The sequence below is a fragment of the Arachis stenosperma genome, chromosome 9, assembly GCF_014773155.1.
Source record: "Arachis stenosperma cultivar V10309 chromosome 9, arast.V10309.gnm1.PFL2, whole genome shotgun sequence".
In the NCBI taxonomy this organism is placed as follows: Eukaryota; Viridiplantae; Streptophyta; class Magnoliopsida; order Fabales; family Fabaceae; genus Arachis; species Arachis stenosperma.
In genome coordinates, this window is record NC_080385.1 from 117,385,992 (window position 1) to 117,458,080 (window position 72,089).

General features: G+C 38.0%; 2 non-coding genes across 2 annotated transcripts; both read left to right on the top strand.

The window, feature by feature from the left end:
* Positions 1 to 23,281: 23,281 nt before the first annotated feature.
* Positions 23,282 to 23,389, top strand: LOC130952596 (small nucleolar RNA R71). Its single transcript, XR_009074776.1, has one exon. It is a non-coding gene; the product is annotated as a small nucleolar RNA R71 (small nucleolar RNA).
* A 6,837-nt stretch (positions 23,390 to 30,226) lies between these two features.
* LOC130952627 (small nucleolar RNA R71) lies at positions 30,227 to 30,334 on the top strand. The gene has a single exon (XR_009074805.1). It is a non-coding gene; the product is annotated as a small nucleolar RNA R71 (small nucleolar RNA).
* The last annotated feature ends 41,755 nt before the right edge of the window (positions 30,335 to 72,089 follow it).

Genomic DNA, 72,089 nt, shown 5'->3' on the forward strand with positions numbered 1-72,089 from the left:
TGCCAAAAAGCGTATAAAATATCCGCTCATCAGCCGTGCATGCTGCTGCCAGAGGAGTAGAACGCGAGGAAGAGGAGTGGCAGATCTGGCGGCGAGGACCGAACGATGAGCAGCAGCAGCGGCGGATTCTCTTCTCCTTCTCTTCTCCATTTTCCTCTCGGCCTTCCCCCTCTTCTTCCCTAGAAAACCCCCTCCCCAACGTGATTTGTTTCCCTTTAACCCATTTTTCGTTTTTTTTTATATATATTATAAAATTAGGGATAATTTGGTAAAAAAAATTAAAATTTTGGTAAAAAAGATGATATTAAAAATATGTTAAACCTTAGGGACGATTTTGTAAGTAAAAAAAGGTTGAGGACGAAAAAAATTTTCAATCCATACCTTAGGGACCAAAATCGTACTTAACTTTTTCCAATATAACTAAACCAGCAACATTAGCCTTTTAATTATAATTTCAAATCAATTTGTACCTGAAATACTTAATAAATAATTAATCGTAAAATTATTTGGCCAAACTTAATTAATGCAACTAATATAAAATACTAGGATCGGACAAGGAACAGAACAGGCAACAACCAATTTGGCCCAGTCAATTTTTGTTAAAACAAGTGGATTGGCGGGTTTAATAAACCCAAATTTGAAATTTTTTAATCCCGAAGACAAGGTCGTTTTCTTTTTTTCTTTTTGTTTTTTTTTTGAAAAAAATCCTAATACTCGAGTCTCGAAGGAAGCCTCATCTCCACCTAACTCCTTCTTAGACTCATTCTCACAAAGGTAGAGCTCTCAGCCTTTCACTCTCTCACTTAGTCTACCACTGCTATCGTACGATTTCTTCATGTTAACAGATCCTCTGCATCATCTCATTGGCTCCAGTGCATCTTCTTCTCTATGTCGTCGCCTCTGTTTATGGCTCGCCTTCACTTCGTCGTGGCATGCGGCTCTTCTTGCTCCTATGTGTCTCTCCCCGTTTCAGCCTCATCTGTCGTATTAGCTTGTTCTCACTGCTGCAATGCTGCCTCCCTCTTGCTAGTATCTACTTTGCCGTGTCTTGTTCTCCCTCTTCTCTGGTGCATGCCGTCAACCTTGAGGTGAGATTTTATTTTATTTTTTGTTATCCTATATTAATCTTTAATGGTTGATTGCTTGATTATTGTTGTTTTATTTTTTAATGTAAGTTTAGTAGTTTATTGATGCTCTTTTTCTAATTGTTGTTGTTCATAGTTGATTTTGTTACTGTTCTATATTGTTGTACAGACTTTGTAAATTTATTGTTGTTGTTCTATATTGATGGATAAACTCTGTGAATTTATTGTTGTTGTTCTATACTATAAGATAAGCTCTACTCTATATTGTTCTATATTATTGTTGTTCTATGCAACAGTTGGATAGGCTCTGTGAATTGATTAAATGATATGTTATAATATTATTTTGTTGTTGTCTTATTTTATATTGAAGTAGGATGGGTTCACTAAATACACTATCAGAAATACCATTATCCTAAGAACAAGGATCAACTCCTGATGCAACAATTGCAACACAAAAAAATAATAATTGAGAAAAAAATGATCCCGCATGGAGCCATTATAAACAGGTTGTTAAATCTAGAAAAACTATTCTATTTTGCGTATATTGTGAGAAGCTTATTAGGGGTCAAAGAATTAATCGGTTTAAGCATTATTTGGCCGAAAAAAGAGGAGATATTGAGACACGCCAAAAGGTGCTAGCACAAGTAAGATTTGTTCAAAACTTTAAAGACCTTCAAAGTAAGAAGAGGAAAGCTAAAAAACAGTATGCAAAAAGTTATAATAATTATGATGAAATTGAAAGAGAATTTGATGAGATCGAACGCAATGAAGTGTGACAACAACAAAAAACCTCCACCACCTACTGTAACACCCTAACTACCAAAGCTCACGCTTCTGGCTATGCAACTCTGATAGTTTGGACATTACGACGACTCTTATAATATTTAATACTAAAATATGAGCCTGTTTAAAACTTTAAACCGCAATACCGCTCCCAAAATACTTTCGTTCGACAACGTACATCCATAGATACCATACAACTTACAAAAACTCATAAAGAGTACATCCATATATATATATATATGTATATATATATATATATATATATATATATATATATATATATAATATTACAAGCATTAACCAATAAAATTCCTATCCCTCTTACAGAATATATCAAGATATAGGCGAGGGTACACTAAACAATGACTAAAGCAATACAGAGCATCTCAACAACAATTAAATGTAGGGGGGTGAGAACATCATCCTTGAAAGGGTTCTCAGTAGAGGGTTTTTGGGAATTACTGTAATAGGATACATGAAACTAAACCATATCAGTGATTAATAACCGTGTTATGCCTCTTTTTCAAAAACAACGATTTACAATAAAAGAGAAATTTGAAATCTTTTCTGAAAGAGAAAACTGTTCATTTAAAACAAGATTCAAAAGCCTTTCAAAAGGTTTATCTATGCTGAAACAAATTAACATTTCATACTTTTCCAAACCAGAAACACAAAACCGAATCAACTATTGGTCTATCTCATTTCAACCACGGTCCTAGGCCCAAACAATCAAACAGCAGCCAATCCACCACAATCCAACAGAGTTTCAGTCGCAAACACAAGTAGGAAGGCTCAATCACAAACAAACAGTTACAGCAAGTAAAACAATTAGCATTTAATCACAAGTAATCACAAAGGCAAATCAAGTACAATATGCACACCCAAACAATGTCACATAGATGCATATGATGCATGCTGATGAGCGGATATTTTGTACGCTTTTTGGGGGTAATTTCATGTAGATTTTAGCATGTTTCAGTTAGTTTTTAGTAAAATAATATTAGTTTTTAGGTAAAAATCATATTTCTGGACTTTACTATGAGTTTGTGTGTTTTTCTGTGATTTCAGGTATTTTCTGGCTGAAATTGAGGGAGCTGAGCAAAAATCTGACTTAGGCTGAAAAAGGACTGCTGATGCTGTTGGATCCTGACCTCCCTGCACTCGAAATGAATTTTCTGGAGCTACAGGAGTCCAATTGGCGCGCTCTCAACGGCGTTGAAAAGTAGACATCCAGGGCTTTCCAGCAATATATAATAGTCCATACTTTGCGCAAGGATAGACGACGTAACTTGGCGTTGAACGCCAAGTACACGCTGCTGTCTGGAGTTAAACGCCAAAAAAACGTCATGATCTGGAGTTGAACGCCCAAAACACGTCAAAACCTGGAGTTTGACGCCAAGAAAGGCCTTTACACGTGGAAAGCTTTAGTCTCAGCCCCAGCACACACCAAGTGGGCCCCAGAAGTGGATTTCTGCACCAATTATATTAGTTTATTCATTTTTCTGTAAACCTAGGTTACTAGTTTACTATTTAAACAACTTTTACAGACTTATCTTGGACCTAATGACATTTTCAGATCTGAATTACATACTTTTGACGGCATGAGTCTCTAAACTCCATTGTTGGGGGTGAGGAGCTCTGCAGCGTCTCGATGATTTAATACAATTCCTTTGTTTTCCATTCAAACACGCTTGTTCTTATCTAAGATGTTTATTCGCGCTTAATTGTGAAGAGGGTGATGATCCGTGACACTCATCACCTTCCTCAACCCATGAACGTGTGCCTGACAACCACCTCCGTTCTACATCAGATTGAATGAATGTCTCTTAGCTTCCCTAATCAGAATCTTCGTGGTATAAGCTGGATTGATGGCGGCATTCATGAGAATCCGGAAAGTCTAAACCTTGTCTGTGGTATTCTGAGTAGGATTCCGGGATTGAATGACTGTGACGTGCTTCAAACTCCTAAGGGCTGGGCGTTAGTGACAGACGCAAAAGAATCAAGGGATTCTATTCCAACCTGATTGAGAACCGACAGATGATTAGCCGTGCTGTGACAGAGCATAGGAACGTTTTCACTGAGAGGATGGGAGGTAGCCATTGACAACGGTGACACCCTACAGAGAGCTTGCCATGGAAGGAACCTGCGTGTGAGAAGAGGATTCCAAGGAAGAGTTGAAGTCAAAGGACAAAGCATCTCCAAAACTCCAACATATTCCACAATCCTTTATAAACAAGTAACTCTATTGTTCAAGTAATCCAAACAATTTTCTTTGACATCCTGACTAAGACAAATAAAATAAATATTGATTGCTTCAAGCCAATAATCTCCGTGGGATCGACCCTTACTCACGTAAGGTATTACTTGGACGACCCAGTGCACTTGCTGGTTAGTTGAACGGAGTTGTGAATTCAACCAGTGCCATAAATAAGCTTTCATTCAAAATCCAAGAAACAAATAATGTGAATCACAATTTCGTCCACCAAGTTTTTGGCGCCGTTGCCGGGGATTATTGAGTTTGGACAATTGAAGGCTTATTTTATTTCTTAGATTAGGAATAATTTATTTTTATTTTTATTCTTGTTTTTATTGTTATAGAGTCATTAAATCTTGATAGGATAGTTTCTTTTCAAAAATTTCTTTTCAAAATTTATTATTTTTCTTTTAATTAATTGCTAATTTTCGTGAGTTTTAGTGTCTTGTTCTAAGTTTGGTGTCAATTGCATATCTCATATTTTTCTTTAAAATTTTCGACTTGTGATCTTTGTTCTTCATTAATCTTCAAGTTGTTCTTGCTTATTTTTCTTGTTTGATCTTGAGTTTTTCTTGCTTTGTGTCTTTTCTTGTTTCACTTGTGTTCCATTTAAAGCACTAATTGGAATATCTGCATCAAGTGTCATATTTATTCTCAATTGGCTAAAGCATTGGTTTATATTCTTGATGAGGGAGCACCAGTACTTTTGAAAATCTTTTTTCAAAAATAATTTTTCTTGGATTGAATCTTGTGCCAAACTCTAAGTTTGGTGTTCTCTTGTTAATCTTTTTTATAATTTTCGAAAACTTGTCTTGATTTTCTAAAAATTTTAAGTTTGGTGTTCTTTCTTGTGTTCTTGGTGTTCTTGTGAATCTTCAAAGTGTTCTTGAGTTTTTCTTGTGTCTTGATCTTAAAATTTTTAAGTTTGGTGTTCCTTGGTGTTTTCCCTCCAAAAATTTTCGAAAATAAGGAGCATTAGATCTAAAAATTTTAAGTCTTGTGTCTTTTGTGTGTTTTTCTCTTTCATCATAAAATTCAAAATTCAAAAAAAAATTTATTTTCTAACTATTTTTAAAACTACTTTTTCGAAAATTTTACATTAAAAATTCAATTTTCAATTTCAAAATATTTCCACTTTCTTTTATTTATTTCGTTTTTATTTTATTTTAAAAAAAATAACAATAATAATAATAATTTTCTTTCACAAAATATCTTCAAAATATTTTTATATCTATATCCCATTTTTTGTTATTCCATTACTATAAAATAGATAATTCTCAACATATAAATTCTCAACTTGTATTCCATTATGGAAGTAAGTATGAATGAACAGTCCAAGAGGACTCTGGGGTCATATGCTAACCCCACTACTGCTTCATATGGGAGTAGTATCTGTATACCCTCCATTGGAGTTAGTAGCTTTGAGCTGAATCCTCAGCTCGTTATCATGGTGCAGCAAAACTGCCAGTATTCTGGTCTTCCACACGAAGAACCTACAGAGTTTCTGGCACAATTTCTGCAAATTGCTGATACAGTACATGATAAGGAAGTAGATCAGGATGTCTACAGACTATTACTGTTTCCATTTGCTGTAAAAGATCAAGCTAAGAGGTGGTTAAATAACCAGCCTAAAAGCAGCATAAAAACATGGAAACAGCTGTCAGAAAAATTCCTGAATCACTATTTCCCTCCCAAACGAATGACACAGCTAAGGCTAAACATTCAAGGCTTCAAACAAGGAGATAATGAATCTCTTTATGATGCCTGGGAGAGATACAGAGAGTTGCTAAGAAAATGCCCCTCTGAAATGTTTTCGGAATGGGTGCAATTAGACATCTTCTACTATGGGCTTACAGAAAAAGCTCAGATTTCTCTAGACCACTCAGCTGGTGGATCTATACATATGAGAAAAACAATTGAAGAGGCTCAAGAGCTTATTGATACAGTTGCCAGAAATCAACATCTATACTTAAGCAATGAATCTTTTATGAAAGAAGAAGCTAAAACAGTAACTGCAGAACTCAGTCCAGTGGATCAGGCTAATGAATTCAATCAGCAATTGGACTTTCTAACTCAACAGCTAGCCGAATTCAAGGAAATATTACAGGAAACAAGAATGGCTAACAGGAACATGGAAGTACAATTAAAGCAGACAGTAAAACAACTGTCAAGACAAATAATAGAAGAATGTCAAGCAGTTCAATTAAGAAGTGGGAAAACATTAAATACCTCACTTCAAAGCAGCAGGAAACCAAGAAATGAACAAGTGGATACTCAAAATCCTCCTGAAGACAGTCCAAGCCCAGAAAGGGACAAAGCTGGCGCTGAACGCCCAGACCATGCTCATTCCTGGCGTTCAACACCAGAAACAAGCATGAATCCGGCGTTGAACGCCCAAGGGGAACATAGTTCTGGCGTTCAAACGCCAGTAACAAACAAGGAAGGGGCGTCTAACGCCACTCCAGCTCCCACCACTGGCATTCAAATACCAGTGGGGAATCAGTCACATACAAGTGCTGATAACAACCCTTCTAAAAAGGCTTCCCAACCCACTTCTGTAGGTAATAAACCTGCAGCAACTAAGGTTGAGGAATACAAAGCCAAAATGCCTTATCCTCAAAAACTCCGCCAAGCGGAACAGGATAAGCAATTTGCCCGCTTTGCAGACTACCTCAGGACTCTTGAAATAAAGATTCCGTTTGCAGAAGCACTTGAGCAAATACCCTCTTATGCTAAGTTCATGAAAGAGATCTTAAGTCATAAGAAGGATTGGAGGGAAACTGAAAAAGTTTACCTCACTGAAGAATGCAGTGCAGTCATTCTGAAAAGCTTACCTGAGAAGCTTAAAGATCCTGGGAGCTTTATGATACCATGCACATTAGAGGGCACTTGCACCAAGCAAGCTTTATGTGATCTTGGAGCAAGTATCAACCTAATGCCTGCATCTACTATCAGAAAGCTTGGTTTAACTGAAGAAATCAAACCAACCAGGATATGTCTTCAACTTGCTGATGGCTCCATTAATACCCATCAGGCGTGATTGAGGACATGATAGTCAAGGTTGGGCCATTTGCCTTTCCTACTGACTTTGTGGTGCTGAAAATGGAGGAGCACAAGAGTGCAACTCTCATTCTAGGAAGACCTTTCCTAGCAACTGGCCGAACCCTCATTGATGTCCAAAAAGGGGAAGTAACCTTGAGAGTCAATGAGGAAGAGTTCAAGCTGAATGTTGTTAAAGCCATGCAACATCCAGACACCCCAAATGACTGCATGAGTGTTGATATAATTGACTCTCTGGTAAGAGAGGTCAATATGGCTGAGAGTCTCGAATCAGAGCTAGAGGAATTTAGACTCAATGCTTTCGAAAATGTAAAGATTTACAAAGAGAAAGCGAAAAGATGGCATGATAAGAAATTGTCATCCAGAGTCTTTGAGCCGGGGCAAAAAGTTCTGCTATTCAATTCTAGGCTCAAATTATTCCCTGGGGAATTAAAATCCCGGTGGAAAGGTCCATATGTCATTACAAACGTATCACCATATGGATACATAGAGCTTCAGGATAATGACTCTAACAAAAAGTTCATTGTTAATGGACAAAGAGTCAAACATTATCTTGAAGGCAATTTTGAGCAAGAATGCTCAAAACTGAGACTTGATTAAAACTCAGTCCAGCTAATGACATTAAAGAAGCGCTTGCTGGGAGGCAACCCAGCCAATCACAAAATTTAATTTTATTCGTATTAATTAATTAATTATTTCTTTACAGGTTTGAGTCCAAGTATCTTCAAAAGGTGAAATAGCAATTGGTTGAAGTCACAGAGTTACAGGGAAATTTGGAAGCTCACTAGCATGAAAAAGCCAGTAAGAAATACTTTGGGCGTTAAACGCCCAAAGGAAGCTCCCACTGGGCGTTTAACGCCAGTAAGGGTAGCCATCTGGGCGTTAAACGCCAGAAAGGAGCATCTTCTGGGCGTTAAACGCCAGAAAGATGCACCTTCTGGGCGTTTAACGCCAGTTTTCTAGCATCCTGGGCGTTTAACGCCAGGATGGTGGGGAGGAGGTAAAATTCGTTTTTCTTTATAATTTTTCTAAATTTTTAAGTTTCAATTCATGATTTCTTGCATAAACATGTTTCAAAATATCATCCTTCAAATCAAATTGGTTTTCTAAGAACCCTAATTTCTAAAATCCCTTTTTCAAAATATCAAATGTATCTTAATTTATAAACACAAATCTTTTTCCAATCCAATTCTTTTTCAAATATTTTTAATATCTTTTTCAACTCATCTTATCTTTTATGAAATACCTCTCCTTCTACTCCTCTCCTTTCCTTTCTTTTGCTTGAGGACAAGCAAACCTCTAAGTTTGGTGTGATTTGCCATGATCACTGAGCTAAAACTCATTAAGATCATGGCACCTAAGAGAACAGGAAGAGCAGGATGTGAACTTAAGGGAGCTGAAGCATCAGAAATTAATTCTTGAAGGCATCCCACAGACTAAAGGAACATCCACTTCCCAAAATACAGGTTGTTAAGTTCTAATTCCAGCTTTAACTCTGTGATAGTATTATTATAGGATTTTACCTTAGAAGTTATATAGGAGTAGTAGTACTTAGCATATCTATTTTGATTTTATTTCCAATTAAGCTATAATTTATTTTTCTCATCATATCAGGCATGAATAAAGTAGTAGATTTTTTTAGAATAAAGAAGTAATTTATATTTTTGAGTTCTTAGTAATAAAGACTATAATTAATTATATGTGGTGGCAATACTTGTTGTTCTCTGAATGAATGCTTGAACAGTGCATAAAATGTACTTTGAATTTGATGAATATTGGCTCCTGAAAGGATGAGGAACACGAAAAATATTATTGATGATCTGAAAAATCATGAAATTGATTCTTGAAGCAAAAAAGCAGTCAAAAAAAAAAAAAACACAATATTCACAAGCCATGAGCACTAGCCAAGAGTAAAAAGGATCCAAGGCTTTGAGCATCTATGGATAGGAGGGCCCAAGGAAATAAAATCCAGGCCTAAGCAGCTAACTCAAGCTGTCCCTAACCATGTGCTTGTGTCATGAAGGTCCAAGTGAAAAACTTGAGACTGAGTGGTTAAAGTCGTGATCCAAAGCAAAAGAGTGTGCTTAAGAGCTCTGGACACCACTGACTGGGGACTCTAGCAAAGCTGAGTCACAATCTGAAAAGGTTCACCCAGTTATGTGTCTGTGGCATTTATGTATCCGGTGGTAATACTGGAAGACAAAGTGCTTAGGGCCACGGCCAAGACTCATAAATAGCTGTGTTCAAGAATCAACATACTACACTAGGAGAGTCAATAATACTATCTGTATTCTGAGTTCCTAAGGATGCCTATCATTCTGAAATTCAAAAGATACAGGGAGATGCCAAAACTGTTCAGAGACAAAAAGCTACAAGCCCCGCTCATCTAATACGAATCTGAGCTTCATTTAAAACTCTAAAATATTATTACTTCTTAATTTCTGTTAGAACCTATTTTATTCATCTAGTTGCTTGAGGACAAGCAACAGTTTAAGTTTGGTGTTGTGATGAGCGGATATTTTGTACGCTTTTTGGGGGTAATTTCATGTAGATTTTAGCATGTTTCAGTTAGTTTTTAGTAAAATAATATTAGTTTTTAGGTAAAAATCATATTTCTGGACTTTACTATGAGTTTGTGTGTTTTTCTGTGATTTCAGGTATTTTCTGGCTGAAATTGAGGGAGCTGAGCAAAAATCTGACTTAGGCTGAAAAAGGACTGCTGATGCTGTTGGATCCTGACCTCCCTGCACTCGAAATGGATTTTCTGGAGCTACAGGAGTCCAATTGGCGCGCTCTTAACGGTGTTGGAAAGTAGACATCCAGGGCTTTCCAGCAATATATAATAGTCCATACTTTGCGCAAGGATAGACGACGTAACTTGGCGTTGAACGCCAAGTACACGCTGCTGTCTGGAGTTAAACGCCAGAAAAACGTCATGATCTGGAGTTGAACGCCCAAAACACGTCAAAACCTGGAGTTTGACGCCAAGAAAGGCCTTTACACGTGGAAAGCTTTAGTCTCAGCCCCAGCACACACCAAGTGGGCCCCAGAAGTGGATTTCTGCACCAATTATCTTAGTTTATTCATTTTTCTGTAAACCTAGGTTACTAGTTTACTATTTAAACAACTTTTACAGACTTATCTTGGACCTAATGACATTTTCAGATCTGAATTACATACTTTTGACGGCATGAGTCTCTAAACTCCATTGTTAGGGGTGAGGAGCTCTGCAGCGTCTCGATGATTTAATACAATTCCTTTGTTTTCCATTCAAACACGCTTGTTCTTATCTAAGATGTTTATTCGCGCTTAATTGTGAAGAGGGTGATGATCCGTGACACTCATCACCTTCCTCAACCCATGAACGTGTGCCTGACAACCACCTCCGTTCTACATCAGATTGAATGAATGTCTCTTAGCTTCCCTAATCAGAATCTTTGTGGTATAAGCTGGATTGATGGCGGCATTCATGAGAATCCGGAAAGTCTAAACCTTGTCTGTGGTATTCCGAGTAGGATTCCGGGATTGAATGACTGTGACGTGCTTCAAACTCCTGAGGGCTGGGCGTTAGTGACAGACGCAAAAGAATCAAGGGATTCTATTCCAACCTGATTGAGAACCGACAGATGATTAGCCGTGCTGTGATAGAGCATAGGAACGTTTTCACTGAGAGGATGGGAGGTAGCCATTGACAACGGTGACACCCTACAGAGAGCTTGCCATGGAAGGAACCTGCGTGTGAGAAGAGGATTCCAAGGAAGAGTTGAAGTCAAAGGACAAAGCATCTCCAAAACTCCAACATATTCCACAATCTTTTATAAACAAGTAACTCTATTGTTCAAGTAATCCAAACAATTTTCTTTGACATCCTGACTAAGACAAATAAAATAAATATTGATTGCTTCAAGCCAATAATCTCTGTGGGATCGACCCTTACTCACGTAAGGTATTACTTGGACGACCCAGTGCACTTGCTGGTTAGTTGAACGGAGTTGTGAATTCAACCAGTGGCATAAATAAGCTTTCATTCAAAATCCAAGAAACATATAATGTGAATCACAATTTCATCCACCACATGCCTATCCTAGTGGCTGATGATATCATCTGTCGGTTATATAGCCAACCCGACAAGTCCTCGTAGCTAACCATTGGACTGTCCCTCTGTCGTACATCCCCAACTCGAGTTATACTCAACATAAACTTGATCATAATCATGATCCATATCCAATACCCTCACTGGTGTTTATTCACGGGGGCGACCTCATCCGGAACTTTCACAGTGCCCGCCACACTTACGACATAGGGTTTGCAGAGTCTCGAGTCTCCACCTGGAGCACATGGTGGCTAGCCACAGTTTTCTCCCATGAAAACTCGGGTCTCTGATAGTGGAAGTGCAACATTCACATTTCATTCATTAGCATATATGCATTTACAATCGGCCATAATTAACAATGGCTCCGCCGTAACTCGGCAATAACTCAGCCATCCGGCTCACGGTTCAATCCAGAACCAGCTAATTTATCAATAAATACAGCCTTTCGGCTTAAATTCATAATTCATAGTCAGTAATATGGCTTATAACTCATTTGGCAATCAGCCATAATTCAATAGCATACACAGCCATTCCGGCTCATAACAAAATAGCACTTCCACCATTCAACATCATCAAATTCATAAAGTCAGCATTTAAGCCATAAATCACTTTTTCTCAATTCATTTCACTTTGAAATCAAGTTTCAACTCTTTTCTGCCTTGGCTTTAAAGTTCCCATTTCTCAAATCATCTCAGGCTCATAAGCCACTCTTACACAAGGTAAGTTTCCCCTTTTTGAAAACAAAGCCACCCTCGGCATTCTCTTTTCAAAACTTCCAAAACCATGGCAAGTTAAAGAATTATTTTGAAATATTCAAAATCGTCCATCAAACAACGGGATTTTGTATCAAAAGCTCCTCGGTAGAGTCTCAAGTCTTTAGGGGAGAATAACATAACTTATTTTCCTCAATTTCACTTAAAACCATTAAAACCTTGGCTTCCTAATTTGAGGAATAAAATAGGATCTAAGTCAAACTGAGCCACGTAATCATTTACTTCCTTCAAAGCCATTTTTTTTACTTAAGCAAAACCAGCTTCAATCCCATGATAAATTCTAAAGCGTTTCAAACTGCTCAAAACTGTCTTAGTCTTGCAAAAATTCAAAATTCAAGAGTACTTAAAACCTTTCCCAAAATATTTTAAAATGAAACTTGTCAATAGTCGTTCAGGTTCTTTCAAAGTCACTGAAACTTCTCTAATTGAAATCCTCAAGTCAAATTCAAAGGCATGGCCCTCGCCACATTTAAAACAGCTTTAAATCATAAGTTTCATCTAAGCAACTGTCTCTCAAAAGAGATACAATGCTTTTCTTAAGAAACCAGACTAAATCACAATTTCCTCTTTAATAATTCATTTCAAAAGCATGAATCATCCTGTTCTTGATAATTCAAATAAAATAGTAGGAATCTTTAACGCATAATTTTTCCAGACAACATTTCAATAAAGACTCAAATTTTATAGAAATTTCGGCAGCACCTCCCCTAAAACTTGGACTTTGCCACCCGATTCAGGTCCCAACTAAACCGTTTCACAATCTTTCTCAACAGTCCAGATCTAAAATTCAGTTCAAAAGCAAGCTAAATCCAACAGTCATCTCATTTTCATATCTCAAGGAAACCGTTTCAAAAATCAAATCATTATCAACCGATTAAACTCATTTCCAACACTTTAAAGAAACGGTTCAGCAACAATTCATTTATCAATGCCAAATCAATTAAAGCAAACTAGGCTAAATTTCAAAGAGTATTCGAGTTTTCACATCATCAAGATAATTAACTCAACTCAAATCAATCCTCAACGGATTAAACTCAAATCTCAAATCTTTAAAAGAATCAACTTAAAAAATATTCCGTTTCACCAAGCCGCACAACAATCCAACCAGACAAACATTCATAATCATTCAAAATAATCAAACAATACATAAGGCTGATACAATCACCAAATACACATTGTCTCACATCAGTATCCATATGTAATAATTCCAATATAAAATATAGTTTTCGAAAAGCGCCCCTACCTCAAAACGCTAAAACCATAATCCAAACGCCTCAAGAGCCCTTTTCGCCTCAGCTCGAAATCACCGGCGACCAAAACCTCGGCTCCAAGCCACTTTTGCAATAACCATAGCAACACTAATCGCAACATACAATAATCATGACTCGACCCCACGTTATCAAAACTCATATTCATTAACCGAACACAATAGAATACTAACGCGAGACTTTTCGAAACATAAATACTTACTGAACTAGCGAAACGAAGCAGTTGCGATTTCAAACAGGCCTGGCAACAGCTCCGGCGATAGCCAGAAGCTATGGTGGATCAACTATAAAAACCACGTAGCATCAAAACATACTTGAAATCCAAAAAGGCAGAAACTTCAATTAAAACCCTTATCGGAAGAGTTCTCCGGCGACGGCAGCAGGGTTTTGGGCGACCGGAGCGGCGGCTTGGACGGCACCCAAGAGCTGGCAGCAATGGCAATAGCCCCCTGCCTGCTCTTCCGATCGCATCTCCTCTCCTTCAGATCGGACCGGTGGCAGACCCCCCAGCAGTGGCGGTGCAGCAGCTCACAGCGCAAGTAGCAGCGGCGCCCTGAACCTCTTTCTTTCCTTCAGATCAGATCGGGCGGATCTCCAGCAGTGGCGGTGGCAGACCACAGCAGTAGAACGGAGGGGATGATGACTACTCAAACAGCAGCGATGGCACACGATGGCGCGCGACGGCAGCGGTGAGTGCCTCCCTGCGCGTTGCCGACTCCACGCCCCTTTCTTGGTCTCTCGTTCCTCTCTGGTCACGACTCACGGCGGTGCTGTGCTCCCTCCAAGGTTGCGAGCTCGACGGTGGTGAAGCGGTGAGGACGACGGAGCTGGCGGCGAGTCCTTCTCTGCACGACGCTGACTCCACGTCTCTTTCTCTTTCTTCCTTCAGTGTAAAACGGTGGCGGTAAGGCGTGGAACGCGGCAACACAGCGCGATGGTGGCGGTGAGGCCCCGCGGCTCCGGTGCGTCTCCTCCTCTCCTTCTTTTCCCTGCCTCACTCTGTTCCCTCTTTCTTTCTTTGCTTCGTTTTGCAGCTGATGCTGCTATGTGTCACGTGAATGAGGGGGAAGGGAAACAGGTAGGGTGTGGCGGCGTTGAGCGGGATGGCGGTGGCAGTGAGTCCCCAGCCATCATCGCCCCTCCTCTCTTCCCCACTCCTTCTCCGATCTGCTACTGTTGCTGTGTATTAGTTTGAGAAAGAGGGGAAACATTTGTGTTACTGCTGCTGGGTTGGGTGAGAAGGGAATCGGGTCACTGGGTTAGGGTTTCAGGGTTAGGGTTTTATTTTCAAAAATTAGGGTTAGGGGTGTTTTAGTAATTTCAAATAAAATTGGGAATAATATAGTAATTGTACCCAAATTAAATCCAACACTAATTGTATGTAGAAAAATATTATTTGCTCATCCATTTCACAAATTATTTGCAATAAAATGTTCAAATCCAAAAATTAGGAATAATATAATTAAATCCTTTATTTTTTCAAAACAGCAGTATTAATATTTAAAATATTATTATTCAATCCAAATCATATATAAAATTCGTATTATATCATAACTATCAACTTTATAATTTAAATATAGAAAATACTTCAATAATTATAAAATTGGATAATAATCATAACTTATCTCAAATTTAATAAATCAAAACTTACCTTAATTATCTTTAATAAAATAATTTCTGAAATTAAGGCTATAAATAACTATATGATTTGAGACTTGACCATAAATAAGACTTTTCAAAAGTTCTAGGTCTTACACCTACCACTAGTAAGATTTGTTCAAAACATTAAAGACCTTCAAAGCAAGAAAAGGAAAGCTCAAGAACAATATGCAGAAAGTTATCATGATTGTGATGAAATTAAAAGAGAATTTGATGAGATTGAACGCAATGAAATTTGACAATAACAAAAATCAAGGTTTCCACCAACTAGATCTAGAAAAGAAAAACATGTTAAAAGACTACAATATTTTTTTTACATTGGCAACAACATCTGGAGCTTAACAGACTATATAAAGTGTACTACAAAGCAAAAAAAATATGGAGAACTGTGACAATGCCATTGCAAAACAGATGATAGATTCCTATGTGCCATTTAATGCAATTAATTCAACCTATTATCAAGCAATGATTGATACTATTGCAAGCATGGTGCAGTGTATAAGGGCCCAAATTATGCAAGAGTTCGTGAGTATTTGTTGAGTAAATTGGTTGAATGTGAAGAAAATTATTGAAGGTTATCGTGAAATTTGGAAATAAATTGGATGTACTATCGTGATCAATGGATAGACTGATGTTGTAGGCGCATGTTAATTAATTTTTTAGTTTATTGTCCTAAAATACTATTTTTCTAAAGTCAGTTGATACTTTTCGTGTCTCAAAAGCTGTTGATGCTTTGTTTAATTTGTTTATGGATATTATATTATTTGCTGGTCTTGAAAATGTTGTGCATGTAGTGGTGGATAATGCTTCAAATTATGTTACTACTGACAGATTGTTGGAATCTAAGTTTTCTAAGCTATATTGGTCTCTTTGTGCTGTTCATTCTATTAATTTGATGTTCTAGGATAATAGGAAGTTAAAGAAAGTGAGTGAAACTGTATCACAAGCTTCAATGATTACAAAGTACATATATATTCATTGCCATCCATTGTACTTGATGAGAAAATGTACAGGTGGGTTGAAAATACTTTGACCAGCTGCAACTCGATTTGCTACTAACTTCAATGCTTTACAAAGTAATTTTGCTCAAAAGGATGCTTTGAGAGCTGTGGTGACATCTAAAAAATGGACAAGCTCAACGTACTCCAAAGAAAATAAAGCTAAAAAAATTTGTGGATCAAGTCTTAGATTTTAAATTTTGGAGTCAATGCACTGATATTGTTAAGTTTACTGATCCACTTGTTTGTGTATTGTGTATTATTGATAGTGAAAATAGAGTTGCAATGAGTTTTCTTTATCAAGATATTTATAAGACTAGAGAAGAGATGGTGAAAAGATTTAAAAAAAAAGAAAGAAGTTTGTGGATCCCAATTTAAAAATTATAGATGGTGATTCACAGTTTCTTTATTCAATTTCGCTAGGTAACCAACAAGGGGTCTAGCCAACTCCTGCCAACTCTTATAAGGCTGGACCCTAAAACCCACTACAACAAAAAGTATCTCACTAAAATAAGTCAAGCCTAAACCTAATTTCATCTTTTACCCTAATTCACAATACATATTAAAAAAATGACTGTAGCACCCCCACTCTCTTTCTCCCCGACCGTCATATCCATGACGTCATAGTTGTTGCCATTTGGCTCGGCTTCCGCACTTTACCACAACCATGCCAGTTGTGGCACTTCCCAAAGCTATCATCGAATATCCCATAGCGCCACTGCACCGCCTTTCCTTTGGCTAGATATCGCCGAAAACCTCCAGCATTTGTTAGGCGAGAAACAACATTGGCAAGAATGGACATTAGGCCAGAACAGAGCTCCCTCGTCGGGTCACTACGTCGCGTCTCCTCCATCGAAGCATGACCAAAACCACTCGCAGACGTTAGGCTAGAAATAGAGCTCTCTCACTGAGCAAACCACCCTCGTCATCTAGCACAATTGCTCCAGCCCCAGCCTCCATGCATCCTACGTCGTGAAAGACATCAGAGTACTCCTTCATCTCTGATTTCATGGGGACCCCAAACAATGTAATTATTGATGGATGTTTCTTTACTTTTTAGATGGATGTTTCTTCTTTAAACATGTGTTCCATAGCTTTTTAGATGGATGTTTCTTTGTACTGTTAATAGATGTTTCTAAATTTAGGATTACGGATATTCTTCATTATTGATGGATGTTTCTTTTTACTTTAGAAGGATATTTTTTTATTGTACATGGATGTTTATTAGCATATGAATGTGGATGTTTTTTGTGTACATGATTTGAAATGATTTCTTCTTGTTACTGGGTCTATACGAATTAGTAAATTTTTCTGTTTAGCGTTAGTAGATGTTTCTTTTATGATTTGGGAGTTTTATCAGGTTTTTTATGCTTCTTTTATTATTTATTAGATAATTTTATTGATTTATTTGTTATTTATTTTTTGATTAATTGGATGTTTCTTTTTTATTATTCAAATTTTTTTTTTGTATGAGTGGATCTTTTAGAAGTCATCAGATGTTTTTTTTCATTTATTGGATGTTTCTTTTTTTTATTAATTGGATGTTTCTTGTGTTGTTATATATTCATGATTTTTTATTTTTATTATATTTACCATCATGCTATAATATATGGGTGGATGAATCTTGATATGATCAGATAGGCTGTAGAAAAAATGATAATCGATAAATTGAATGTAGATATTATCCAGATCTACATGGATGAAAGAATATAGATGTGTAATTGGTGCACGAAATTGTGATCATCAACAATGGCGCCAATAGACTTGGTGCTCTCAAACGTGAATCACACTTTGTCACAACTTCATACAACTAACCAGCAAGTGTACTGGGTCGTCCAAGAAATACCTTACGTGAGTAAGGGTCGATCCCACGGAGATTGTCGGCCTGAAGCAAGCTATTGTCACCTTGTAAATCTCAGTCAGGCAGATTCAAATGGTTATGGAGTTTTAATAATTATAAAATAATAAAATAGAAAATAAAGATAGAGATACTTATGTAAATCATTGGTGGGAATTTCAGACAAGTGTATGGAGATGCTTCATCCCTCTTGAATCTCTGTTTTCCTACTGCCTTCATCCAATCCTTCATACTCCTTTCCATGGCAAGTTGTATGTTGGGTTTCACCGGCGTCAATGGCTACCTCCCGTCCTCAGTGAGAATGGTCCAAATGCGCTGTCACTGCATGGCCAATCATCTGTCAGTTCTCGATCATGTTGGAATAGAATCCAGTGATCCTTTTGCGTCTGTCACTACGCCCAACACTCGCGAGTTTGAAGCTTGTCACAGTCATTCCTTTCAAGATCCTACTCGAAATACCACAGACAAGGTTTAGACTTTCCGGATCTTAGGAATGGCTGCCAATAATTCTAGCTTATACCACGAAGGCTCTGATCTTTTGGAATGGAGCCTAAGAGATACACGCCTGATCTAAGGTAAAACGGAAGTGGTTGTTAGTCACGCATTCATAGATGAGAATGATGATGAGTGTCACGGATCATCACATTCATCATGTTGAAGTGCAGCGAATATCTTAGAACAAGTATAAGCTGAATTGAATAGAAAATAGTAGTAATTGTATTAATACTCGAGGAACAGTAGAGCTCCACACCCTTAATCTATGGTGTGTAGAAACTCCACCGTTGAAAATACATAAGAACAAGGTCCAGGCATGGCCGTGAGGCCAGCCTCCCCAAAACGTGATCAAGAGATCAAAAGATGATCAAAAGATGAAAATACAATAGTAAGAGGTCCTATTTATAATGAAACTAGCTACTAGGGTTTACAGAAATAGGTGAATGATACAGAAATCCACTTCTGGGCCCACTTGGTGTGTGCTTGGGATGAGCATTGAGCTTTACACGTGTAGAGACTTCTCTTGGAGTTAAACGCCAGCTTTGGTGCCAGTTTGGGCGTTTAACTCCAGCTTTTATGCCAGTTCTGGCATTTTGACTTCAGAATAGGGTAGAGAAGGGGTTTGAACGCCAGTTTACGTCGTCAAAACTCGAGCAAAGTATGAACTATTATATATTTCTGGAAAGCTCTGGATGTATACTTTCCAACGCAATTAAGAGCGTGCCATTTGGAGTTCTGTAGCTACAAAAAATCTTCTTCAAGTGCAGGGATGTCAGAATCCAACAGCATCTGCAGTCCTTTGTCAGCCTCTGAATCAGATTTGTGCTCTGGTCCCTCAATTTCAGCCAGAAAATACCTGAAATCACAGAAAAACACAAAAACTCATAGTAAAGTCCAGAAATATGAATTTTGCATAAAAACTAATAAAAACATCCAAAAAAGTAGCTAGATCCTACTAAAAACTATCTAAAAACAATGCCAAAAAGCGTATAAATTATTCGCTCATCACAACACCAAACTTAAATTGTTGCTTGTCCCCAAGCAACTGAAAATTAATTAGGATAGAAAGAAGAGAATATACAATGAATCCCACAGTATCAATGAAAACTTAGTCCTAATTAGATGAGCGAGGCTTATAGCTTTTTGCTTCTGAACAATTTTGGCATCTCACTTTCTCCTTTGAAATTTAGAATGATTGGCATCTATAGGAACTTAGAATTTTAGATAGTGTTATTGATTCTCCTAGTTCAGTGCGTTGATTCTTGAACACAGCTACTTTATGAGTCTTGGCCGTGACCCTAAGTACTTTGTTTTCCAGTATTACCACCGGATATATAAATGCCACAGACACATAACTGGGTGAACCTTTTCAGATTGTGACTCAGCTTGCTAAAGTCCCTAGTTAGAGGTGTCCAGAGTTCTTAAGCATACTCTTTTTGCTTTGGATCACGACTTTAACCACTCAGTCTCAAGCTTTTCACTTGGACCTGCATGCCACAAGCACATGGTTAGGGACAGCTTGATTTAGCCGCTTAGGCCTGGATTTTATTTCCTTGGGCCCTCCTATCCATTAATGCTCAAAGCCTTGGATCCTTTTTACCCTTGCCTTTTGGTTTAAAGGGCTATTGGCTTTTTCTGCTTGCTTTTTTTCTCTTTTTCTTTCTCTCTCTTTTTTTTCGCCAATTTTTTTTCTTTTTTTTGCAAGCTTTCTTATTCACTGTTTTTTCTTGCTTCAAGAACCAGTTTCATGATTTTTCAGATTATCAATAACATTTCTCTTTGTTCATCATTCTTTCAAGAGCCAACAACTTTAACATTCATAAACAACAAGATAAAAAATATGCACTGTTCAAGCATTCATTCAGAGAACAAAAAGTATTGCCACCACATCAAAATAATTAAACTAGTTTCAAGATAAAATTTAAAATTCAAGTACTTCTTGTTCTTTTGTAATTAAGCACATTTTTCATTTAAGGGAGGTGAAGGATTCATGGATTTATTCATAGCTTAAAGACATAGACACTAGACACTAATGATCATGTAGTGAAGACACATACAGCATAAAAATCAAAAACAGAAAAATAAATAGACAAGGAGATTAAGGAATGAGTCCACCTTAGTGAGGGTGGTGTCTTCCTCCTCTTGAAGGTCCAATGGTGCTCTTGAGCTCCTCTATGTCTCTTCTTTGCCTTTGTTGCTTCATCCCTAGTGATTTTGGTGCTCCTATCCTTAGTTGCTCCCAATAGTTGTGTGGAGGAAAATGTATCCCCTGAGGTATCTCAGGGATTTCTTGATGAGGGAATTCCTCATGCTCTTGTTGAGGTCCCTGAGTGGGCTCTCTTGATGTGCAATCAAGTGCTCTATTACTGAGCTATGGATCCTTGAGATGAATCTCTCCATCTTCCATGACTCAGAGGTGGAAGCTTTTGTCTTTCCTTTCCTCTTTCTAGAGGTTTCTCCGGCCTTAGGTGCCATAAATGGTTATGGAAAAACAAAAAGCAATGCTTTTACTACACCACACTTAAAATATTTGCTTGTCCTCGAGCAAAAGAATAAGAAAAGATGTAGAAGAAGAAGAAAATGGAGGAGATGGAAGGTGTATAGGGTGCGGCCAAGAGGGGAAGAAGGTGTTTGTGATGTGTGAAAATGAAGGTGTGAAGGGGGGTATTGATAGGGAGAATGGCCGAATGGTTTGGGTGGGTTTGGGAGGGAAATGGAGATGATTGGTGAAGGGTATTTGGTGAAGATTGTTGTAGAAAGGTGTGAAGAGGAGAGAGAGTGAGTTGAGGTTGGTGGGGATCTTGTGGGGTCCACAGATCCTGAAGGGTCAAGGAATTCTTCATCCTTGTTCCAATTGGGCATTCACAATGCCTTGGAGTGCAATTCTGGTATTTAAACTCTAGTCTGCTGCCCTGTTTTGGCATTTAAACGCCAGCTTTCCTTCCTGTTCTGGCATCTAAACGCTAGTTTATTGCCCTGTTCTGGCGTTTAAACGCCAGTCTGGTGCCCTATTCTGGCGTTTAAACGCCCAGAAAGGTGCCAGATTGGGCGTTTAAACGCCCATTTTGCTACCCTTACTGGCGTTTAAACGCCAGTAAGTCCTTCCTCCAGGGTGTGCTATTTTCAATGCTGTTTTTGGTTTTTTCCTTTATTTTTGTGATTGTTTTTGTGACTTCACATGATCATCAACCTAAAAAAAAACAAAATAACATAGATAAAATTAAAATAAAATTGGGTTGCCTCCCAATAAGCGCTTCTTTAATGTCAATAGCTTGACAGTGAGCTCTCTTGGAGTCTCACAGATTATCAGAGTATGGTTGAGATCTCTTAACACCAAACTTAGATTTTTGCTATGGCCTCCCAACACCAAACTTAGAGTTTGAATGTGGGGGCTCTATTTGACTCTGTATTGGGAGAAGTTCTTCATGCTTACTCTCCATGGTTACAGATGTTGAACCTTGAGTCTTTACTACAAGACATTCTTCATTCACATGAAGGATCAACACTCCTCTGTCAACATCAATTACAGCTCTTGTTGTGGCTAGGAAGGGTCTTCCAAGGATGATGGACTCATCCTCATCCCTCCTAGTGTCTAGGATTATAAAATCAGCAGAGAAATAAAGGCTTTCAACCTTTACTAGCACGTCCTCTTCTAGTCCATAAGCCTTTTTCATAGATTTATCTGCCATCTCTAATGAGAATTTGGCAGCCTGTACCTCATAGATTCCCAGTTTCTCCATTACAGAGAGTGGCATCATGTTTATCCCTGACCCCAGGTCACACAGAGCTTTTTCAAAGGTCATGGTGCCTATAGTACATGGTATTAAGAATTTACCAGGATCCTGTTTCTTTTGAGGTAAAATTTGCTGAACCAATGTATTCACTTCATTGGTGAGCAAGGGAGGTTCACCTTCCCAAGTCTCATTACCAAATAATTTGGCATTCAGCTTCATGATTGCTCCTAAATACTGGGCAACTTGCCCTTCAACAATGTCTTCATCTTCTTCAGATGATGAACAATCATCAGAGCTCATGAATGGTAAAAGGAAGTCCAATGGAATTTCTATGGTCTCTGTATGAGCCTCAAATTCCTTTGGTTCCTCATTAGGGTACTCTTTACTGTTTAGTGGATGTTCCCTGAGGTCTTCTTCATTGGGATTCATGCCCTCCTCCTTCTTCTCAGGTTCGGCCATTTTGATTACATCAATGGCCTTGCACTCTCCTTTGGGATTCTCTTCTGTATTGCTTGGGAGAGTGCTAGGAGGAGTTTCAGTAACCCTTTTACTCAGCTGGCCCACTTGTGCCTCCAAGTTTCTAATGGAAGATCTTGTTTCAGTCATGAAACTAAGAGTGGCCTTAGATAGATCAGAGACTATGTTTGTTAAGTTAGAAGGAATCTGCTAAGAATGCTTTGTCTGCTGCTAAGATAATGATGGGAAAGGTTTGCTATTGCTAAACCTGTTTCTTCCACCATTGTTATTATTGAAGCCTTGCTTCTGTTGATCCTTCCATGAAAAATTTGGATGATTTTTCCATGAAGGATTATAGGTGTTGCCAAAGGCTTCACCCATGTAATTCACCTCTGCCATTGCAGGGCTCTCAGGATCATAAGCTTCTTCTTCAGAAGATGCTTCTTTAGTACTGTTGGATGCATTTTGCAATCCATTCAGACTTTGAGAGATCATATTGACTTGTTGGGTCAATATTTTATTCTGAGCCAATATGGCATTCAGAGCATCAATTTCAAGAACTCCTCTCTTTTGAGGCGTCCTATTACTCACAGGATTCCTCTCAGAGGTATACATGAACTGGTTATTTGCAACTATTTCAATGAGTTCCTGAGCTTCTGCAGGCGTTTTCTTTAGGTGAATGGATCCACCTGCAGAGTGGTCCAGTGACATCTTGAAAAATTCAGACAGACCATCATAGAATATATCTATTGTGGTCCATTCTGAAAGCATGTCAGAAGGACACTTTTTGGTCAGCTGCTTGTATCTTTCCCAAGCTTCATAGAGGGACTCACCATCTTTTTGTCTGAAGCTCTGAACGTCCACTCTAAGCTTGCTCAGCTTTTGAGGAGGAAAGAACTTGGCTAAGAAAGCTGTGACCAGCTTATCCCAAGAGTCCAGGCTATCTCTGGGTTGTGAGTCCAACCATGTTCTAGCTCTATCTCTTACAGCAAAAGGGAAAAGCATAAGCTTATAGACTTCAGGATCAACTCCATTGGTCTTAACAGTATCACAGATCTGCAAGAACTCAGTTAAAAACTGATAAGGATCTTCTGATGGAAGTCCATGAAACTTGCAGTTCTGTTGCAGTAGAGAAAATAATTGAGGCTTTAGTTCAAAATTGTTTGCTCCTATGGCAGGGATTGAGATGCTTCTTCCATAGAAGTTGGAAGTTGGTATAGTAAAATCACCAAGCATCTTCCTTGCATTGTTGTTTGGTTCGGCCATAATTGTTTCTTTTGCTGTTTCCATTTTGAAAATTTCAGTGAGGTCCTCTTCAGAGTTTTGTGCTTTAGCTGCTCTTAGCTACCTCTTCAGAGTCCTTTCAGGTTTAGGATCAGCTTCAACAAGTATGCCTTTATCTTTGTTCCTGCTCATATGAAAGAGAAGAAAACAAAGAAAATATGAAATCCTCTATGTCACAGTATAGAGATTCCCTGAGATGTCAGAGGAAAAAAAAGAATAGAAGAAGGAGGTAAGAATTCGAACACACAAGAGAGATGGAGTCCGAATTGACAATGGAGGAGGAATGTTAGTGTTCAAATAGAAAAAGGTGAGGGGAGGAAATTTTCGAAAATTAAGAGAATAAAATTTAAAATGAATTTTTGAAAAATTGGTTGTCGTTTTGAAAAAGATAAGAAATAGTAAAACAAACAAAAAGTCAATTAGTTAGTTGAAAAAGATTTGAAAATCAATTTTGAAAAGATAGGAAGTTTAGAAAATATTTTTGAAATCAAATTTTTGAAAAAAAAAGATATGATTTGAAAAAGATATGATTGAATTTTATTTTGAAAAAGATTTGAAAAAGAAATTTTAAAAAGATTTGATTTTGAAAAAGATATGTTTGAAAAGATATGATTGAAAATATTTGATTTGAAAAATATTTGATTTTAAAAAATTATGAAGATTTGAAAAAGAATTGATTTGAAAACAAAATTCCTCTCCTTGTATCATCCTGGCGTTAAACGCCCAATTGCTGCATGGTTTGGGCGTTTAAACGCCCAACCAGGTACCCTGGTGGTGCACGAAATTGTGATCACTACTTTTTAATACACGAAATAATCCCTAGTAATGGCTCCAAAGACTTGGTGCTCAATACCATGGCATAAACACAACTTCGCACAACTAACCAGCAAGTGCACTGGGTCGTCCAAGTAATAAACCTTACGCGAGTAAGGGTCGATCCCACGGAGATTGTTGGTATGAAGCAAGCTATGGTCACCTTGTAAATCTTAGTCAGGCAGACTCAAATGGGTATAGATGATGAATAAAGCATAAAGATAAAGATAGAGATACTTATGTATATCATTGGTGAGAGCTTCAGATAAGCGTATGAAGATGCCTTCCCTTCCGTCTCTCTGCTTTCCTACTGTCTTCATCCAATCCTTCTTACTCCTTTCCATGGCAAGCTTATGCAAGGGTTTCACCGTTGTCAGTGGCTACCTCCCATCCTCTCAGTGAAAATGTTCCTATGCTCTGTCACAGCATATGGCTAATCAGCTGTCGGTTCTCGGTCAGGCCAGAATAGAATCCATTGATTCTTTTGCGTCTGTCACTAACGCCCCGCCTGCTAGGAGTTTGAAGCACGTCACAGTCATTCAATCATTGAATCCTACTCAGAATACCACAGACAAGGTTAGACCTTCCGGATTCTCTTGAATGCCGCCATCAGTTCTCGCCTATACCACGAAGACTCTGATCTCACGGAATGGCTGGCTCGTTTGTCAGGCGAGCACTCGGTTGTCAGGCGATCAACCATGCATCGTGTATCAGGAATCAAAGAGATAAACACTAGAGCCTTGATTGCTTGTAGAACAGAGTGGTTGTCAGTCACCTTGATCATAAGTGAGAATGATGATGAGTGTCACGGATCATCACATTCATCAAGTTGAAGAACAAGTGATATCTTGGACAAAGAACAAGCGGAATTGAATAGAAGAACAATAGTAATTGCATTAATACTCGAGGTACAGCAGAGCTCCACACCTTAATCTATGGTGTGTAGAAACTCCACCGTTGAAAATACATAAGAACAAGAGTGATCATTGGTTTCGGCCCCAGAGAGGGAACCAGAAGAACCAAGATGAAAATACAATAGTAAATGGTCCTACTTATAGAGAACTAGTAGCCTAAGGTGTACAAAGATGAGTAAATGACATAAAAATCCACTTCCGGGCCCACTTGGTGTGTGCTTGGGCTGAGCAATGAAGCATTTTTCGTGTAGAGACTCTTCTTGGAGTTAAACGCCAGCTTTCATGCCAGTTTGGGCGTTTAACTCCCATTTTGGTGCCAGTTCCGGCGTTTAACGCTGGAATTTCTGAGGGTGACTTTGAACGCCGGTTTGGGTCATCAAATCTTGGGCAAAGTATGGACTATCATATATTGCTGGAAAGCCCAGGATGTCTACTTTCCAACGCCGTTGAGAGCGCGCCAATTGGGCTTCCGTAGCTCCAGAAAATCCACTTCGAGTGCAGGGAGGTCAGAATCCAACAGCATCTGCAGTCCTTTTCAGTCTCTGAATCAGATTTTTGCTCAGGTCCCTCAATTTTAGCCAGAAAATACCTGAAATCACAGAAAAACACACAAACTCATAGTAAAGTCCAGAAAAGTGAATTTTAACTAAAAACTAATAAAAATATACTAAAAACTAACTAAATCCTACTAGAAACATACTAAAAACAATGCCAAAAAGGGTACAAATTATCCGCTCATCACAACACCAAACTTAAATTGTTGCTTGCCCTCAAGCAACTGAAAATCAAATAAGATAAAAAGAAGAGAATATACTATAGATTCCAAATTATCAGTGAAACTTAGCTCCAAATTAGATGAGCGGGACTAGTAGCTTTTTGCCTCCGAACAGTTTTGGCATCTCACTTTATCCTTTGAAATTCAGAATGATTGGCTTCTTTAGGAACTCAGAATCCAGATAGTGTTATTGATTCTCCTAGTTAAGTATGATGATTCTTGAACACAGCTACTTATTGAGTCTTGGCCGTGGCCCAAAGCACTCTGTCTTCCAGTATTACCACTGGATACATACATGCCACAGACACATAATTGGGTGAACCTTTTTAGATTGTGACTCAGCTTTGCTAGAGTCCCCAATTAGAGGTGTCCAGGGTTCTTAAGCACACTCTTTTTGCCTTGGATCACAACTTTATTTCTTCCCCTTTTTTTTTCTTTTTCTCTTTCTCCTTTTTTTCGTTTTTCTCCTTCTCTCTTTTTTTTTTATTCACTGCTTTTTCTTGCTTCAAGAATCATTTTTATGATTTTTCAGATCCTCAGTAACATGTCTCCTTTTTCATCATTCTTTCAAGAGCCAACAATTTTAACATTCATGAACAACAAATTCAAAAGACATATGCACTGTTTAAGCATACATTCAGAAAACAAAAAGTATTGTCACCACATCAATCTAATTAAGCTAGTTTTAAAGATGAATTCGAAATCCTGTACTTCTTATTCTTTTGTGATAAAAACAGTTTTCATTTAAGAAAGGTGATGGATTCATAGGACATTCATAACTTTAAGGCATAGACACTAAGACACTAATGATCATAAGACACAATCATAAATAACCATAAGCATAAAATTCGAAAAACAAGAAAGTAAAGAACAAGGAGATTTAAAGAACGGGTCCACCTTAGTGATGGCGGCTTGTTCTTCCTCTTGAAGGCCTTATGGAGTGCTTGAGCTCCTCAATGTCTCTTCCTTGTCTTTGTTGCTCCTCTCTCATGATTCTTTGATCTTCTCTAATTTCATGGAGGAGGATGGAATGTTCTTGGTGCTCCACCCTTAGTTGTCCCATGTTGGAACTCAATTCTCCTAGGGAGGTGTTTAGTTGCTCCCAATAGTCTTGTGGAGGAAGGTGCATCCCTTGAGGCATCTCAGGGATCTCATGGTGAGAGGGGTCTCTTGTTTGCTCCATCCTTTTCTTAGTGATGGGCTTGAGGTCATGCCTTCTCAGTTGAACCGGCTTCCCTCTTGAGTTTCTCTTCTATTGAGCGCCCTCTTCACAAAAGTTTATGAGGACTTGGTCCAACCTTTGATCAAAGTTGACCCTTTTTGAGTTTGAAAGGGATCTCAGGGATCACCTTCTTCAAGGCCACAACTTCATAGAAGTGGTCTTGATGCACCCTTGAGATGAATCTCTCCATCTCCCATGACTCGGAGGTGAAAGCTTTTGCCTTCTCTTTCCTCTTTCTAGAGGTTTCTCCGGCCTTGGATGCAATAAATGGTCATGGAAAAACGAAAAGCAACGTTTTTACCACACCAAACTTAAAAGGTTTGCTCGTCCTCGAGCAAAAGAAGAAAGAAGAGAGTAGAAGAAGAAGAAATGGAGGAGAGGGAGATGGCTTTGTGGTTCGGCCAAAAGGGGAAGGAGTTGTGTTTAGGGTTTGTGAAAATGAAGGAGTGAAGATGATAGTGGGATTTGATAGGTGGGGGGTTTTTCGTGAAGAGGTATTGGGGTGATTGGTGAATGGGTGAAGAAGAGAGAGGGTGGTGGGGTTGGTGGGGATCCTGTGGGGTCCACAGATCCTTAGGTGTCAAGGAAAAGTCATCCCTGCACCAAATGGCATTCAAAAACACGTTTTGAGCCAATTCTGGCGTTAAACGCCGGGCTGGTGCCCATTTCTGACGTTTAACGCCAGGTTCTTGCCCTTTCCTGGCGTTTAACGCCAGTCTGGTGCCCCTTTCTGGCGTTAAACGCCCAGAATGGTGCCAGACTGGGCGTTAAACGCCCAACTGCTAGTCTCACTGGCGTTTAAACGCCAGCAAGTTCTCCTCCAGGGTGTGCTGTTTTTCTTCCTGTTTTTCATTCTGTTTTTGCTTTTTCAATTGATTTTGTGACTTCTTATGATCATCAACCTACAAAAAACATAGAATAACAAAAGGAAATAGATAAAATATAACATTGGGTTGCCTCCCAACAAGCGCTTCTTTAATGTCAGTAGCTTGACAGAGGGCTCTCATGGAGCCTCACAGATACTCAGAGCAATGTTGGAACCTCCCAACACCAAACTTAGAGTTTGAATGTCGGGGTTCAACACCAAACTTAGAGTTTGGTTGTGGCCTCCCAACACCAAACTTAGAGTTTGACTGTGGGGGCTCTGTTTGACTCTGATTTGAGAGAAGCTCTTCAAGCTTCCTCTCCATGATGACAGAGGGATATCCTTGAGCCTTAAACACAAAGGATTCTTCATTCACTTGAATGATCAGTTCACCGCCATCAACATCAATCACAGCCTTTGCTGTGGCTAGGAAGGGTCTGCCAAGGATGATAGATTCATCCATGCACTTCCCAGTCTCTAGGACTATGAAGTCAGTAGGGATGTAATGGTCTTCAATCTTAACCAAAACATTCTCTACAAGTCCATAAGCTTGTTTTCTTGAGTTGTCTGCCATCTCTAGTGAGATTCTTGCAGCTTGTACCTCAAAGATCCCTAGCTTCTCCATTACAGAGAGAGGCATGAGGTTTACACTTGACCCTAAGTCACACAGAGCCTTCTTGAAGGTCATGGTGCCTATGGTACAAGGTATGGAAAACTTCCCAGATTCTTGTCTCTTTTGAGGTAATTTCTGCCTAGACAAGTCATCCAGTTCTTTGGTGAGCAAAGGAGGTTCATCCTCCCAAGTCTCATTTCCAAATAACTTGTCATTTAGCTTCATGATTGCTCCAAGGTATTTAGCAACTTGCTTTTCAGTGACATACTCATCCTCTTCAGAGGAAGAATACTCATCAGAGCTCATGAAAGGCAGAAGTAAGTCCAATGGAATCTCTATGGTCTCATTTTGAGCCTCAGATTCCCATGGTTCCTCATTAGGGAACTCTGTGGAGGCTAGTGCACGCCCATTGAGGCCTTCCTCAGTGGCGTTCACTTCCTCTCTTTCCTCTCCAGATTCGGCCATGGTTATGGCTTTGCACTCTCCTTTTGGATTTTCTTCTGTATTACTTGGGAGAGTACTAGGAGGGAGTTCAGTAACTTTCTTGCTCAGCTGTCCCACTTGTGCCTCCAAATTCCTAATGGAGGACCTTGTTTCAGTCATGAAACTTTGAGTGGTTTTGATTAGATCAGAGACCATGGTTGCTAAGTCAGAGGGGTTCTGCTTAGAATTCTCTGTCTGTTGCTGAGAAGATGATGGAAAAGGCTTGCCATTGCTAAACCTGTTTCTTCCACCATTATTGTTGTTGAAACCTTGTTGAGGTCTCTCTTGATTCTTCCATGAGAAATTTGGGTGATTTCTCCATGAAGAATTATAGGTGTTTCCATAGGGTTCTCCTAGGTAATTCACCTATTCCATTGAAGGGTTCTCAGGATCATAAGCTTCTTTTTCAGACGAAGCATCCTTAGTACTGCTTGGTGCATTTTGCATTCCAGACAGACTTTGAGAAATCAAATTGACTTGTTGAGTCAATGTCTTGTTCTGAGCCAAAATGGCATTCAGAGTATCAATCTCAAGAACTCCTTTCTTCTGATTTGTCCCATTGTTCACAGGATTCCTTTCAGAAGTGTACATGAATTGGTTATTTGCAACCATTTCAATGAGCTCTTGAGCTTCTGTAGGCGTCTTCTTCAGATGAAGAGATCCTCCAGCAGAGCTATCCAAAGACATCTTGGATAGTTCAGAGAGACCATCATAGAAAATACCTATGATGCTCCATTCAGAAAGCATGTCTGGGGGACACTTTCTGATTAATTGTTTGTATCTTTCCCAAGCTTCATAGAGGGATTCTCCATCCTTCTGTCTGAAGGTTTGGACTTCCACTCTAAGCTTACTCAATTTTTGAGGTGGAAAGAACTTTGCCAAGAAGGCATTGACTAGCTTTTCCCAAGAGTCCAGGCTTTCTTTAGGTTGAGAGTCCAACCATATTCTAGCTCTGTCTTTTACAGCAAAAGGGAATAGCATCAGTCTGTAGACCTCAGGGTCAACCCCATTAGTCTTGACTGTGTCACAGATTTGCAAGAATTCAGCTAAAAACTGATGAGGATCTTCCAATGGAAGTCCATGGAACTTGCAATTCTGTTGCATTAGAGAAACTAATTGAGGCTTAAGCTCAAAGTTGTTTGCTCCAATGGCAGGGATAGAGATGCTTCTCCCATAGAAGTCGGGAGTAGGTGCAGTAAAGTCACCCAGCACCTTCCTTGCATTGTTGGCATTGTTGTTGTTTTCGGCTGCCATAGGTTCTTCTTCTTTGAAGAATTCGGTCAGGTCCTCAACAGAGAGTTGTGTCTTAGCTTCTCTTAGCTTTCGCTTCAAGGTCCTTTCAGGTTCAGGGTCAGCTTCAACAAGAATGCCTTTGTCTCTGCTCCTGCTCATATGAAAGAGAAGAGAACAAGAAAATGTGGAATCCTCTATGTCACAGTATAGAGATTCCTTGAGGTGTCAGAGGAACAGAAAATTAGAAGGAAGAAGTAGAGAATTCGAACTTAATCAGATAGAGTTCGAATTGTGCATTGAGGAGGAGTGGTACTCCATAAATAGAAGGATGTGAAAAGAGAGGAAGAAATTTTCGAAAATTAAGTTAAAAAAAAAGATTTTTAAAAAACATTTTGAAAAACTTTAATTTGATTTTCGAAAATCAAGAGTGAGAAAGAGATCAAGTAATGTTTGAAAAAAAAGATTTTGAAATTAGAAATCAAAAAGATATGATTGAAAACTGTTTTGAAAAAGATGTGATTAAAAAGATATGATTGAAAAGTTATGCTTTTTTTAAAAAGATGTGATTGAGAAGATATGATTTGAAAAAGATTTGATTTTGAAAAACTTTGAAAACTTGAAAAAAAATTGATTTGAAAACAAAATCTTCCCTCTTGTGCCATCCTGGCGTTAAACGCCCAGAATGGTGCACATTCTGGCGTTTAACGCCCAAACTACTACCCTTTTGGGCGTTAAACGCCCAACCAGGTACCCTGGCTGGCGTTTAAACGCCAGTCTGTCCTTCGTCACTGGGCGTTTTGAACGCCCAGCTTTTTCTGTATAATTCCTCTGCAGTATGTTCTGAATCTTCAATTCTCTGTATTATTGACTTGAAAAGACACAAATTAAAAATATTTTTGGATTTTTAATAATGAGGAATAATCAAAATGCATCTAAAATCAAATAACAATGCATGCAAGACACCAAACTTAGCAGTTTGTATACTGCTGACACTAACAAAATGAGAATGCACATGAGAAACAACAAAACACTCAAGTCAATAGAATTCAAAGATCAAAACAAGGAAATCATCAAGAACAACTTGAAGATTAATGAAGACACCTGCATAAATTCGAAAAATGCAAGAAGAACAGAAACATGCAATTGACACCAAACTTAAAATGAGACTCTAGACTCAAAAAAAAAATTTTTTTTTTCGAAAATTAAGTGGAAAAAGAAAATAAAGGTATCAAAATTCTTAATGAGAATTCCAGGAATCATGCAATGTTAGTCTAAAGCTTTAGTCTAAAGGAATTAGACATGGCTAGCCAAGCTTCAGCAGGACATTGCATTCAAGAGCTAAATTGATGAAGATCAATCAGCTTTGGTGATGATAAGAACATCACCTTGAAACACTAGAATTCATTCTTAAGAACTCTGAAAAAAAATACCTAATCTAAGCAACAAGATGAACCGTCAGTTGTCCATACACAAACAATCCCCGGCAACGGCACCAAAAACTTGGTGCACGAAATTGTGATCACTACTTTTTAATACACGAAATAATCCCTAGTAATGGCTCCAAAGACTTGGTGCTCAATACCATGGCATAAACACAACTTCGCACAACTAACCAGCAAGTGCACTGGGTCGTCCAAGTAATAAACCTTACGCGAGTAAGGGTCGATCCCACGGAGATTGTTGGTATGAAGCAAGCTATGGTCACCTTGTAAATCTTAGTCAGGCAGACTCAAATGGGTATAGATGATGAATAAAGCATAAAGATAAAGATAGAGATACTTATGTATATCATTGGTGAGAGCTTCAGATAAGCGTATGAAGATGCCTTCCCTTCCGTCTCTCTGCTTTCCTACTGTCTTCATCCAATCTTTCTTACTCCTTTCCATGGCAAGCTTATGCAAGGGTTTCACCGTTGTCAGTGGCTACCTCCCATCCTCTCAGTAAAAATGTTCCTATGCTCTGTCACAGCATATGGCTAATCAGCTGTCGGTTCTCGGTCAGGCCGGAATAGAATCCATTGATTCTTTTGCGTCTGTCACTAACGCCCCGCCTGCTAGGAGTTTGAAGCACGTCACAGTCATTCAATCATTGAATCCTACTCAGAATACCACAGACAAGGTTAGACCTTCCGGATTCTCTTGAATGCCGCCATCAGTTCTCGCCTATACCACGAAGACTCTGATCTCACGGAATGGCTGGCTCGTTTGTCAGGCGAGCACTCGGTTGTCAGGCGATCAACCATGCATCGTGTATCAGGAATCAAAGAGATAAACACTAGAGCCTTAATTGCTTGTAGAATAGAGTGGTTGTCAGTCACCTTGATCATAAGTGAGAATGATGATGAGTGTCACGGATCATCACATTCATCAAGTTGAAGAACAAGTGATATCTTGGACAAAGAACAAGCGGAATTGAATAGAAGAACAATAGTAATTGCATTAATACTCGAGGTACAGCAGAGCTCCACACCTTAATCTATGGTGTGTAGAAACTCCACCGTTGAAAATACATAAGAACAAGAGTGATCATTGGTTTCGGCCCCAGAGAGGGAACCAGAAGAACCAAGATGAAAATACAATAGTAAAAGGTCATACTTATAGAGAACTAGTAGCCTAAGGTGTACAAAGATGAGTAAATGACATAAAAATCCACTTTCGGGCCCACTTGGTGTGTGCTTGGGCTGAGCAATGAAGCATTTTTCGTGTAGAGACTCTTCTTGGAGTTAAACGCCAGCTTTCATGCCAGTTTGGGCGTTTAACTCCCATTTTGGTGCCAGTTCCGGCGTTTAACGCTGGAATTTCTGAGGGTGACTTTGAACGCCGGTTTGGGCCATCAAATCTTGGGCAAAGTATGGACTATCATATATTGCTGGAAAGCCCAGGATGTCTACTTTCCAACGCCGTTGAGAGCGCGCCAATTGGGCTTCTGTAGCTCCAGAAAATCCACTTCGAGTGCAGGGAGGTCAGAATCCAACAGCATCTGCAGTCCTTTTCAGTCTCTGAATCAGATTTTTGCTCAGGTCCCTCAATTTCAGCCAGAAAATACCTGAAATCACAGAAAAACACACAAACTCATAGTAAAGTCCAGAAAAGTGAATTTTAACTAAAAACTAATAAAAATATACTAAAAACTAACTAAATCCTACTAGAAACATACTAAAAACAATGCCAAAAAGGGTACAAATTATCCGCTCATCACCTGGCTGGCATTTAAACGCCAGTTTTCCTTCTTCATTGGGCATTTTGAACACCCAGCCTTTTCTCTGTAATTCCTCTGCTTTATGTTCTTGGATCTTCATTTTGCTGTATCCTTTATTCAAGAAGATATATTTTCAATTTTGAAAAACAACAAAATGAGTCAAAACATATAATTCTTGGATCAAAAGACAAGATATATGCAAAAACATTATGAATGTCAAGATGAAGACCAAGAATAATCTCGAAGATCAAGATGAACATCAAGAACTCAGTTTTCTTAATGAAAGAAAACATGGAGGACACCAAACTTAGAACTTTCTCATGTTTGGGCCATATGAATGCACGAATGCATATGTAGAACATCATGCAGTGCAAATCAATAAATTATGAAGATCAAACAAGGCAATTCATCAAGAACTACTTGAAGATCATCAAGAACACAATGCATGTGTTTCGAAAATTGCAAGACAATTAAAATCATGCAATTAACACCAAACTTAAAATTTGGCACTAGATTCATACAAGAATCATGAAATATTTTTGGGTTTTTATGATTTTATGAAATGTTTTTGGTTTTTTCGAAAATTATCTTTAGAAAAACGAAAAAGAAGAAAAAATTTTTGAAAGATTTTTGAAAACTTTTTGAAAAGAAAATAAAAATTACCCAATCTGAGCAACAAGATGAACTGTCAGTTGTCCAAACTCGAATAATCCTCGGCAACGGTGCCAATAGACTTGGTGCTCTCAAATGTGAATCACACTTTGTCACAACTTCGCACAACTAACCAGCAAGTGCACTGGGTTGTCCAAGTAATACCTCACGTGAGTAAGGGTCGATCCCACGGAGATTGCGGCCTGAAGCAAGCTATGGTCACCTTGTAAATCTCAGTCAGACAGATTCAAATGGTTATGGAGTTTTAATAATTATAAAATAATAAAATAGAAAATAAAGATAGAGATACTTATGTAAATCATTGGTGGGAATTTCAGACAAGTGTATGGAGATGCTTCATCCCTCTTGAATCTCTGCTTTCCTACTGCCTTCATCCAATCCTTCATACTCCTTTCCATGGCAAGCTGTATGTTGGGTTTTATCGGCGTCAATGGCTACCTTCCGTCCTCAATGAAAATGGTCCAAATGCGCTGTCACCGCATGGCTAATCATCTGTTGGTTCTCGATCATGTTGGAATAGAATCCAGTGATCCTTTTGCGTCTGTCACTACGCCCAACACTCACGAGTTTGAAGCTCGTCACAGTCATTCCTTTCCAGATCCTACTCGGAATACCACAGACAAGGTTTAGACTTTCTGAATCTCAGGAATGGCCGCCAATAATTCTAGCTTATACCACGAAGACTCCGATCTTTTGGAATGGAGGCTAAGAGATACACGCTCGATCTAAGGTAGAACGGAAGTGGTTGTCAGTCACGCGTTCATAGGTGAGAATAATGATGATTGTCACGGATCATCACATTCATCATGTTAAAGTACAACGAATATCTTAGAACAAGAATAAGCTGAATTGAATAGAAAATAGTAGTAATTGCATTAATACTCGAGGAACAGTAGAGCTCCACACCCTTAATCTATAGTGTGTAGAAACTCCACCGTTGAAAATACATAAGAACAATGGCAAAATAATAAATATTTTATGTTTTACTTTAAATAATTGAGATTTTTTAGAATTTAATACTTTAATTCTTATGAATAAAGAAAATTAATTATATTATCTCTAATTATTGAATTAGAGTATTTCTTTGAAATTAATTTGTAATTTATGATCAAATAATATTTTTTCTAAAGATAATTTTGTTAAATTAAAATCTGTTTCCAATTATGTTATTATCCCCTAATTTTATTAAAAATTACCTAAATTACCCCTAGCTTAACCCTAACCCTAATTTTCAAAAAAAAAATTAGAAGGGAAATGAAACCCGACTCCCTAACCCTCAGCCGCCACACCCTAACCCCGCTTCCTTACTCTCAGCAGCAACACCCAACACACTCAGAAGCAGCAGCAATGCTACAATAAGAAAGAAATGCAGACACAGAATCGAAAGGAGAGTCTGAGAGAGCTGAGAAGGGAGAAAAGGGCACCGGTGGAAGGAAGGTTGCAGTCGTCGTTATCCACGCGAGCTGCAGCGCTGCGCAGTCCAGCCATCGTGACCTCCGTGGGGCCTACGTCATTGTCGCCTCAGCTGTTCCCACTGCCACTGGATCCATCGTGTGGTCGTCGTCTAAGGAGCCACCGTCGTCCTTACTCGTCGTCTCCCTTAGAGCCAACGTGGTGCACGAATTTGTGATTCGCACAACTAACCAGCAAGTGCACTGGGTCGTCCAAGTAATACCTTACGTGAGTAAGGGTCGATCCCACGGAGATTATTGGCTTGAAGCAATCAATATTTATTTTATTTGTCTTAGTCAGGATGTCAAAGAAAATTGTTTGGATTACTTGAACAATAGAGTTATTTGTTTATAAAGGATGCAGTACTGGGGAATAATAGTGTTACTTGCTGTGCAGTAGTGAGAAACATGTTGGAGTTTTGGAGATGCTTTGTCCTTTGAATTTCTACTTTTCCTTGAGATCCTCTTCCCACACGCAAGGTCCTTCCATGGCAAGCTCTATGTAGGGTGTCACCGTTGTCAATGGCTACTTCCCATCCTCTCAGTGAAAACGTTCCTATGCTCTGTCACAGCACGGCTAATCATCTGTCGGTTCTCAATCAGGTTGGAATAGAATCCATTGATTCTTTTGCGTCTGTCACTAACGCCCAGCCCTCAGGAGTTTGAAGCACGTCACAGTCATTCAATCCCAGAATCCTACTCGGAATACCACAGACAAGGTTTAGACTTTCCGGATCCTCATGAATGCCGCCATCAATCCGGCCTATACCACGAAGATTCTGTTGGGGAATCTAAGAGATATTCATTCAGTCTGATGTAGAACGGAGGTGGTTGTCAGGCACACGTTCATGGATTGAGGAAGGTGATGAGTGTCACGGATCATCACCTTCTTCACAATTAAGCACGAATAAACATCTTAGATAAGAACAAGCGTGTTTGAATGGAAAACAAAGGAATTGTATTAAATCATCGAGACGCTGCAGAGCTCCTCACCCCCAACAATGGAGTTTAGAGACTCATGCCATCAAAAAGTATGTAATTCAGATCTGAAAATGTCATGAGGTACAAGATAAGTCTGTAAAAGTTGTTTAAATAGTAAACTAGTAACCTAGGTTTACAGAAAATGAATAAACTAAGATAATTGGTGCAGAAATCCACTTCTGGGGCCCACTTGGTATGTGCTGGGGCTGAGACTAAAGCTTTCCACGTGTAAAGACCTTTCTTGGCGTCAAACTTCAGGTTATGACGTGTTTTGGGCGTTCAACTCCGGATCATGACGTTTTTATGGCGTTTAACTCCAGACAGCAGCATGTACTTGGCGTTCAACGCCAAGTTACGTCGTCTATCCTTGCGCAAAGTATGGACTATTATATATTGCTGGAAAGCCCTGGATGTCTACTTTCCAATGCCGTTGAGAGCGCGCCAATTGGACTCCTGTAGCTCCAGAAAATCCATTTCGAGTGCAGGGAGGTCAGGATCCAACAGCATCAGCAGTCCTTTTTCAGCCTAAGTCAGATTTTTGCTCAACTCCCTCAATTTCAGCCAGAAAATACCTGAAATCACAGAAAAACACAAAAACTCATAGTAAAGTCCAGAAATATGATTTTTGCCTAAAAACTAATATTATTTTACTAAAAACTAACTAAAACATACTAAAATCTACATGAAATTACCCCCAAAAAGCGTATAAAATATCCGCTCATCACAACACCAAACTTAAACTGTTGCTTGTCCTCAAGCAACTAGATAAATAAAATAGGCTTTAGCAGAAATTAAGAAGTAACAATATTTTAGAGTTTTAAATGAAGCTCAAATTCTTATTAGATGAGCGGGGCTTGTAGCTTTTTGTTTCTGAACAGTTTTGGCATCTCCCTGTATCTTTTAAATTTCAGAATGATTGGCATCCTTAGGAACTCGGAATTCAGATAGTATTATTGACTCTCCTAGTGTAGTATGTTGATTCTTGAACACAGTTATTTTATGAGTCTTGGCCGTGGCCCTAAGCACTTTGTCTTCCAGTATTACCACCGGATACATAAATGCCACAGACATATAACTGGGTGAACCTTTTCAGATTGTGACTCAGCTTTGCTAGAGTCCCCAGTCAGTGGTGTCCAGAGCTCTTAAGCACACTCTTTTGCTTTGGATCACGACTTTAACCACTCAGTCTCAAGCTTTTCACTTGGACCTTCATGACACAAGCACATGGTTAGGGACAGCTTGATTTAGCCGCTTAGGCCTGGATTTTATTTCCTTGGGCCCTCCTATCCATTGATGCTCAAAGCCTTGGATCCTTTTTACCCTTGCCTTTTGGTTTTAAGGGCTGCTTGGCTTTTATTCCTTTTGATTGTATATATATATATATATATATATATATATATAAATCTCTCTCTTTTTTTTTTTGACTGCTTTTTCTTGCTTCAAGAATCAATTTCATGATTTTTCAGATCATCAATAATATTTTTCGTGTTCCTCATCCTTTCAGGAGCCAATATTCATCAAATTCAAAGTACAATTTATGCACTGTTCAAGCATTCATTCAGAGAACAAAAAGTATTGCCACCACATATTTAATTATGATTTTTATTATTAAGAACTCGAAAATATAAATCACTTCTTTATTCTAAAAAAAAATCTACTACTTTATTCATGCCCGATGATGATGAGAAAAATAAATTATAGCTTAATTGGAAATAAAATCAAAATAGACATACTAATTACTACTACTCCTATATAATTTCTAAGGTAAAATCTTATAATAATACTATCACAGAGTTAAAGATGGAATTAGAACTTAACAACCTGTATTTTGGGAAGTGGATGTTCCTCTAGTCTGTGGGGTGCCTTCAAGAATTAATTTCTGACGCTTCAGCTCCCTTAAGTTCACATCCTTGCTCTTCCTGTTCTCTTAGGTGCCATGATCTTAATGAGTTTTAGCTCAGTGATCATGGCAAATCACACCAAACTTAGAGGTTTGCTTGTCCTCAAGCAAAAGAGAGGAAATGAGAGAAGTAGAAGGAAAGGCATTTTCAAATAAAGATAAGATGAGTTGAAAAAGATATGAGAAGAAATTAAAAATACTTGAAAAAAGAATTGGATTGGAAAAAGATTTGTGTTTATGAATTAAGATACATTTGATGTTTTTTTGAAAAAGGGATTTTAGAAATTAGGGTTCTTAGAAAACCAATTTGATTTTGAAGGATGACATTTTGAAACATGTTTATGCAAGAAATCATGAATTGAAACTTAAAAATTTAAAAAAATTGTAAAGAAAAACGAATTTTACCTCCTCCCCACCATCCTGGCGTTGAACGCCCACATGGTGCATGTTTTGGGCGTTCAACGCCCAAATGTTGCTTCTCCTGGGCGTTCAACGCCCATTTGGTGCTTCTTTCTGGCGTTGAACGCCAGGAAATCCTTCTTCACTGGGCGTTTTTCTGAACGCCCAGGATGCTAGCAGACTGGCGTTAAACGCCCAGAAGGTGCATCTTTCTGGCGTTTAACGCCCAGAAGATGCTCCTTTCTGGCGTTTAACGCCCAGATGGCTACCCTTACTGGCGTTAAACGCCCAGTGGGTGCTTCTTTTGGGCGTTCAACGCCCAAAGTATTTCTTACTGGCTTTTTTCATGCCAGTGAGCTTCCAAATTTCCCTGTAACTCTGTGACTTCAACCAATTGTTATTTTACCTTTGAAGACACTTGGACTCAAACCTGTAAAAAAAAGAAATTTATTTAATTAATAAATAAACTTTGTAAATGGCTGGGTTGCCTCCCAGCAAGCGCTTCTTTAATGTCATTAGCTGGACTATTACTGAGTTTTAATCAAGTCTCAGTTTTGAGCATTCTTGCTCAAAATTGCCTTCAAGATAATGTTTGACTCTTTGTCCATTAACAATGAACTTTTTGTTAGAGTCACTATCCTGAAGTTCTATGTATCCATATGGTGATACGCTTGTGATTACATATGGACCTCTCCACCGGGATTTTAATTTCCCAGGGAATAATTTGAGCCTTGAATTAAATAACAGAACTTTCTGTCCTGGCTCAAAGACTCTGGATGACAATTTCTTATCATGCCATCTTTTTGCTTTCTCTTTGTAAATTTTTGCATTTTCAAAAGCATTGAGTCTAAATTCCTCTAGCTCATTTAACTGGAGCAATCGTCTTTCTCCAGCTAACTTGGCATCAAGGTTCAGGAATCTGGTTGCCCAGTAGGCCTTGTGTTCCAGTTCCACTGGCAAGTGACACGCCTTTCCATACACAAGCTGGTATGGAGAGGTCCCTATAGGGGTCTTAAATGCTGTTCTGTATGCCCACAGAGCATCATCCAAGCTTCTTGCCCAATCCTTTCTACGGTTAATTACAGTCCGTTCCAGGATTCTTTTGAGTTCTCTATTTGAGACTTCAGCTTGCCCATTAGTTTGTGGATGATATGGAGTAGCCACCCTGTGGTTGACTCCATAACGTACCAGAGCAGAGTAAAGCTGTTTATTACAGAAATGAGTGCCCCCATCACTGATTAACACTCTAGGGATACCAAATCTGCTGAAGATATGTTTCTGGAGGAATTTCAACACTGTTTTAGTGTCATTAGTGGGTGTTGCAATAGCCTCCACCCATTTGGATACATAATCCACTGCCACCAGAATATAAGTGTTTGAGTATGATGGTGGGAAAGGTCCCATGAAGTCAATGCCCCATACATCAAACAACTCAATCTCCAAGATTCCTTGTTGAGGCATGGCATAACTGTGGGGTAGGTTGCCTGATCTTTGGCAACTGTCACAATTAAGCACAAATGCTCGGGAATCTTTATAGAGAGTAGGCCAGTAAAAGCCACTTTGGAGGACTCTTGTGGCTGTTCGCTCACTTCCAAAATGTCCTCCATACTGTGATCCATGGCAATGCCAAAGGATCTTCTGTGCTTCCTCTTTAGGCACACATCTACAGATTACTCCGTCTGCACATCTCTTAAAGAGATATGGTTCATCCCACAGATAGTACTTCGCATCTGTGATTAATTTCTTTGATTGCACCCTACTGTACTCTTTGGGTATGAATCTCACTGCCTTGTAGTTTGCAATGTCTGCAAACCATGGCACTTCCTGGATGGCAAACAGTTGCTCATCCGGAAAAGTTTCAGAAATTTCAGTGAGAGGGAGGGACGCCCCTTCCACTGGTTCTATTCGGGACAGGTGATCTGCCACTTGATTCTCTGTTCCTTTTCTGTCTCTTATTTCTATATCAAACTCTTGCAGAAGCAACACCCATCTTATAAGTCTAGGTTTTGAATCCTGCTTTGTGAGTAGATATTTAAGAGCAGCATGATCAGTGTACACAATCACTTTTGATCCTACTAAATAGGATCTGAATTTGTCAATGGCGTAAACCACTGCAAGTAGCTCTTTTTCTGTGGTTGTGTAATTCTTCTGTGCGTCATTTAAAACACGGCTGGCATAGTAAATGACATGCAGAAGCTTGTCATGCCTTTGTCCCAACACTGCACCAATGGCATGGTCACTGGCATCACACATTAATTCAAATGGTAATGTCCAGTCTGGTGCAGAGATGATTGGTGCTGAGACCAATTTAGCTTTCAGGGTCTCAAATGCCTGCAGACACTCTTTATCAAAGATAAATGGCGTGTCAGCAGCTAGCAGGTTGCTCAGAGGTTTGGCGATTTTTGAAAAATCCTTTATAAACCTCCTATAGAATCCTGCATGCCCCAGAAAGCTTCTAATTGCCTTAACATTAGCAGGTGGTGGTAATTTTTCAATTACTTCTACCTTAGCTTGATCCACCTCTATTCCCTTGTTCGAAATTTTGTACCCAAGGACAATCCCTTCAGTCACCATAAAGTGACATTTTTCCCAGTTTAAAACCAGGTTAGTCTCTTGGCATCTTTTCAGAACAAGTGCTAAATGGTTAAGGCAGGAGCTAAATGAGTCTCCAAATACTGAGAAGTCATCCATGAAGACTTCCAGGAATTTTTCCACCATATCAGAGAAAATTGAGAGCATGCACCTCTGAAAGGTTGCAGGTGCATTGCACAGGCCAAATGGCATCCTTCTGTATGCAAATACTCCAGATGGGCATGTGAATGCCGTTTTCTCTTGATCCTGGGGATCTACTGCAATTTGATTATAACCTGAATATCCATCCAGGAAGCAGTAGTATTCATGACCTGCTAGTCTTTCTAGCATCTGGTCTATGAATGGTAAAGGAAAATGATCCTTTCTGGTGGCTGTATTGAGCCTTCTGTAATCAATGCACATACGCCACCCTGTAACTGTCCTTGTAGGAACCAGTTCATTTTTTTCATTGTGAACCACTGTCATGCCTCCTTTTTTTGGAACAACTTGGACAGGGCTCACCCAGGGGCTGTCAGAAATAGGATAAATAATCCCAGCCTCTAGTAGTTTAGTGACCTCTTTTTGCACCACTTCTTTCATAGCTGGATTCAGCCGCCTTTGTGGTTGAACCACTGGCTTGGCGTCATCTTCCAGCAAGATTTTGTGCATGCATCTGGCTGGGCTAATGCCCTTAAGATCACTAATGGACCACCCAAGAGCTGTCTTGTGCGTCCTTAGCACTTGAATTAGTGCTTCCTCTTCCTGTGGCTCTAAGGTAGAGCTTATAATTACAGGAAAGGTATCACCTTCTCCCAGAAATGCATATTTTAGGGATGGTGGTAATGGTTTGAGTTCGGGTTTTGGAGGTTTCTCCTCTTCTTGAGGGATTTTCAGAGGTTCTATTATCTTCTCTGACTCCTCCAAATCAGGCTGAACATCTTTAAAGATGTCCTCTAGCTCTGATTCCAAACTCTCAGCCATATTGACCTCTCTTACCAGAGAATCAATAATATCAACACTCATGCAGTCATTATGGGTGTCTGGATGTTGCATTGCTTTGACAACATTCAACTTGAACTCTTCCTCATTGACTCTCAAGGTTACTTCCCCTTTTTGGACATCAACGAGGGTTCGGCCAGTTGCTAGGAAAGGTCTTCCTAGAATGAGAGTTGCACTCTTGTGCTCCTCCATTTCCAGCACCACAAAGTCAGTAGGAAAGGCGAATGGCCCAACCTTGACAATCATGTCTTCAATCACGCCTGATGGGTACTTAATGGAGCCATCAGCAAGTTGAAGACATATCCTGGTTGGTTTAATTTCTTCAGTTAAACCAAGCTTTCTGATAGTAGATGCAGGTATTAGGTTGATACTTGCCCCAAGATCACATAAAGCTTGCTTGGTACAAATACCCTCTAATGTGCATGGTATCATAAAGCTCCCAGGATCTTTAAGCTTCTCAGGTAAGCTTTTCAGAATGACTGCACTGCATTCTTCAGTGAGGTAGACTTTTTCAGTTTCCCTCCAATCCTTCTTATGACTTAAGATTTCTTTCATGAACTTAGCATAAGAAGGTATTTGCTCAAGTGCTTCTGCAAACGGAATCTTTATTTCAAGAGTCCTGAGATAGTCTGCAAAGCGGGCAAATTGCTTATCCTGTTCCGCTTGGCGGAGTTTTTGAGGATAAGGCATTTTGGCTTTGTATTCCTCAACCTTAGTTGCTGCAGGTTTATTACCTACAGAAGTGGGTTGGGACGCCTTTTTAGAAGGATTGTTATCAGCACTTGTATGTGACTGATCACCCACTGGCGTTTGAATACCAGGGGTGGAAGCTGGGGTGGCGTTAAACGCCACCTCCTTGCTTGTTACTGGCGTTCGAACGCCAGAACCATGTTCCTTTTGGGCGTTCAACGCCAGATCCATGCTTGTTTCTGGCGTTGAACGCCAGGAATGAGCATGGTCTGGGCGTTCAGCGCCAGCATCATTCCTCTCTGGGCTCTGATTGTCCTCAGAGGGATTTTTGGTATCCTCTTGTTCATTTCTTGGTTTCCTGCTGCTTTGAAGTGAGGTATTTAATGTTTTCCCACTTCTTAATTGAACTGCTTGGCATTCTTCTGTTATTTGTTTTGACAGTTGCTTTTCTGTCTGCTTTAATTGCACTTCCATGTTCCTGTTAGCCATTCTTGTTTCCTGTAATATTTCCTTGAATTCGGCCAGCTGCTGAGTTAGAAAATCTAATTGCTGATTAAATTCATTAGCCTGATCCACTGGACTGAGTTCTGCAGTTACTGTTTTAGCTTCTTCTTTCATAGAGGATTCACTGCTTAGGTACAGATGCTGATTTCTTGCAACTGTATCAATAAGCTCTTGAGCTTCTTCAATTGTTTTTCTCATGTGTATAGATCCACCAGCTGAGTGGTCTAGAGAAATCTGAGCTTTTTCTGTAAGCCCATAGTAGAAGATGTCTAATTGCACCCATTCTGAAAACATTTCAGAGGGGCATTTTCTTAGCATCTCTCTGTATCTCTCCCAAGCATCATAAAGGGATTCATTATCTCCTTGTTTGAAGCCTTGGATGTTTAGCCTTAGCTGTGTCATCCGTTTGGGAGGGAAATAGTGATTCAGGAATTTTTCTGACAGCTGTTTCCATGTTTTTATGCTGTTCTTAGGCTGGTTATTTAACCACCTCTTAGCTTGATCTTTTACAGCAAACGGAAACAGTAATAATCTGTAGACATCCTGATCTACTTCCTTATCATGTACTGTATCAGCAATTTGCAGAAATTGTGCCAGAAACTCTGTAGGTTCTTCATGTGGAAGACTAGAATACTGGCAGTTTTGCTGCACCATGATAATGAGCTGAGGATTCAGCTCAAAGCTACTAACTCCAATGGAGGGTATACAAATACTACTCCCATATGAAGCAGTAGTGGGGTTAGCATATGACCCCAGAGTCCTCTTGGACTGTTCATTCATACTTACTTCCATAATGGAATACAAGCTGAGAATTTATATGTTGATAATTATTTATTTTATAGTTGTGGAATAAATAAAATAAATAAAAAAAAGGAATATATAAAAATATTTTGAAAATATTTTGTGAAAATATATATATATATATATATATTTTTTTAAAAAAAAATAAAAATGAAATAAATAAAAGAAAGCGAAAATATTTTGAAATTGAAAATTGAATTTTTATATAAAATTTTCGAAAAATGTAGTTCAAAATTAGTTAGAAGATAAATTTTTTTGAATTTTGAATTTTATGATGAAAGAGAAAAACACACAAAAGACACAAGACTTGAAATTTTTAGATCTAATGCTCCTTATTTTTCGAAAATTTTTGGAGGGAAAACACCAAGGAACATCAAACTTAAAAATTTTAAGATCAAGACACAAGAAAAACTCAAGAACAAAAGAAAGAACACCAAACTTAAAATTTTTAGAAAACTTTAATAAAATTTTCGAAAATTATGAAAGATTAACAAGAAAACACCAAACTTAGAGTTTGGCACAGGATTAAATCAAGAAAAATTATTTTTGAAAAAGATTTTCAAAAGTATTGGTGCTCCCTTATCAAGAATATGACCCTTCTATTCTAGCCAAATGGGCAGCAAATATAACAATTGTTTTGAAAAAGCACAAGAAACACAAGAAAAGACTCAGAACAAGAAAAATTAAAGATCAAACAAGAAAAATAGACAAGAACAACTTGAAGATTAAGGAAAAACAAAGGACACTTACACGAAAAATTCAAAGAAAAATATAAAAGATGCAATTAACACCAAACTTAGAACAAGACACTAAACTCACGAAAATTTAACAATTAATTAAGAAAAATAATATTTTTGAAAAGAAATTTTTGAAAAGAAACTATCCTATTAAAATTTAATGACTCTGTAACAACAAAAATAAATTATTCCTAATCTAAGAAATAAAATAAGCCTTCAATTGTCCAAACTCAATAATCCCCGGCAACGGCGCCAAAAACTTGGTGCACGAATTTGTGATTCGCACAACTAACCAGCAAGTGCACTGGGTCGTCCAAGTAATACCTTACGTGAGTAAGGGTCGATCCCACGGAGATTATTGGCTTGAAGCAATCAATATTTATTTTATTTGTCTTAGTCAGGATGTCAAAGAAAATTGTTTGGATTACTTGAACAATAGAGTTATTTGTTTATAAAGGATGCAGTACTGGGGAATAATAGCGTTACTTGTTGTGCAGTAGTGAGAAACATGTTGGAGTTTTGGAGATACTTTGTCCTTTGAATTTCTACTTTTCCTTGAGATCCTCTTCCCACACGCAAGGTCCTTCCATGGCAAGCTCTATGTAGGGTGTCACCGTTGTCAATGGCTACTTCCCATCCTCTCAGTGAAAACGTTCCTATGCTCTGTCACAGCACGGCTAATCATCTGTCGGTTCTCAATCAGGTTGGAATAGAATCCATTGATTCTTTTGCGTCTGTCACTAACGCCCAGCCCTCAGGAGTTTGAAGCACGTCACAGTCATTCAATCCCAGAATCCTACTCGGAATACCACAGACAAGGTTTAGACTTTCCGGATCCTCATGAATGCCGCCATCAATCCGGCCTATACCACGAAGATTCTGTTGGGGAATCTAAGAGATATTCATTCAGTCTGATGTAGAACGGAGGTGGTTGTCAGGCACACGTTCATGGATTGAGGAAGGTGATGAGTGTCACGGATCATCACCTTCTTCACAATTAAGCGCGAATAAACATCTTAGATAAGAACAAGCGTGTTTGAATGGAAAACAAAGGAATTGTATTAAATCATCGAGACGCTGCAGAGCTCCTCACCCCCAACAATGGAGTTTAGAGACTCATGCTGTCAAAAAGTATGTAATTCAGATCTGAAAATGTCATGAGGTACAAGATAAGTCTGTAAAAGTTGTTTAAATAGTAAACTAGTAACCTAGGTTTACAGAAAATGAATAAACTAAGATAATTGGTGCAGAAATCCACTTCTGGGGCCCACTTGGTGTGTGCTGGGGCTGAGACTAAAGCTTTCCACGTGTAAAGACCTTTCTTGGCGTCAAACTTCAGGTTATGACGTGTTTTGGGCGTTCAACTCCGGATCATGACGTTTTTCTGGCGTTTAACTCCAGACAGCAGCATGTACTTGGCGTTCAACGCCAAGTTACGTCGTCTATCCTTGCGCAAAGTATGGACTATTATATATTGCTGGAAAGCCCTGGATATCTACTTTCCAACGCCGTTGAGAGCGCGCCAATTGGACTCCTGTAGCTCGAGAAAATCCATTTCGAGTGCAGGGAGGTCAGGATCCAACAGCATCAGCAGTCCTTTTTCAGCCTAAGTCAGATTTTTGCTCAACTCCCTCAATTTCAGCCAGAAAATACCTGAAATCACAGAAAAATACACAAACTCATAGTAAAGTCCAGAAATATGATTTTTGCCTAAAAACTAATATTATTTTACTAAAAACTAACTAAAACATACTAAAATCTACATGAAATTACCCCCAAAAAGCGTATAAAATATCCGCTCATCACAACGCCGTCGAGGGCCAGCAGAGAGAGAAACGCGAGAGTCAGGGTCACCACCGAGAAGAGAAGGAGCTTTGTTCCACGCTGCCATCACCACCAATCCACAGCCACCACCGTGAGGGTTCCGCCGCCGTCATTCCAGTGCCGCCGTTCGTGTCCTCCGTTCCCTTGGTCGTTCTGTCTAGCATTACCAGCACTGAAGTCAGCTTCTACCACCGTCAAGCTTTCTTGGAGCTGGTGCTATTTTTGGAGGTTTAGAGGAGCGGCTTGCCCTGTTTTGTCTTTGCTCTTGGTTCTCGCAGCTGCCAGAGCCTCTGCCGCCATCAGAGTCACTGTTCTACCACCGTCAAGTTCAGAGGACGACGCTGCCATTGTTACCATTGAAGCTTACCGGGGAAGGAGCTATTGACAGAAGAAACTGCTGCTGCTATTAACTACTTTTTGCTGCTCTGTTCAGTCTCTGCTTCAGTTTCGTAGTATCAGGGCCCTCTGCCCCTGGGATCCAATATTGGAGCTTCCCAGAACCACTTTGGTTGCTGCCCTGGAAATAAAACGAGTGTTGGAATTGCTAACGGAGCTCCTGTGTTTGGTGATTTTCGTGAGTTTCGACATTGAGGTAGGGGATTTATTTTTAAAGTTAAACGTTTTTAATTTTAGAATGCCTATAAAGTTATTAAGATAATTGCAAATAGTTAATAATGATTAAGGGTTGATTAATTGATGTGAATTGTTTGAAATATGTTTGAGAATGGTTAGTTGGAGTGATTATTCTGATTTCTTATTAGAGTTGCTGTGGTTACTGCGAAAGTTGCTTGGAGCTGAGATTGCGGTTGTCAGTGATTTCGGGTTAAGAGAGAAGGTTCCTGTGATGCGTTTGGGTTATGGTCTTGTGTATTGAGGTAGGGACTTTTCTAAAAAGCTATTTTATATTTGGAATTGTTATAAATTGATACCGATGTGAGAGATACATTTTTAGTGATTGTACAAGTCTTATGTGTTGTCTAACTATTTTGGATGAATGTGATTATATGTTTGAATGGGTCATTGTTTGGTTTTGATAAATGGATTATTGCTGAATTGCCTCTTTAAAGTTTTGGAAATGACTTTAATCAGTTGACAAAGATTTGATCTTGAGACGATTTCAGTTTGAGGTGAATGTTGGATTCAGTTTGCTTTTGAACTGATTTTGTGTTTTGAACCGTTGAAAAGGATTTTGGATTGGTTTGGATGGGACCCAGAAAGGGTGGCAAAGTCCAAGTTTTAGGGGAGATGCTGCCGAATTTTCTACAAAAATCCGAGTCTTTATTTGAAATGTTATTTGGAATATTATGAGTTTAATGCCTTTACTATTTTACTTGGAGGATTGTGAACTTAAGGCCTTTTTATTATCTTGGATCAATTATGAAAACGATGAAGTTACGCTTTGAAAAGAATTATTGATAAGGCTGTTTTAAAAGGTAAAAAGGGTTTATGTTTTTCTTTATTTAACTTAAAGATTATCACTTGGAGGGGTTTTTGTGATTTTAAAAGAATTTGGGTTTCGATTGATAAATCTTATTTTCTTTTACATTTTAACAAGCTTCAGAGTATCCTTTGAATTCTGGTTTAACAAAACAAAAATGATTTTTTGAGCAGTTGAAACGCTTTAGATTTAATCATGGAATTGAAGCTAGTTTGTTTAAGTAAAGGAAATGGTTTTGAAAGGAGTAATTGATTACACGACTTGGTTTGGCGTAGATTTTATGTTTTTATTACTCAAATCAAGAAGCCAAGGTTTTAAAGATTATAAGCAAACTTGAGGAAATGATTTATGTTAGTCTCCCCTAAAGACTTGAGACCCTGTCGAAAAACTTTGGTTATAAAATCCCGTTGTTGGATGGATGATTTTGAATATTTCAAAAAAATCCTTAACTTGCCATGGTTTTGGAAGTTTTGGAAAGATGATGCCGAGAGTGGCTTCGTTTTTAAAAGGGGAAACCTACCTTGAGTAAAAATGGCTTATGAGCCTAAAAAGATTTGAGGAATGTGAAATGTAAAGCCAAGGATGAAAAGAATTCACTTTTGATTTCAAAGTAAAGTGAATTGAGAAAAAGTGATTTATGGCTTGAATGATGATTTTATGAGTGTGATGATGTTGGATGGTGGAAGTGCTATTATGTTGTGAGCCGGAATGGCTGTATATGATAATGAATCATAGTTGACTATGAATCATGAATTTAAGCCGGATGGCTGAGATGAATGTTGATTTATGGCTGAGAATAAATGCATATATTCTGAGTTATTGGTATTCTGATTGTTGCACTTCCAATTATCCGAGATACGAATTTTCTTGGGTGAAAGCAGTGGCTAGCCACCACGTGCTCCAGGATGAGATTCGATACTCTACTGACCCTATGTCGTAAGTGTGGCCGGACACTGTGAAACTTCCGGATGAGCTCGCCCCCGTGAATAAACACCAGTGAGGGTGTTGGATGTGAATTACGATTATGATTTGTGAATAACTCGAGTTGGGGATGCACGACAAAGGGACAGTCCAATGGTTAGCTACCAGGACTTGTCGGGTTGGCTTTATAGCCGACAGATGATATCATCAGCCACTAGGACAGGCATGCATCATATGCATCTATGTGACATTGTTTGAGTATGCATATTGTACTTGTTTTGCCTTTGTGATTAATTGTGTTTATTTGCTAATTGCTCTACTTGATGTAACTGTTTGTTTGTGCTTGAGCCTCCTACTTGTGATTGTGACTGAAACTCTGTTGGATTGTGGTGATTGGCTGCTATTTGGATTATTTTGGGCCTAGGGCCGTGGTTGATTATGAAATGGGCTGATGGTTGGTTTTGGTTTTGTGTTTCTGGTTTAGAACATTATGAAAAACTAATCCGGTTTAGCATAGATAAATCTTTCTTAAGGCTTGTGAATTTTTAAGAAATGGACGGTTCCTCTTTTAGAAAAGATTTCAGAATTTTATTTATAGTAAACCTTTGCTTTATGGAAAGAGATATATAAGGCGGTTATTGATCACTGTAACAATTTTATCTTGCGTATCCTATTATAGTAATTCCCAAAAACCCTCTACTGAGAACCCTTTCGAGGATGATGTTCTCACCCCCTACAAATTTCCCTTTTCATGATATGGACGCAAAAGTCACGAAGAGTTTATCTAGTTGTTGTCGTGATGTTTTGTATTGCCTTAGTTATTATTTATTGTTCCCTCGCCTTTATCTTTATATATTCTGTAAGAGGGATATGAATTGTATTGGTTAACGCTTGTAAAATTATTTGATAATATATATATACATATATATATATATATATATATATGTACTCTTTGTGAGTTTTGTAATTTGTATGGTATGTATGGATGTACGTCACCTAACAAAATTATTTTGGAGAGGTATTGCGGTTTAAAATTTTAAACAGGCTCATATTTTAGTATTAAATAGTATAAGAGTCATCGTAATATCTGAGCTATTAGGGTGTGGCAGCCGGAAGCGTGACTTTGATAGTTAGGGTATTACATGTAATACCCTGCCACACTGAGCTTTACACTTAAGTCGTAAAATAGAGGTGGTGTGGTATTACAACCTCTAAATAAAATGTGTACATATAATTGCAGAAAGATTATAATATACTAGGAGTCTTGAAGAATAGAGGAAATAAAAATCGCGAAATAAAAGCGCAATGCTCAAGAAACGAGTTAACTTGTGTGCTAAAAAAACTATAACTATCAAACATAAGATAATAAAAGTAGGAATAGAGTGCCAAAGATACAAAATATCAAGCTCCTAACTCAGTCTGCGAAGTCAAGGCTGTCATATATATATATATATCCAAAATCCAAATGTACATAAACAAAATCCTGTCTTTCCATAAACCTCTAAGAGGATTCAAAAGAATAAGTTATGCAGAGAGAAAACTAAGTACATATATATACATCACTGTACAACAAAATAACCCAGTAACCACTTCGCTTCAGGAGTCTAGACATCTAACGAGATGCCTCTCGACCTGCATCTGAAAAACAACGACATAGTATGGGATGAGAACCAGAGGTTCTCAGGATGGTAAAAGTTCCACACACATAATATATAAAGTCCTGGAAATATATAAGGTTCCACACACATAATATATAAAGTTCTCAGTCATTATTACATACGCACATATGATATATATACGTAGTTGATACATATTATTTATTTAATTTTTCTAAAAGAAATTAAAAAATATTTTCATGTATTATATATAATTAGCAAAAGACCCGTGCATGCACGGGTGAAAAATTTCTGTTGCTAATATTTATCTCTTTAATCTACTAACTCACAAAACATAAGGCAAAAAAAAGACAAAAGAAGTTTTTTCTTTCTTTTATATTTGCATTATTTGTTAATTTTACGATGGCTATGGTATTTATATATTTGTAGCGATTCATGCGAAAAGACATCGGAGGTGGTCAGAGTGACCAGCTGCGTCCACTGTAGAATTTATAATTAAATATCACACAGCTTTTTTTTCCTCCTAAAAAAAATTGTCCATGTCTTAAATTTCTTCGTTAAATAAATATTGAAATGAAGGTAGACTACTTTAATATGTAATAAATTTTTATTATAAAATTTATATAATTCTCTTTCTTAGACAAATTAATTCTTTCGTTCTTCTAACAAAATTTTTAATATATACATTAAAAATTAAGTCTTTCATAAATTAAATAAAGTTGAAACTAATAATTTTCAAACAATAATTTGTTAACAATTTTCTTTTTTATTTGTAGTTACAACTCAAATTTTCAATTATAATCTTGGTAGCTAATTATTGTTTAAAAGAACTATTTTACCAACAAAATCATAAATTTATTATAAAATGCTTAATTCTACAAAAATATCATTATACCATACACTAATTTTATTTATGTTCCACTTACTCTGTTTTAATTTTTTTAAAATTCTCTAAATGAACAAAAATTTATCCAGATAAAAATGTTTAACTTATATTTTTAATATTAAATTGGTTAAATTACTTTTTTTTTCAAATAAATTTAAAATTTATTTAAAAAAACAAATTAGATTATATTAAATACTACAAAAGAATTTCATTTATCGGAGTGAAAAAAAAGGTGAACTTCAACCAATTATGATCAATGTTACATTAATCTAATTAATACAAAAATTGAAGTATTATATATTTAATAAAAGAATTTACGATAAAGATTATTTATTTTAACCAAATAAGTATCAAAGAATAATTAAATTTTTTTTATAATACCTAAGTAAAATTCATTCATAAATATTAATGTATTGTCAAATGATTATTAGATTTTTGAGAATTTCTAATTTTTTATTACACAGCCATGTAATAAAATTCATTCTTTTATATGCCCATTAACACGGTCAATATGAAAATATAATTATTTTTATTGATTTGACATTCCATAGTAGATGTGTAAAACTATTTTATACTGAAAGAGAATTTCACTTTATCACAGATTTGGTCCAATTTTTTCTCTTTAAAAGAGAACCACACTTTTTCACCTATTTTAAAGAACTTTTAGAATTTTCAACCGCAAAATAAAAAGTCCCAAGAATACTCTAAAACCCAGAACAGAATGGCAAGGGATGAACTTGGGTATTAATGTGAAATTGACAACCTTAACTTATTGGATGTGAGGAAGGAAACTAACTAAAGAAACATAAAATACCAAATACAAAATTGAAAGAGAATGAGAATTTAAGTGAAGCCCATGGCCTTGTAACTTTTAGGTTCAATACATTCTAATTAGAAATCAATGGTTTTATATGTATGGACAAAAAACGTTCATGAATTTCTACATACATTTGGCATAAATGCAATAATGAGAATGAGTAATAGTAGTATAGAAGTATTTATATGCATATTATAAGACCCAGAACATTTGAAAAGTCTTTTTACGATTAAGTCTCAAATCATATAGTTATTTATAGCCTTAATTTCAGAAATTATTTTATTAAAGATAATTAAGGCAAGTTTTGATTTATTGAATTTGAGATGAGTTATGATTATTATCCAATTTTATAATTATTGGATTATTTTCTATATTTGAATCATAGAGTTGGTAGTTGTAAAATAATAAAGATTTTATATGATTTGGACTAAATAATTAATATTTTAAATATTAATACTGCTATTTTGGAAAATAAAGAAATTAAGTATATTATTTCTAATTATTTGATTTGGACATTTTATTGAAAATAATTTGTAAAAGTGATGAACAAATAGTATTTTGTATATATAATTAGTGTTGGATTTAATTGAGTTTCAATTACTATATTATCCCTACTATTATTTGAAAGTACCAATTACCCCTAACCCTAATTTTCAAAATAATGAAACCCTAACCCAGCGACCCGTTACCCGACCCGGTTCCCTTTTCCCCCACACCCAGCTGCTGCCGAAATCCCCTTTCTCCCCCAAAGCAGCAGCACACATGATTTTCTTTTTTTCCCTTCCATGAAAGAAAGGAACGAAAGTAGAAAGAGAGAGAGAGGCTGAGTTACGGTAGAGGAGAGTGAGGAAGTCGCCGCTTAACTGGTCGCCACCGCCAATCTCGCGCCGCCGCGGTCCCGCCAAGCTTTCGCCAACACCGCACGAAGCAGAGAGAGAGACAGATGGAGAAGAGGGCTGCGGAGGGGGAAGAGCCGCTGATTGCCATCAACACTGGGTCCTTGTTCCTCGCCGTCGAAGGAGCTGCTCCCAGCCACGGTAGTCGCCGATGTTCGCGCCGCTGTTGTCGGAGAAACCCGAGGAGAGAGAGACGACACGACGGGAGAGAGAGGGGGAAAGCCACCCGTGACACTGCCGGAACTTCCATTGCCGTCAGAAGCTGCCGCCGCGCCAAACGAGGGAGTGGCCGCCATCGCTGCAGAGGAGCCGCGCGGCCACCGTTCCATCCTCGCGCACAGAGAGAGGGGGATGCGCGAAGGGGGACCTTTTTTTGCCGCTGTCGTGCTGTGAGCGCCGATTCGGTGGTTGCCGTCGCTGCTGCCTGGGTTCCTGTGGTCCAAGCCGCCATTGATGGAGCTTGCATCGCCGTCAGCCATGGCCGTTGCACCTCTGGCCACCGGAAAATCTTCGTTGCCATAGCCGGAGAACTCTGCCAGTAAGGATTTTAATTTGTGGTTTCGGTCATTTTGGATTTTCAGAAGGTTTTGATGCTGCACGGTTTTTATAGTTGCTCCACCGGAGCTTCTGGCCGCCGCCGAGCTGTTGCCGTGGCCGGCTCGAAATCGTAGCTGCTTCGTTTTGTTAATTCGGTGAGTATATCTGTTTTCGAAAGCTCTGCGTTAGTGTTCTGTTCTGTGCAATAAAGTATTTGCAATGTTAATGGTTTTAGGAGTTAGAATCTGATTTGTTTATGCCGCTTGTATCTGTTTCTGCTTTTGAGAGAGCAAGCATAGCCAAGGTTTTGATTGCCGGTGATTTCTGGTTGAGGCGGAAAGGACGCTGTGAGGCGTTGGGCTGTGGTTTTGCATTTGGAGGTAGGGACGATTTCCAAAAACTATATTCTTTTGTATTGGAATTATTATATATGGATACTGCTGTGAGAGAATGTGTATTTGGTGATTGTATCGGCCTTATGGTTGGTTTGATTTGTCTCGATTGATTATGAACGTTTGTTGGTTGGATTGTTGTGTGGTTTTGTGAAACGAAATACTTTTGAAGTTGATTCTTTTAAAGCTTTGAAATTGAGTTTAATCCGTTGGGAATTGATTTGAGTTGAGTTTATTTTCTTGAAAATGTGAAAAATAGAATACACTTTTGAATTCAGCCTGGTTTGTTTTAAATGATCTGGTTTGATAAATGATTGTTGCTGAACCATTTCTTTAAAGCTTTAAAAATGAGTTTATTCGGCTGATAATGATTTGATTTTGAAACGGTTTTCTTGAAATATGGAATTGAGATGACTGTGAGATTTTGGCTTGCCTTGGACTGATTTTGGATTTTAGGCTGTTGAAAAGGATTGTGAAACAGTTTAGTTGGGACCCGAACCGGGTGACAAAGTCCAAGTTTTAGGGGAGATGCTGCCGAAATTTCTATAACATCCGAGTCTTTATTGAAATGTTTAGAAAAATGATGAGTTAAAGACTTCTACTCTTTTATTTGAATTATCAAGAAAAGGATGATTCATGCTTTTGAAATGAATTATTAAAGAGAAAATTGTGATTTAGTCTTGCTTCTTAAGAAAGGCATTGTATCTCTTTCAGGAGAAAGTTATTTAGATGAAACTTATGTTTTAAAGCTGTTTTAAACGTGACAATGGCAATGCCTTTGAATTTGACTTGAAGGTTTCAATTAGAAGAGTTTCAATGACTTTGAAAGAACCTGAATGTCTATTGACAAGTTTCATTTTGAAATGTTTTGAGAAAGGTTTTAAGTACTCTTTGAATTCTGAATTCTTGCAAGACTAAAACAATTTCGAATAGTTGAAACGCTTTAGAATTTATCATAGGGGTTGAAGTTGGTTTTTCCTAAGTAAATGAAACGGCTTTGAAAGAAGTAAATGATTATGTGACTCGGTTTGGCTTAGATCCTATTTTATTACTCAAATCAGGAAGCCAAGGTTTTAATGATTTTAAGTGAATTTGGTGAAATGAGTTATGTTATTCTCCCCTAAAGACTTGAGACTCTGTCGAGAAACTTTTGTTATAAAATTTCATTGTTGGATGGATGATTTTGAATATTTCAAAATAAATCTTTAACTTGCCATGGTTATGGAAGTTTTGGAAAGAGGATGCCGAGAGTGGCATTGTTTTCAAAGGGGGAATTTACCTTGAGTAAAAGTGGCTTATGAGCCTGAAATGATTTGAGAAATTAGATCTTTAAAGCCAAGGCTGAAAAGAGTTGAATCTTGATTTCAAAGTGAAATGAATTGAGAAAAAGTAATTTATGGCTTAAATGTCGATTTTATGAATTTTATGATGTTGAATGGTGGAAGTGCTGTTTTGTTATGGGCCGGAATGGCTGTGTATGATTATGAATATTGGCTGGTTCTGGATTGAACCGTGAGCCGGAATGGCTGTGTATGATATGAATATTAGCTGGTTCTGGACTGAACCGTGAGCCGGATGGCTGAGATGGATGTTGATCCATGGCTGAGAATGAATGCATGTATATGCTAAATTATTGATAATTGTGATTTGCACTTCCACTATCGGAGATACGAGTTTCCCTAGGAGAAAGCAGTGGCTAGCCACCACGTGCTCTAGGTGGAGACTCGAAGCTCTTTTGACCCTATGTCGTCAGGGTGGCCGGGCACTGTGAAATTCGCGGATGAGCTCAGTCCCGTGAATATTCACCAGTGAAGGTGATGGATATGGATCATGATTATGATCACGATTATGTTGAGTATAACTCGAGTTGGGGAGACACGACAGAGGGACAGTCCAATGGTTAGCTACCAGAACTTGTCGGGTTGGCTCTATAACCAACAGATGATATCATCAGCCATTAGGACAGGCATGCATCATATGCATCTATGTGACATTGTTTGGGTGTGCATATTGTACTTGGTTTGCCTTTGTGATTAATTGCTAATTGTTCTACTTACTGTAACTATTTGTTTGTGCTTGAACTTCCTATCTGTGTTTGCAACTGGGACTCTGTTGGATTGTGGTGATTGGTTGTTGGATTAGATTGTTTGGGCCTAGGGCCATGGTTGAATTGAGATGGACCGACGGTTGGTTTCAGTTTTGTGTTTCTGGTTTGGAAAAATATGAAAGGCTATTTTGGTTCAGTATAGATAAACCTTTTGAAAGGCTTTTGAGTTTTGAGAATTGAACGGTTCCTCTTTTAGAAAAGATTTCGGATTTCTTTTTCATTGCAAACCATTGTTTTTAAAAAAGAGGCATAAGACGGTTATTAATCACTAGTACGGTTTATCTTCACGTATCCTATTACAGTAATTCCCAAAAACCCTCTACTGAGAACCCTTTCGAGGATGATGTTCTCACCCCCCTACATTTTTCCCCTTTCAGGATATGGAAGCAGATATCGCGAAGGGTTTATTTAGTTATTGTTGTGATACTCTGTATTGCTTTGGATTATTATTCATTGTACCCTCGCTTTTATCTTGATATATTCTGTAAGAGGGTTAAGAATTATTTTGGATAATGCTTGTAATATTATTTATATATATATGTATATATATATGGATGTACTCTTTATGAGTTTTTGTAAGTTGTATGGTATGTATGGATGTATGTTGTATTGCAAAAGTATTTTTAGGAGTGGTTTTGCGATTTAAAATTTTAAACAGGCTCATATTTTAGTATTAAATAGTATAAGTGTCGTCGTAATGTCCGAGCTATCAGAGTTGCGCAGCCGGAAGCGTGAGCTTTGGTAGTTAGGGTGTTACATTATGGTATCAGAGCGGTCTTTCCTGTAGAGCCTGAGGAATGGACAGACTATGCTTCAATTGCATACTCTGAGCGGTTGTCATGTATTAGGTCTTGTCGAATAACGAGAATTAGAGCTTTATGCACATGACGGTCTAATGATTAACGCTGTTAGTCTTGCATTGCATAATTCTTGGTATTAAGTTTGGCCGGCTTAATACTAGTGAATTTTGTGCATGAAAGCACTAATGGGTTATCGTAGACGATGTACAGGTTTTGGGTAAAGCGAATCGCGGGTTTTGGGAACGTTGGAAACTATTTCTCGAGGCTATTTAGTTGTGTGTCTTGAATTTTGTTCGAGTCGACCTGTTCTTTCATATCCTAACTTGAAGTTCCTGTTTGCTAATCCTTTTGAAAGTAGTTTGATTTTTTTCAACTCTATTCCTCTATTCATATGCATCCTTGTTTGATCTTAAATGCATATGCTTGTTTGGAATCCTTGTTGCATCTTTCTTTCTCTGTTTGAGTTCTTCTTGATTCACGTATTCTTTGATGTAGCTTCGCACTTGTCTTAATGCGTTGTGCCTTTTGACTCCGGATTTCGAGTACATTCTTAGAGAAGTTGTTAATTCAGTTTTTCTCTTATTTGACAGTGATTACAGTCAATTTTGAGATTTTATTAAAAATTGCTATTGAATTGATATATACTTATCTACATATGAAACTTTAAAGATTTCTTATACAGTTTAACAACTATTTATTTCCAATACCTCGCCTGTACTTTTACGGTTTACGAAACTGCAATTACTTTAATTATGATTTGACTTTCTAGTAATTTTACTATAGTTCCAATGCACATCTTCATTTGATTATGTATTTGGGTTTTTTTTTATTTTGAAAAGAAAGGATTTATCACTTTTGTCCCGGTTGAGCTTCGTTTGATAAGCTTTACTTAACTTATTTTTGAATTGAGTTTGATTCAGCATGCTATATGGTTTATGCCATTGCTGTTTCTTTTGAAAATGTTGGACTCATAGCTTTCTTCTTATGGATGGACTAAATCCTCTTTTAAGCCCTCTATTTCCATGAATGTCATACGTGATTCTGTTTTTAATTATACATCTACCTTTTGGGAGCACTACAGTCAATCTCAGCTTTCCTTTCCCTGGTGAATCTCATTCTTATATGAGTCAGTTTGATTCGTTTCAAAATGGTGCATCGTTTATCCTCTCATTGTCTTTATAAGAGTTTTTCGTCAAAGATTTATCCTTGGAAAATTACTAATGATTGGGTTGTCTTTTCCTATGACTTTTGTATTCTTTTGAATCAAATGAATGCTTGTTTGATGTCTCATGCCTAGTGGATCTTGTTTGAACTATCTTGGTTTAAGATCCTTTCTTGCAAGGCTTGACTCCTTTTTAGTACATGCTAACTTTCTTGTATTATTCTTCTGAGATGGTGATTTCAAGAATACTTTTGAAGTCTTATTTTGAACTTTTAAAGAAGTTTTGAATTCCCTTTGAAGGAATACTAAACGGAACTTATTTTCTGTCGTTTGATTGAGATTTAAACAATTGTTCAATTTTGACAAAGTTATTTTAAAGTTGGCATGCGCTATCTAAATGAGGTTTTGAAAGGCTTCCTTGTTTAGTGGAAACCTGTCCGTTTGTAACGCACCACTTATTTCTTTTACCAATTTATAAGCAAACTTTTACCTCGGATTTTCTCTTCCAAGTAGAGTTTAACTTTCTCCTTCGTCCTTTCTAAAACTTTTATACACACTTGTTTGAATATGGACCTTGGGAATTTTTTGAACAAGCATTTGATTTCTCTTCCGAGTCTTATGATTGCTTTTGGTTAAATTGTGCACCTAATTATCTTTCTAAAATATTTGAGGGAATATTTTAGCTCTTAGCTAAACTTTTGTACACTTTGTTTTTAAAATTCTACATGATCTACTTCAAACATGAAATTGTATTAAAGCAAAGCCACGTTTATGCTTTTCTTACTCTCTTGAAGAATGGTTGTTGCTTAGCCTTTCTTTTAGACTACGAAGTGATTTTTCGCAAGTTTTCGATGCTTTTATGAGCAATGTATTTGGAAGTATTTTTAATCGTGCTCTTGAGTTCTGTGAGCTTTGCCTTGGGTTTGAAATATTATCTTCTGTAAACCTCATACTTCTTCGACTCAGCTTGAATTTGTTCAAACTAATGCCCTGATTTTCTTCTTATTGATCCTATTGAATTTCTTTGATCCAAGGGTTATCTTTGAAGTTGCCAATTGATTTATTTCTAGCAAACTTCATTGCTTGAGCATCTTTGTTTATCTGAAATTGAATACATTCTCTCAAATCCATGAGTACTATTGATAAACCCCATTTGTAGGATTTATCTTGTCTTGATTTAGGGGATTTTATAACCTTTTACCCATATTTATTCAATGAAATAGTATGGTTTTGTGATTGTCTCCTTATTTGTGCTTAGATGTGAAAACATGCTTTTCAACCTTTAATTTGATGGTTTTAATCTCCCTTTGATTCCACTAGATGCCTTGATATGTTTGTTAGTGATTTTAGATTGAAAAGGCTAGGAATGGATCAAAGGAGTGAAGAGGGAAAGCATGCAAAGTGGAGAAATCATGAAAAGTCAAAGAAGTTGAACTCACCCATGGACGCGCGCGCGCACCTGGCGCTTGCGCGCACCTGCGAATCACCCCATGGACGCGTACGCGTGATGTGCGGGTATGCGTCGGTGCTGGTTTATAATTTCTTAATGAAAACGTGGCCAACGAATTCTGAAGGGTTGTGGGGCCCAATCTCAACCAACTTTAGCGCCTAAACTGCTATTTAAAGCCAAGGATTGATGAGAAAAAGGATTCCATTCATTACACACTCATTAGGATTAGTTTAGAGTTAGTTTCTAGAGAGAGAAGCTCTCTCTTCTCTCTAGAATTAGGATTAGGATTAGGTTTAGTTCTTAGATCTAGGTTTTAATCTTTGCTTTCTTCTACTTCTACATTTCAATTCCTTGTTGTTACATTCATCTTCCTCTATTCTTTTATTGTAATTTCCTTTATGTTGTTCTTATGTTTTGTTGTAGATCTAATATTGTTCCTTCCATTTTCTTTCTATTCAATAAGAGGTAATTCATGTAGATCTTGTTTCCTTTAATTGTTGTTGTTAATTATTTACATTTGATTGTTGTTAGAATTAATTCTTGTTGTCAATTTACTATGCTTTCCTTTTATGCCTTCCAAGTGTTTGATGAAATGCTTGGTTGGATTTTAGAGTAGAATTTTATACTCTTGGCTTGGAAAGGTAACTTAGGAACTCTTGAGTTACTAATGTCCAAGTGATTGATGATTGGGAGCCATTGACTCTAGTTCTCAATAATTGAATTGGTGGAGAGTTAGGACTTATGGACTAGGATTGATATAGCTCATTTGACTTTCCTTTACTACTAGTTAGAGGATGATTTAATGGGATTAATCCTTGCCAATTCTCATATTGTGGTTAGTGATTAGGATAGAGATCCTTGACCACCAACCCTTGCCAAGACCTTTTTAGGCCTTAGTTTACTTTCTTGCCATTTATCTTTCATGCTTCTTATCAAAACCCCAAAAATAACTCACAACCAATAACAAAACACTTCATTACAATTCCTAGGGAGAACGACCCGAGGTTCAATACTTCGGTTTATAAATTTTAGGGGTTTGTACTAGTGACAAACATCTTTTTGTATGAAAGGAATATTGTTTGGTTTAGGAACTATACTTTACAACGAGACTTCATTAGTGAAATTCTAAACCGTCAAAAATCCGATCATCAAAATGGCGCCATTGCCGGGGATTGCAATGGTGTTGTGTTATTGGTTATTTTATATATATGAATATTGTGAATAGCTTGATTTTTGGATTGCTTGTTAGTTTTTGCTAGTTTTAGGACTTTGTTTCATTATTTCTTATTAGCTTTTGAATTTTATTTTCTCTTTTCACCATGAATTCTCACTTTGGCTATGAGTGTGATTACAACTATGTTGTAGGTGATGAGAACTTGAATGAGAATGTGTATCAAGGATGGGACAATCAAAGGTGGGAGGAACCATACGCATATGACTAATCTTCATGGCAACAACCCCCACCAATGCACTATGAAGAAGAGCCATTCCATGATGCATACCAATCAAATGGCTATGGTGAATCTCCTTGTGATTTTCAAGAACCACCACCATATGCCTATGAGTCATATCCTCAACATGACCCTCAACCACACTCACAAGCCTATTTTCAACAAACACCTCCATATGACCATGATCCTTACCCACCATACCAACCTCCTTTTGAACCATATGAGCCATACATGGAACCACAATCCCAAGATTACTACTCCCAAGAACCACTTCAATACAAACCACCACCTTACCAAGAAGAACCACCTTCCTATAATGAACCCTTTCTCCAAGACAATGAACCCTCTTATCCACTCCAACCTCTAATGGATGAAACCCTTGGTGTTCTTCTTCAAGGACATGAGGAGATGACAAGGGATGTGCAACAATTCATGACCGCCTTGGATGCGGTGGTAAACCGGCTAGCATCCCAACTTTTGGACACTCAAGGAACTCCCATGGCTAAAGAAGAGCATAGCATGAAGGAGAGATTGGAAACTCCGGTGGAAAAGGAGGAAGGCTGCTTTGTGTTAGAACAATTGGAGGAACCTATGACCATTGAAGAAGAGGAAGAAGTGGTTGAAGACTTAGGAGATGCGGAACTTCCATGGGAAGCGAAAATCAAAGAAAATCCCTCCAAGAAGAGTAAATTTGATGTTGAGGAGGAATGTGCACAACCTCCGAGGCATATTCTATATGAAGACTTGGAGAGAATGAAACAAGAATTGAGTTTCCTTGGTGATGAAGATCATGCATCCAATCTTCTTGGTGAAGAATCCTTTGAATTTGAAGAACCTTCTCCCAATGAATTTAAAAGTGATGTGGAGGTAGATTTCTCTCAACCTCCCATCTATGACTTGAGTGATGGAGAAGAGTTAGATGAAGTTGATGAACAAAGGATTGAGAATGAAGAAGTTTATGAAGAGGTAGAGATTGACAAGGAAGAAAACAAGGGGGTGGAGCTTACTAGCACATTGGAGATACCTCTCCCCAAGCCATCACCATCCATTCTCTCATTCAAGTGGGTAAATTCCTTATACTCAAGCTTTATCATTCCCCTTGAATATGGTTTGCTTGAGACGGATGGTCAACTTAGACATATTTGTGGCTTTAAGAGTAAAAAGGAGATGGTTAGTGGTTTGAAATATCATTCTAGGTTCATTATGGTTGCATGCTCAAAGCTTAATTGTAAGAGTTGGTGTAGAACTAGATCGCTTGGGTCTAGAAGGATGTTTGGTCATTTCCTTGAGAATTCACTTTGCTCACCACTCACATGGATTAATGATAATCAACTTGGAGATGGGTGTGAAAACAAAATATGGGATCCGGGAACACATGAGGATCAACATTGGGAGCCCATGGTTTGTGAAGAACTCCATCAAAGCTTGGAGATATTAATCTTGAATGATGGAGCTTATTGGAAGTCCAAGCATTGGTGGAAGTTCCAAGATGAGTACAAGCACAAGCCACCTTGAGAGAAGCTCCCCATAAGTCCAACTTAAGGACAATAAACAAAAGTGCTAGGTGGGAGACACCCCACCATGGTAACTTCTTTTCATTTTCTCTTTTTGTACATATTAGTAGAATTAGTTTAAATTCTTGTTTTGATTAATTTGACGAGTTTAATTGGTATTTTAGTATGTTAAATAAGGTTTTATGGCATTTTGGTAGCTGTTTGGAGGTTTCGAATGCTTGGATTGGTGCAAAAACATAGCAAAAAAAAATTTTGAAAAACAGAGCACCATCCACGCGTACGCGAGCTGTACGCGTACGCGTGCATTAAGTGTTTTCGACCATCCACGCGCGCGCGCAATGCGTGCGTACGCGTGGATTGAGAAGTTCCACCTTCCATACCTTGAGCCGAGAGTTAGGCCTGCACTGTGCGGAAATTGGGCCTGAGGCACAAAACCCACTTGCGCGTACGCCCACTTGCGCGTACGCACACTTGCCGCGTACGCGCCACTCTCGGAATAAGCCATCGACGCAGACACATCCTGTATGCGTACGCGTCGCGTCCATTACACCACCACCCCCACGCGCGCGTCATGCGTGCGTACGCGCGGATTTCTTTCCTTCACTACATTTCTTTTCTTCTCCTCTTTCCATTTCTTTCCTTCTCCTTTCTTCTTCCCTCCTCCTACCCCTCATCCAACACTTCCAAACACCATCGATAACCATTTATTTTAGTTAGTTATTAGTTAGTTAGTTAGTTAATTAGTTAGTTAGTTAGTTGATTAGTTAGTTTTAGTTTAGTTTTCATTTTATTTTCTCTCTTTTCATCATAAGTGTTGGATTATTCACTTTGTTCACTATACATTGCTGCCCCTTATTGCCTAAATGCTATTTTAGCATGAATATTTTTAGATAATCTTTGTTGGATTCTATGATTGAGGTTATATTTTGCTACTTGGTTTTGAGTTTTTCATGCTTACCTTTTGAAAATACCAAGTAATGAGAATTGCCTTCGAGCTTGTGACTCTTTTGAATTGCATGTTGTAGCTAGCCATCATGTGATTTGAATCCTTTTCCTCGATTAGGCAATTTCTTGATGGATGATGTTGAGAATTTACCTTAATGCATTGTATTTCATGATCATACGCATCCATATGTGTCTGACTTGAATGCTTTCATGCTTCTTTAATGCTTGTTTTACCTTACAAGTTTACTTAAAGCATCTCAAGCACACTAGGATAAGTGAAGTGCATGCTTCTTTTGTGACATAGCTTTTATGTTAATGTGTGTTCTAAACCGCGCAATTTAGAATTCACACACCTAATATTTCTTAATGTCACACTAATTCACTCACTCATTTCTAGTGATCTACCTCATTCCAACAATGTATGCTTCCTTGCTTTTATATCTTCTCATCTTATGGTGTTATATTTTCTATTTTCATTATGAATGCACCACAAGCAATAACGGAAGCAAGACTAAGAACACGTAGCAATCCGGAGACTCGCCGTACCCCCTTACTCATCTTTGAGTGTACCGAGGACGGTGCAAACTTTTAAGTGTGGGGAGGTCGTTCGACCGGTCGGCGATTTTGGGTGACAAGTTTCTAATTCCAACACTTTTGCATTTCATTCTAGGATTTTAGGATTTTTACTTGCATTTTAGGATTTTTGTTGCATCTTCTTATTTTTGCATATGTATACACAATAAGCTTAGTCAAAATAATGAAAATTTTTCAAGATTTCTATCTATAGGGCGCACCAATTGATTTGAGTGAAAACCTTTCATAGAACTTGCTTGAAATATATATCTTGTGGATCATGTTTTTAAGCTAAGAACACAAGCAAGTGAGACTTGAGCCTAATGGTGTGGTTACATCTTATAACCACTTATTTTCCTTCTTGTGTGCATTATTCTCTTTCTATGATTATAATCTTTGATTTGTTTGATTCTCTATTTCCATTATTTTGTGTATTCATGCATCTATATGATTGAGGCCATCATTTCATTAGCTCACTTATCCAAATGGCCCTACCTTTTATCTTCCATTGTTAGCCAAATTTGAGCCTACGCTTAACCCACTTGTTCTAATTTTAGCACATTACAAGCCTTAAAGTGAAAACAATTATTGTCCTTTATTTGGATCTTTGATTAGCTTAGGCTAGTGTGTGTGAGTATCATTCAAGTGTGGGAACCTTGGGACATTGGGTGAATAAAAAGGTAGTTTTGTATTGTTATTAGAAATATTAGGAATTGGGTACATGCTCATGTATTAATCAAATGTTAGACCTTATGCATTGATGTTCTTGCATATAGAAAAAAAATGAGAAAAAAAAACAAAAGAAAAAAAACAATATGAAAAAGAAAAAAATATAGAAAAAGAAAGAAAAAAAAGAAAAAAAAGTAATAAAAAGGGGACAAAATGCCCCAAAGCAAGGTCCAATAAAATTCAATGCATAAGTGTTGTGAAATGAAAAGAAATTGCATGAGTATGCGAAAAAGTGAGAAATGGGCAGTTAGGTTAGAACTTAAATTGCATAGGTTGTCATAGGTTAGGTGGGAAGTCTAGGTTAATCAAAGATTCAAATTCCAAACCCACTTGACCAAATATGCATCCTACCTTGACCCTAGCCCCATTACAACCAAAGAAAAGACCTCATGATAGATGTATGCATGCATGAGATATATGTTGATTGTTAGAAGAAGAACAAATCTTGGAAAGTATGATTAGGAGAGAATTGAGAGAATCGACCCTAAACACTTGAGCAAATAGAGTGCAAACACTACCGGTGAGGGTTCGATGCTCAATTACATGTTTCCACCTACAATCATCACTCTTCATGCAAGTTTGTAAAATTTTTTAATAACTCAATTCAATTGTGGATTAGACTTGCTAGTCCTTAGCCTTTGTGCATGTATACTTCTTGGGAATTGATTTATTTTGACCAAGCAATTGCATTCATGTCGATAGTTGCATATAGGTAGATTGCATTTAGTTAGTTTCCATTGAATAAATGCTATACCCTTACTTCATTCTTGGTTTAAGCATGAGGACATGCTTGGTCTAAGTGTGGGGAGGTTGATAAACCCCATTTGTAGGGTTTATCTTGTGCTTGATTTAGGGGATTTTATAACCTTTTACCCACATTTATTCAATGAAATAGTATGGTTTTGTGATTGTCTCCTTATTTGTGCTTAGATGTGAAAACATGATTTTCAACCCTTAATTTGATGGTTTTAATCTCCCTTTGATTCCACTAGATGCCTTGATATGTTTGTTAGTGATTTCAGATTGAAAAGGCTAGGAATGGATCAAAGGAGTGAAGAAGGAAAGCATGCAAAGTGGAGAAATCATGAAAAGTCAAAGAAGTTGAACTCGCCCATGGACGCGCGCGCGCACCTGGCGCTTGCGCGCACCTGCGAATCACCCCATGGACGCGTACGCGTGATGTGCGCGTACGCGTCGGTGCTGGTTTATGATTCTTTAATGAAAACGTGGCCAACAAATTCTGAAGGGTTGTGGGGCCCAATCTCAACCAACTTTGGCGCCTAAACTGCTATTTAAAGCCAAGGATTGAAGAGAAAAAGGATTCCATTCATTTCACACTCATTAGGATTAGTTTAGAGTTAGTTTCTAGAGAGAGAAGCTCTCTCTTCTCTCTAGAATCAGGATTAGGATTAGGTTTAGCTCTTAGATCTAGGTTTTAATCTTTGCTTTCTTCTACTTCTACATTTCAATTCCTTGTTGTTACATTCATCTTCCTCTATTCTTTTATTGTAATTTCCTTTATGTTGTTCTTATGTTTTGTTGTAGATCTAATATTGTTCCTTCCATTTTCTTTCAATTCAATAAGAGGTAATTCATGTAGATCTTGTTTCCTTTAATTGTTGTTGTTAATTCTTTACATTTGATTGTTGTTAGAATTAATTCTTGTTGTCAATTTACTATGCTTTCCTTTTATGCCTTCCAAGTGTTTGATGAAATGCTTGGTTGGATTTTAGAGTAGAATTTTATACTCTTGGCTTGGAAAGGTAACTTAGGAACTCTTGAGTTACTAATGTCCAAGTGATTGATGATTGGGAGCCATTGACTCTAGTTCTTACTAATTGAATTGGTGGAGAGTTAGGACTTATGGACTAGGATTGATATAGCTCATTTGACTTTCCTTTACTACTAGTTAGAGGATGATTTAATGGGATTAATCCTTGCCAATTCTCATATTGTGGTTAGTGATTAGGATAGAGATCCTTGACCACCAACCCTTGCCAAGACCTTTTTAGGCCTTAGTTTACTTTCTTGCCATTTATCTTTCATTCTTCTTATCAAAACCCCAAAAATAACTCACAACCAATAACAAAACACTTCATTACAATTCCTAGGGAGAACGACCCGAGGTTCAATACTTCGGTTTATAAATTTTAGGGGTCTGTACTAGTGACAAACAACTTTTTGTATGAAAGGATTATTGTTTGGTTTAGGAACTATACTTTACAACGAGACTTCATTAGTGAAATTCTAAACCGTCAAAAATCCGATCATCAACTATCCTTGACATTTGACTCTCCTTTCTAAATCTTGTATCCTTCTGAGTAGACTCGAGAATTGTTTCATATCACGTGCGACTTGTAGACGTTGTAACGCGATACGTTAGTTCTTTAAGACGTGATATGTGCATACGGCGGTTGACGCGGTAGGTGTGCAACGTTATGAGTTGTTGGTATTTTGTTCCTTGCGAACGAGTTTGTGGTTGTTAGGCTTATGATTGGCTATGAGATTGTAAAATGATTGGTGGAGTTTGGAAATTGAAATTCTGAAGTGGGAACGAGATTTGTTAGCGAACGTTATGTCGCTGTTTAAATACCAACATGCTTTGCAGCCTTTTACCACCCTAATTACCACTTTGTCTTGTGTACGCCTATCTTGGTTTGCACCCTATTTTGGCACCTCAAGTTTTTGTAAAGCCTTGAGATCATATGACCTTGTGCATTGAGCCTATCTTGTAACGTTTGCTTTGCAATCACACTCCTACCTTTGTATCTTTATGCATACGACCATCCAAGTATTTGAAAAACCGTATATATGTTTATATGTTGAGATATTTTTTCTTCTTCCTTAAATGTGTTCAAGGGTGAACTGTTATGGGACTTCTTTCATTTTGTATCAATTTTCAAGGACAAAAATTTTTGTAAGATGGGTAGAATGTAAGACCCAGAACTTTTGAAAAGTCTTTTTATGATTAAGTCTCAAATCATATAGTTATTTATAGCCTTAATTTCAGAAATTATTTTATTAAAGATAATTAAGACAAGTTTTGATTTATTGAATTTGAGATGAGTTATGATTATTATCCAATTTTATAATTATTAGATTATTTTCTATATTTGAATTATAGAGTTGGTAGTTGTGAAATAATAAAGATTTTATATGATTTGGACTAAATAAATAATACTTTAAATATTAATACTGTTATTTTGGAAAATAAAGAAATTAAATATATTATTACTAATTATTTGATTTGGACATTTTATTGAAAATAATTTGTGAAAGTGATGAACAAATAGTATTTTCTATATATAATTAGTGTTGGATTTAATTGAGTTTCAAATACTATATTATCCCTACTATTATTTGAAATTACCAATTACCCCTAACCCTAATTTTCAAAATAATGAAACCCTAACCCAACGACCTGTTACCCGACCCGGTTCCTTTTCCCCCACACTCAGCTGCTGCCGAAATCCCCTTTCTCCCCTAAAGCAGCAGCACACACGATTTTCTTTTTTTCCCTTCCATGAAAGAAAGGAACGAAAACAGAAAGAGAGAGAGAGGCTGAGTTGCGGCAGAGGAGAGTGAGGAAGCCGCCGTTCAACTGGTCGCCGCCGCCAATCTCGCACCGCCGCGGTCCCGCCAAGCTTCCGCCAACACCGCACGAAGCAGAGAGAGAGACAGATGGAGAAGAGGGCCACGGAGGGGGAAGAGCCGCCGATTGCCGTCATCGCTGGGTCCTTGTTCCTCGCCGTCGAAGGAGCTGCTCCTAGCCACGGTGGTCACCGATGTTCGCACCACTGTTGTCGAAGAAACCCGAGGAGAGAGAGATGACACGACGGGAGAGAGAGAGGGGGAAAGCCACCCGCGACACCGCCGGAACTTCCATTGCCGTCAGAAGCTGCTGCCAGGCCAAACGAGGGAGTGGCCGCCGTCGCCGTCGTATCCTCGCGCATAGAGAGAGGGGGATGCGCGAAGGGGGACCTTTTTCCGCCGCTGTCATGCTGTGAGCGCCGATTCGGTGGTTGCCGTCGCCGCTGCCTGGGTTCCTGTGGTCCAAGCCGCCAGTGATGGAGCTCGCATCGCCATCAGCCATAGTCGTTGCACCCTTGGCCACCAGAAAAACTTCGTTGTCGTCGCTGGAGAACTCTTCCGGTAAGGGTTTTAATTTGTGGTTTCGGTCATTTTGGATTTTGAGAAGGTTTTGATGCTGCGCAATGTTTATAGTTGATCCACCGGAGCTTCTGGCTGCCGCCAAGCTGTTGCCGTGGGTGGTTCAAAATCACAGCTGCTTCATTTTGTTAATTCGGTGAGTATATCTATTTTCGAAAGCTCTGCGTTAGTGTTCTGTTCTATGCAATAAAGTATTTGCGATGTTAATGGTTTTAGGAGTTAGAAACCGATTTGTTTATGCCGCTTGTAGCTGTTTCTGCTTTTGAGAGAGCAAGCAGAGCCGAGGTTTTGATTGCCGGTGATTTCGGGTTGAGGCGGAAAGGACGTTGTGAGGCGTTGGGCTGTGGTTTTGCGTTTTGAGGTAGGGACACTTTCCAAAAACTATATTTTTTGTATTGGAATTATTACATATGGATACTACTGTGAGAGAATGTGTATTTGGTGATTGTATCGGCCTTATGGTTGGTTTAATTTGTCTCGATTGATTATGAACGTTTGTCGGTTGGATTGTTGTGTGGTTTTGTGAAATGAAATGCTTTTGAAGTTGATTCTTTTAAAGCTTTGAAATCGAGTTTAATCCGTTAGGAATTGATTTGAGTTGAGTTGATTTTCTTGAAAATGTGAAAAATAGAATACACTCTTGAATTCAGCCTGGTTTGTTTTAAATGATCTGGTTTGATAATTGATTATTGCTGAACCATTTCTTTAAAGCTTTAAAAATGAGTTTATTCGGCTGATAATGATTTGATTTTGAAATGGTTTTCTTGAAATATGGAATTGAGATGACTGTCAGATTTTGGCTTGCCTTGGACTGATTTTGGATTTTGGGCTATTGAAAAGGATTGTGAAACAGTTTAGGTGGGACCCGAACCGGGTGACAAAGTCCAAGTTTTAGGGGAGATGCTGCCGAAATTTCTATAACATCCGAGTCTTTATTGAAATGTTTAGAAAAATGATGAGTTAAAGACTTCTACTCTTTTATTTGAATTATCAAGAAAAGGATGATTCATGCTTTTGAAATGAATTATTAAAGAGGAAATTGTGATTTAGTCTTGCTTCTTAAGAAAGGCATTGTATCTCTTTCAGGAGAAAGTTATTTAGATGAAACTTATGTTTTAAAGCTGTTTTAAACGTGGAAAGGGCAATGCCTTTGAATTTGACTTGAGAGTTTCAATTAGAGGAGTGACGTTCGGATTTCCTATCGGTAAAGAAATTCACAAATATGATCGCGTTGTAAGTATAGCTTCTAAACCAACAGAAAATCCTTTCGTACAAACGTTTGGTTGTCACAAGTAACAAACCCATAAAATTTATAAATCGAAATATTCAAACCCCGGGTCGTCTTCTCAAATAATTGCAGGGAAGTATGATTTATTATTGGTTATGGAAAATAGTATTTTTGGGTTTTTGAAATAAGGAACAAGTAATTTAAATGACAGAAAAAATAAATTAATAATAATAAAATCTCTTGGCAAGGTATGAAAATTAGAAGTCCTATCCTAGTTATACTTATCAATGGTGATGAGAATTATATTTCTGCTCCCACTCAGTCAACCTCTAACTATGAAGGTAAGTTAAGTGGATAAATCAATTTAACACCTAAAGTCCTAGTCAACTCCTAAGGAAAGACTAGAGTTATAGGAATTCAAATCAATCAGCAAAGATAACAATTATCAATCATGATGAGTTTGACAACTCAAGAGTTACCAATTAATCAACCAAAGCCAAAAGGGAAAAATCTAAATTATTTATATAATAAATAGAAGAAAACAATCACGAGTCTGAAATACCTCAAATTATATTAAATAGAAAATCAATCTAAACATAAAGAGTTCACAAACTAAATTGAGAAAATAAATAAAAGGAACATTGAACCTGTGATGAAGAAGAAATAATCCTAAATCTTAAAACTAAGATAAATCCTAATCCTAATCCTAATCCTAAGAGAGAGGAGAGAACCTCTCTCTCTAAAAACTACATCTAAATCATCAAAAGTGAATTATGAATGTTGTATGTTGTTCCCCTATGAATGGATGTATTCTCCCACTTTATAGCCTCTAATCTATGTTTTCTAGGCCGAAAACTGGGTCAAAAATAGCCCAGAAATCGCCCCCAGTAATTTCTGGTTCGTACAGGTCGCGGCAAAGTGACGCGGAGGCGTCGTCCACGCATTTGCGTGGGTTGAAATTCGCAGAGGCAACGTGTGCGCGTCATCCATGCGTCCGCGTCGCCTAACATCA